The sequence below is a fragment of the Camellia sinensis genome, chromosome 5 (assembly GCF_055761805.1).
Source record: "Camellia sinensis isolate YWXY chromosome 5, ASM5576180v1, whole genome shotgun sequence".
In the NCBI taxonomy this organism is placed as follows: domain Eukaryota; kingdom Viridiplantae; phylum Streptophyta; class Magnoliopsida; order Ericales; family Theaceae; genus Camellia; species Camellia sinensis.
This window is the reverse complement of record NC_138965.1, coordinates 149,933,340-150,005,428: the sequence shown is the minus strand read 5'-3', so window position 1 is coordinate 150,005,428 and position 72,089 is coordinate 149,933,340. Positions and strand designations below refer to the sequence as shown.

General features: G+C 41.9%; 3 protein-coding genes across 5 annotated transcripts in view; all 3 read right to left on the bottom strand.

Annotated features, from left to right (window-relative positions):
- Positions 1-22,863: 22,863 nt before the first annotated feature.
- LOC114264240 (heavy metal-associated isoprenylated plant protein 34) lies at positions 22,864-25,670 on the bottom strand. The gene is made up of 3 exons (XM_028204832.2): positions 25,178-25,670; positions 24,849-24,924; positions 22,864-24,280 (listed from the first exon to the last, which is right to left on the bottom strand). Exons 1-3 carry the CDS (start codon positions 25,205-25,207, stop codon positions 23,100-23,102), a joined length of 1,287 nt encoding a protein of 428 aa, XP_028060633.2. The 5' UTR covers positions 25,208-25,670; the 3' UTR covers positions 22,864-23,099.
- Positions 25,671-54,794: 29,124 nt separating this feature from the next.
- Positions 54,795-55,625, bottom strand: LOC114264247 (uncharacterized). Its single transcript, XM_028204839.2, has one exon. It carries the CDS (start codon positions 55,623-55,625, stop codon positions 54,795-54,797), a length of 831 nt encoding a protein of 276 aa, XP_028060640.2.
- Positions 55,626-68,657: 13,032 nt separating this feature from the next.
- LOC114264239 (putative E3 ubiquitin-protein ligase LUL4) overlaps positions 68,658-72,089 on the bottom strand; it is a 9,217-nt gene continuing 5,785 nt past the window's right edge. The window contains exons 4-5 of one of the 3 annotated variants that reach the window (XR_003629897.2): positions 71,874-71,944; positions 68,658-68,890 (exon numbers count right to left, since the gene is read on the bottom strand). Coding sequence is in view for 1 of the 3 variants with exons in the window: in XM_028204831.2 (XP_028060632.2) it covers positions 71,934-71,944 (11 nt within the window). In the remaining 2 variants the exon portion in view is untranslated. Of the gene's footprint in view, positions 68,891-71,121; positions 71,470-71,664; positions 71,945-72,089 lie in introns of those variants that run through there. The other 2 variants (XR_003629896.2, XM_028204831.2) reach the window with 2 other exon arrangements.

Below are 72,089 nucleotides of genomic sequence, written 5' to 3'. Positions count from 1 at the left end.
CACTCGAGCCTTTATTTTCGAGCTTGAGCGTATCCACACGTGTTTTGGATCACGCTCGAGCGTCCATACTCTCGCTGGAGCGGACTGGTTTGGTTTAAAACTCCCTCCCTCGACTCTTCAGTTCATTTTTTCTCCAAGTTTCATTCTCTCTCCTAGGGCACCTTGGTGATTCAGTCCATTGCTCTTCCTTGGTGTCGTCTTTGGTGATTTCAGTGTGTTTGCACACCTAAGGTATGTCTCTCCTCGATTTCACCTCTGTTTTTCTATTTTTTTGTAGTTTTTCTGTCCCTTTGGTTTCCTAGTGTTCGTTATGATTGGGTCTGTTTAATAGTGTGTCTTTTGGTCTGTTTTAAGTGAGTCTTTGGCACTTTGAGATGGGTTAAGGTCTTCTATTGTTGCATGTTTCACTGATTTCCATTTAGTCCATTTGTTCTTTTTGGGAGATGGCTTACTATGTATTGATCATTTTGCTTAATAGCTTTATTTGCCTGACTCATGTTGATATATTTGACTGTGCTACTAATGTTTTGGTTCTCCTCTTTTGGTTTACTTTGTCTTGGGTTAGGGGTTATGTGTTTTGTCTTTTTTTTTTTTATGTAGCCATGTCTACTTTCAAGAGAAGGAAGTCTACTGCCCCTCGCCGTACATTTAACTCTGACCGGTTTCCCTCGGCTGAGAAAGCCAAGTTGTTTTGAGAGTCTTATCCAGCCCGAACCGTTCATCTCGAACGCAACGTTCAACCCAATACCTTTGAGTCTATCCATATCCGTCCTCTTTTTGATCCCTTGGGTGGGGATTTGGTACTCTCTTTCTCAGGTCCCCAAAATCGTAGCTGGGTTCGAGAATTCTACTGTATCATGGACAGTTTTGATGATATTGGTCCGTCCTTTCAGACTTGGGTCAGGTCCAAGTCAATCACTGTCACCACTGATCTTATTCGCGAGTTGTTAGGAATTAGTCAAGTCTACCCCATCTTCTATCCTTTTCCTGTACATCCAACTTGTGATTTCAATGAGATTGCCAATACCTTATGTGGTTTCCCTCGTCCTTGGCCCTCCGGCTCCTTAATCAAACAAAATGAACTTCTCCCTTAGTTTCGGTTGCTTAACCTCATTGTGTGTGCCAATATTATTGTTACCACCCATAGTTCAGAAATCAACCAAGACCAAGGGTTTGTCCTCCAGTGTCTCGCTCAACATCGCTCCATTGATCTTGCCAATTTGATCATCCAGAAAATGGTTGCCGCATATGAGCGCAATAACCTTGGTTTACCTTACGGGTGCCTCATCAACCGACTTCTCGCCAAGTTTGAGGTCCCTTCATTTGATGAGGATGAGTTTGGTTCACCTACCCGGCCTTTTACCAAAAAGATTGTCTCTAAAAGTCAGTCTCATATTCGGGGGGTTTCTACTGGGGCGGGTCGATCTGGTGCAGGTACAGATGATGCTGCTGCTATGACAGAAGAGGCTGAGTACGATGCAGTTGCTGCCGGTGGTGTTATTAGTGAGGGGGAGCAGCCACCTCCGGTTCGTACTATTCGTGGCTAGCTTCAGTCTTTTGAGTAGTCTGTTGTTTCGCGTTTTGATCACCTCAAGGGGCAGATGGATATTTTTGAGGCACAGCTCACGGATCTCGAGACCACTGCTGATGCTCGGTTCATTGCATTGGAGGCTTCTTCACAGCGCATTGAGGAGTCCATGGCCCAGTCCTCTTCTCAGTTGGATTAGATCCTGTCTCTTCTTCGGATGCAGTCACACCCACCTGCTACATGATCATTGTTGTCCAGTCATGCTTTTGGCTACTGTTTCTCTTGGTTTTTGATCCCTCCCGGACAAAAAGGGGGACTGGTTTGTTTGTTTATATACTTTTAATACTGTAGTTATGGGTTATATACTTAATATAGTTTGGATCAGTTGGATGGGTATATTGTTTCTTATAGTGTTTTTTTTTATATACATATCTGTTGCTATTTATCTAGTTCCACGATTTTGGTTTGTACGTTTTATCTTTTCAGGGGAATTGCTCAAGCCTTGCATGGTTCATGATTTCAGTGTTTATTTTGTTTTTGAGGAGGTTGTAGGTTGTTTTGATTTGCTGGTTTGTTCTTTTGGCTTTTGTTAGGAAAATTGTTTTAGAATAGTTTTGTCCGGGATTTGACAAAATGGGGAGATTGTTAGGAGCCTCTTGTTGTCAAAATCCATGGAAAAACTAAATGTGTAATCATGTTGCAAATTTTCCAATTTTTCAGTTTTAGTCTTCCGGCTCGAGCGGGGAAAGTGACGCTCGAGCGGGGTTTTCACTCCTACAAAATCTGGTTTGTTTGCAAAAATGTTGGGTGATGTGTTTGGATGCTCGAGCGTGGGATCTTCCACTCGAGCGTGAACCCTGTATAGAACAAGAAATATAGAGTTCCCGCTCGAGCGTCAATTCCCACGCTTGAGCGGACCGCGCGATCTCTGTGTCTATATATTCGCATGTTGGTTCTATTCTAAGGTTACTTTTGCTAGATCTTGTTTAAGGGTCTTAGGGTTTTGTTTGAAGTTTTCTTCTGAAGTTTTTGGTAAGTTTTCCTTGATATATTTGAGAGGGTTTGTAACCTATGATCTAAGATACATACATCAAGGAGGTTGATTGATTACATACAAAAGTAGTCTTCTTCGGTGGATTCTGAAGATTCAAACGTGGAGTTTCAAAGGAGTTTGATTCTATACGTAGTCGTTGATTCGACAAGTGAAGTTGTGGATTCAACTTCAGATTAATCAGTTCCGAGACGAAGGCTTGGTGAAAGAGTTACAAAAGGTTTGAAGACAAATTGGATGAGTTGGGTAATTTGTTTGTTATCTTTGTAATCTTTCTTTCTTCAGTAGTGGATTGATTAGTGGTGTTTCGCCCGTGGTTTTTTATTACAATTGAATGTTCTTCAATTATGGCTTTTCCATGTAAAAAATCGTTTGTGTCGATTTTTTATTTCGAAAAAAAAATCTAAATCACTTTCGTAAGTGCTTGATGATTTAGATTGTGTGTTTTGAATGATGGGGAATTGAAATATTTTAATCTTGATCTAATCACGAATCACTTAGGATTTTCAGTATGGACATGCATGCATGGTACAACTTAATTTTCCTTAATCTTAGCTCAATTCTTGCATCAATCAACATAATTCTCTTGAATTCTTGTAGGTGTGAGTCAAAATGAAAGTTTAAGGGATGTAAGACCTACCTAAAGTTCTCAACTCTTGAACTCTTGGTGAATCCTAGCTCAATTCTCCATTTTCCCCTTATTTGCCTAGAAATTCTTCCTTTTCTTTCTTGAGATCAACTCTCATTCCCTAATTCTCTCTCTGACGTTTTTACCTCTTGGAGGCTCAAAGATGATATGAAAACAAAAGGCTCAAAATGAGGTATATAAGCCTTATGTAGGCTTAAGTAGAAGTGTAATTAAATAAGGCCAAATAAATGGGCATTAAATTAATCTAATTTAATTGTTCCAAACCAAATTTCAATTAAACCTACCATAAAGTTCTAAAAATCCCAATTAACACATAAATCAAGTCAATTTCTGAATCGGATGCCGATAAGGCCTTCAATTCGCAAACCGAAAGAAAAACATGAACAGATCTTTCTACGTTAAACAAATATAAACACTATAATGCAACGCACACATGCAATTTACTCCAGAATTTCACCTTAATTACTAATTAGGCATAATTAATCATGGATTAACGTTAATCAGGGATAGGGGTTGTTACACCCTATATGCAGAAAGATGCTGAAGCTTATGTCAGAAAGTGTGAGAAGTATCAAAGGTTTGCACCTTTGATACACCAACCAGCAGCAGATTTGAACCCAGTGTCTAGCCCTTGGCCATTTGCCCAATGAGGCATGGATCTTGTTGGACAACTGCCTCAAGCAACTGGACAAAGGAAGTTCCTGCTAATGGCAAGAAATTACTTCACCAAGTGGGTAGAAGCTGAACCCCTTACAAAGATTCGGGACATTGATGTAAAGAACTTCGTATGGAAGAACATCATCACTAGGTTTGGGATCCCAAGGGCGATAATAACAGACAATGGTACACAGTTTGACAGTAAGCTAATCTAGAGCTTCTATGCAAAGTACAAAATCAAGAACTATTACTCTACCCCAAGCTTCCCTTAAAGTAATGGTCAAGCAGAAGCCTCCAATAAGGTTATCTTGGATGGGATCAAGAAGAGGCTGGAAGCAGCAAAGGGAAAATGGGTGGATGAGTTACCCAATGTACTCTGGGCATATCAGACGACGCCAAGAAGATCAACTAGGGAGGCCCCATTCACCATGGCTTATGGCACAGAAGCAGTTATCCCACTGGAGGTCGGCATCCAAGGGATCAGGACCCAGGGAGTTGAGAATGGGACCAATGAGGCATTCCTAGCCCGAGATCTGGATCTGTTAAAAGAAAGAATGGAGAAAGCAGCAATTCAGCTGGGGCATACCAGCAGTAGCTTGCTAGGGCTTACAACAAGAAGGTCAATCCACGAGAGTTTCAAGTTGAGGACCTCGTCCTAAGAAAGGTCATCTGCAACAAGAAGGATCCCAGAGAGGGCAAACTTGGCCCAAACTGGGAGGGACCTTATAGAATCATCTCAGTCTTGGGCAATGGGGCATATCGGGTTGAAGACATTGAAAGCAAAGAGTTGCCATGACCCTGGAATACTTGTAACCTGAAGTTTTTCTATCATTAGATTTCCTCCTTTTTTTTAAGTCTTTTGTTATTAGCCGAAATTATAATAAAATTTTAGCTCGATTTTTTCAAACTTGTGAAAAACGATTGACCAGTCCTTAGGCAATGTTTCTGATTGAAACATGATAAATAACTTAGACTTATTATATGGTAGAGTTAAATTATACTTGCATATAATAGAATTGAACTAAGTTGGCGATGTTTCTGATTGAAACATGATGAATAACTTAGACTTATTATATGACAGAGTTGAATTATACTTGCATATAATAGAGTTGAACTAAGTTGGCAATATTTTTTATTGAAACATGATGAATAACTTAGACTCATTATATGGCAGAGTTGAAATTATACTTGCATATAATAGAGTTGAACTAAGTTGAATTAACCTAGATTTACTGTGTCGATGGAGTGAAAACTTTGAATAATACTAAGTACATATCAGTTAAATTAACAGAGAGACCGAGGTCAACCTCGGCCAGTCTCTGTTTGAATCTGATTTCGGCGACAAGATCATAGGTACATGCTTAATGTGAGCATAAGTGAAACTTAGGTTCACATTAGGGGGTAGAGAGCTGGAGATTAATAAGGAAAGTTTAAAAGCCTGGGAAGTCTTGTCAAACATTTTACAAACTGGAGTTGGCTTAAACACTTGTTGAAATTTCAGAAAAATTTACAAGTTAAAGATACGCCGAGGTAATATTACAAAGAAGTACATTCCTGGTTGCCGAGATGACCAAATTACCAAGCTTTGAGATAATTGAGGACAGAAGTCTTGATAATTGAAAGTGAATGGCAAGTTTTAGATAAACACTAGTGAAAACTTTCTTACAATATTTTTTTAAGTGTTAAGGCAAGGCCGAGATAAATAGTCAATAGGTATGTCCGAGGTATGTTAATCCAAGGAGAATATACATCTAAAGGAATAAACTGAAGACTTGCAAAATATTCTAAGTATGGACACAGTAGAGCTTACAAGCATACAAAACACTTGAGAGAAGAAATTATAGAATGCGTTCAGATAAGGAAATTCAAGTATAAAACGGCACTTCGGCCTGACATTGAAGATTACTTGTTCAGAGTACAAAAAGGCACATCGGCCAAATAAAAGCTAAACATTGTTCAAAAGAAAAAAACACAAGGTACAAGAAATAAGTAAAAGCTTCAAAACTAGACTATTCGGCGTCATTAGCTGGATGGGTTTGGGGCTCAGAAGATATCTGGGAACTCTTCTTGGCAGCCTTCTCAGCTGCGAGATCGACATCGATCTCTTCAAGAGTCTAGTCGAGGCTCTTCTCGGCGATATGCTCCTCAAATGTTGTTTTCCCGGGGGAGGCATCTTTTGAGACCTCGTCCCCCTCATCCTGAGTCAAGTCTAAGACTTGCTCATTCAGAGTTGGGGACTTGGCCCCAGCAGCTTTGACCTTCTCAGACTTGTCAGCCTCGACATCTTCCTTGGACTCAGCCTCATCCTCGGATTAGCTTGGAGTGAGGGGAAATGGCAGGACGAGGAGGTTGTTATCTCAGAGAGTTAAGTCCTCGGGAACAACCAACTCCTTCAAGGCAGCCATCCAGCCAAGGGTGTAACCCTTGTTGCATGCCTTTTTCATTTGCTTCTTGTAGTCCTCGCAGACGTCGGCTACCCCCTCGGCGTATGCCTTCTCTTCTCGTCCGCCGCTTTGATCTCGGCGTCCTTTGTGGCCAAGGCAGTAAGGAACTCGACTTGGACTTTGGCAATTTTTTCTTCGGTCTCTTTCTTCTTGGCCTTGAGGACCTCAGTGATAACTATAGCAACCTCTGCCTTTTCCTCGGCCTCGTCTTGGGCTTGTTTGGCTGCCTTGGCCTGATCTATCAATGTTCTCATCTTGGCCTCGGCGTTGTTTAGCGATTTGAGCCAGCTAACAACTTCCTTGGTCTTGCAGGTCAACTCCTTCTTAATATCAAAGGCCTACATCATGACGGAGTAGGCGTACTAGATCGCCTGGAAGAAATGAAAAAAACAAAAGTTAATAAAACTCTCTAAGTATGGAAAAACAGAGAATGGAGAGTACCAAGTGTTGGGGGCTTACTTGTACAGAATGCTGCAACATCAGAGCGAAATTCTTGTATTCACTGACCTCGGCGTTGCATTCGAGGTCTTGGGGAAGGAGCAAGGCAGTAGAGAGGGCAAAGCCGACTTCAATGTTAGTCGTGCTATCGCCGACTCTGACTGGCTGGTCCTCGATTGTGATTGAAGGGGCCTAAGGGGCATCAAAGTTCAGGGATCCCGAGGTTGTAGCTGACTCCGACCTCGGCTTCTTTGACCGGGTGGATTCGAAGGGAGTAGCCTCTGGGGTCCTCTTTTCGGCGGCAGAGGCACTTTTTTCCGCCTCAGCCATTTTTGAAATCGGTAAGGTATCCTTAGAATCAATCTGAGTCACCGTTGCCTTTGGTTTTGCTTTCTTTAGCCTTTTTGGCTTTGGCTTTGGCTTTGGTTGAGATTACGATGGGGAAGATTGGACCGTAACGATACCTGGGATGTCGGCCAAGAGGTCTTCGGCAACAACCTTCTTACGTCCCATCTCGTTGGAGGTCGCGGCAACTGTGACTCTTGTGCCGAAATGAATTGCTGGTAGGGTAGTGGGAGGATTGACTAGATCATAAGAGGGCGCCTCGGCACTTCAGCGTCTTCAGCTACGAGTCCTGCCTGCTGGTGCGAGTAGTGGAGCTCGACGTCGGCATTGGCGATAAGAAGGTGGAATCAGTTATGGAGCAGAGGTTGATGGCTATTCTACTGGGTCAGAGGTTGATCCCTGGTCTGGCCTTGATGATGACTCGGCTTGAGGAGTTGTTGCTGAGGGAGGAGACTTGCTCTTCTTCGGGACGTCGGGCAGAGTGAATTTGTATGTAGGAATGTAACTGAGCATCAGAGAGGTTTTCCGTTTGTCACTGGAAAACCCAACAATTTCTTGAAATCCTCACTAGGGTAGAACGTCTTGTGAAAATCCTTGGGTGGTTGAGGAAGGGCTGCAAAGTAAATAACCACCATTAGAACATATTAAAGGAATAACAATAATAAAGACTTGAAAGCCAGAAAAGTGACACTTGGCTCATACCATCTCCCTCTCTGAACACTGTTCGGCTTAAAAGGTAGAGGTGAAGGTCATCCTCTAGAGGGAACTCCTAGTTGCTCAAGATGATGAAATAATCGTCTCCAGCACCCTTGTTGGAGTCTGGAAGGTCGGCGACAAGTTTATATTATGTGGATCTCGGCTTAAGGTAATAGATATAGCCCTTTTCTGACTTCAGGCCGCACTTGGTGTAACAATACTGGATGTCGGCAAGAGTTGTCATGACCTGAACCCGCCCCTATAGATTAAGGTCATAACCGACCAGTAATCATGAGATTACCTACAGCCTCAAATCAAAACAAAAGATATTCCATCAAAGTTAAGGGGCCAAACAGAAGTAAGCTTAAAAATTTTGTCCAATGAGCTATGCTTACATGGCATATCAAAACATTTCACATAAACTTAATAATAACTCACACCACGTATTAGTGGTTAACATCTTGTACATTCAGGATCATTCAAACACATAGTTAGCCATGCTAAAAGCTTATACACATAAATGGTCTATCATGACCAATAGAAGTAGCAAAGAAGTACAAAAGATCATAAACAAGCCTCTTGCGTAAGGCACCTGGGCTGACTTCACAAAACTCGGGTTCCTTTCTTAAATTCCACTAAGGCTGGGGTTGAACGTCCCTTTGCTCACCTACATACTTATAAATGAGAGTGAGCTAACGCCCAGTGAATAATATCAAAATAAAGAGGTTAATGAATGAGATTCGTTCATAAATGAATCATACTTATAATGTACATATTTGAACCACTATTCTCATTCACACCAAACTTACAAATTTCAACAAAGCAAGACGACCTCGGGTCCAACACATCATATCCATGTGCAGACGACCTCAGGTCCAATTCTTATATAAAACAATACGACCTCAGGTCCATCTATACAAAGCGACCTTTGGTCCAGCCAACTCTTTATTCAAAACGACCTTTGGTCCAATTCAAACATATCAAACGGTCTCGGGCCCAATTCGAACATATCAGGCGTATTAAACGGCCTCAGGCCCATTCTCTTTATATTCATATTCATGCGTATTTCATATTCATGATCGTGATCCTTTTCATTCAAACGGCCTTTGGCCCATCACGGTGTTCCAACACATCAAATGACATATTCGAACGGCTTTTGGCCCATCTTTGCATTCATGTCTAACGGCCTTTGGCCCAATCATTCATGTCAGACCATCATTCATGTCAGACGGCCTTTGGCCCAATCATTCATAACAGACTATCATTCGTGTCAGACGGCCTTTGGCCCAATCATTCATATGTCAGACTATCAATTATGTCAGACTATTATTCGTGTCAGACTATCATTCATGTCAGACTATCACTCGTGTCAGACGACCTTTGGCCCAATCATTCGTATGTCAAACGGCCTTCGACCCAGTCAATTGTATCTAATGACCTTTGGCCCAGTCGTTCATGTCCGACGGCTTTTGGCCCAATTCAATTATATCAAACACATCAACGGCAAACAGCAAATGGCCTTAGGCCTAATTCAGATACATCAAACGTATCAAATGGCCTTGTACAAAATTAGGCATATAGAATGCTCATTCATATTTCAAATTAGTAAAATCCATAAAGCTTATACAGAAGTAGCATTTGGAAAGTAACATACTTAAAAATATCTTTACTAAGATATTACTCACAGTGTTCTACCGGTGGATTTGACCTTGAACTCGACCCTACACATTACATAACACATATGGGTTACAAACGATTCAATCCGTTCTTAATTCCTACATTCCTCTTAGGCTTCTTCTTATCATTTTAACTTATTCACAATGCTCAATGCATGCCTAAGGGTGCTTAGAAATGAAAGAGAACGGAAAACAAATCATAAAACCACTTTTCAAAATGTCTGAAACAGGGATCCCCGCTCAAGCGTGGCTTTGTTCACTCGAGCGGACCCATTGGGTCTGCAGAAATACTGGTTGCCTCATTTTTATACTCGAGCGTGAAGTCAGGCGCTCGAGCTGGAAGTCACTCTACATGGCTCCCCACTCGAGCGTGAACTTTCCGTTCGAGCGGACATTAATGTCTGCAAAAATACTGGGAGCTCGTATTTCCCGCTCGAGCGGCGCTTTCCCCGCTCGAGCGGACATGCCAAATTCTGGGTTTTCCAGAACTGTTCTTGAGGCTCAATCTTGCATTCAAACTCAAATAACTTGCATACCATGACTTATACTTCACATGCAACCCTTCTAATATGATACAAATGCTAGATTACAACATTATGAAGCTTAATTTCCCTGAATTACTTACATACACACATGATTTATATCAAACCCATCATCAATACTTCAATTTCATGCATCCAGCACTCATGCTTCTATGAATTGCACTTGCATGTGAGTTACAACTTCCATTTCCAACTTAGATGATACAAATGATGATTAAAAGCATGAACTTTAACCACAATCCTACATGGATCATATTTTTCATGCTCAATTACACAACTTCATGGCAAATTCTCACATGCATGTACATATAAGCTTTAAATTCTTCATTTATAACACAATTCTTGTTCTTGATTACATACTTTCTTTGAATTCACAAAATTACAAACTTAACTTATGAATGTATGCTCAAATACTCACCTAGGAGCTTCAATCTTCACAAATTCTTGTTAATCTTGAGTGTAGCTTCCCAATCCATAATCTTTGAGTCAAAATGCACAATTTTCCCTCTCTCTCTCTAGAATCGACACACTCTCTCTCTAGAGAGCAAATTCAAATTTTGAGTTCACCAAATGAGGGTCTAAAGTGTAATAAGGCCCTTATATAGTGCCTCTCTTAATCCAATTTGACTATAGCTAATTAATAGCATTTAATTAATCATTCTAAATCTAATTATTTTGATCCGAATCAATTTTCAATTAAATTTCACCGTAGGCTCTAAAAATTACGCTAATCACAATGACGTAATCAATTTCAGGTTCTGTGGCCGATAGGGCCTTCAATTTAAATTCTAAAGCAGATAATCAAGCAGATTTCCCTATGATGAACAGATAGAAATTCAAAACCACATATATTCACATAAATGGCACTCAAAATCATATCATGCACATAATCACAATCATAATAAAGATTAATTAGCATCACATGGACCAGGGTTATCACAAGAGTAATCCTTGCGTTCTCTTTTTCGGCTAAGGAAATTATACCGTTTATGACTCGATGAGAGTTAATGGCTAATTGCATCTGGTTATGCTTATAGTAGTGCAGGATTTGGCGGAAGAGGATGTCAAGGGGGAACCTTAGCCCACACTCAATGAAGGCTACTACTGGGAAAGGCATAGAGTCCCCATCAGGCATGATGGAGTCCTCCTCCCTTGCCAACCTAAGGTGGACATCGGTAGGAATGGCCAACTCTTGCCTGAAATATTCTAGCTTAGTTGGGGTATCTACCCTCCACCTAAACATACCCATGACGTCGGCTAAAGTGAGGGAGGTGTTGGATTTCAGAGGGAATTGTTTTGTTAAGGTTTGAAGGACCTCGGCTAAAGCCTCAACATGTACTGGGGCAAGAGTTTTTGAGGATCTAAGGGAAATTTGTTTCAATTTTTCCTAAAGTTTATGGGTTCTACAACAAATCCCAAAGCCTAAGACTATAAAAACAAGAATTGAAGGCAGGAATCTGGAAAAACACAAAAAGAAAACAGGGCAGAAAGTGTGATTCAGACTCAAGAAAACCAAAAAGGGTTCAAGAACATTGCATAAAATGTAAACGTGCACAAATCGAAGATAGTGGCAATTTACAAAGAACATCAAGTGTATGGACAGTGTGTGAGTGCGTGTATACCCAGAAACAGATTGTACAAAAGTAGAATCATGAAACAGATGACGAATGATGGAATTCAACACACAAGTAACTATTCAAGAGCATGAACAGGTTTGTAATGACAGTATACAAACATAGCAAAGTTTGAAGTAAAACAAAAAATTGAAACGAAGGGGAGCAGCGGCTTACCAGGAAGAGTGACACCGGTGTAATGAATGTCGAAGTTGAACGATGGTGGAACGAGTAGCAGGACGATGAATGCCTCGCCGGAGGGGGAGAATGAAAGCAGTTGTAGAAAGCTTCGAGAGAATGAAAATGGAGGATTTGGGAGATAAGTGTTAGAGAGAGAAAGTTTGGAGAAGACGAAGACACAAAAGTGAAACGACGAAGAAAGAGGGAAGTGTTTTTGATCAAAACACAAAAAGGCAGCAAAAACGCAATTAGTGTTCCTAGGACGATGTGTCTGTCAGGAGGCTATAGACACCCCATTTTTGACCGACCTTAAGACTCAGACGTCATCGATTGAGCGCTCGATGATCGTGCATGTTTGTGTTCGTTTCGAGTTTCCGGAGTTTTTGGTTGAGTACCTTACTTCCTAGCCTTTGAACTCTTTGTGTTTTGGCTTGGTTTGTGGACCATGCCTTGTTGACCTTTCCTAGAGGGAGAGAGAGATCCGTAGACCACTTTTTGTAATCATAGACTACTTTTCTCTCTTGTAGACTAGTTTTCAGTTTCCGAAGCTTTTGGCCGAGCACCTTGTCTCGGAACCTCTTAACTTCCTCCTCTTGGCTTGGTTTTTGAACCATGCCTTGTTGACCTTGCCTAGAGGGAAACAGAGGTCTGTAGACCACTTTTTGTGGCCGTAGGCCACCTTTCCCTCTCGTAGACCACTTTTTGTGCCCGTAGACTAGTTTTCAGGGCTTCCGGCTACGTGCCTTGTCCCGCGGACTTTTGTCTTGCTTCCCTTTTGGTTTGGTTTTGAACCAAACCTTGTTTTCCTTGCTTGGAGGGTGGAATAAGGGGTGTAGACCAGTTTCTCTCCCTGAAGACCACTTTTCTTCCCTCCCAGCCAGTTTTCTGGTCGGCCAGCTGGTCTTGGTGGTGTACCACCAAAAGTGGTCGGCAGCCATGCCACCACCTTACTTTCTTTGTGCAGACCACCTCTCCCCCTTGCCGACCAGTTGGTCTCCTTGCAAACCACTTTTTCTGGTCGGTCGATTAGTGGGAGTGGTCGGCCGACCACCTCAACTGGTCGGCAGCTTTCCTGCACTTTCTGCAGATATTTTCCATGCCAGCTGTGCCAACTGTTGGGCACAGAAAGCATCCTCCATACACGTGTATAGAGGGATTGATTCAAGCTTGATGCATGGTTTTCTATAAAAGGGAGCCTCCTCCCTCTTGTCTCAAGTTTAGAAAATTGGCATAGAGCTATACATATATCTCTATCTCTATATTTCTTCGTTTCTCTCCATATTTGTGCTTAAAGGTGTAGTTTCTTCACATTTTTGCACACAAACACTTACTCAAACGCCATACTCTTGGAGCTGAGGCACCTTGAAGCTGGTTTTGGAGTTTTTTATTTGCTTTTGGTCAAAAAAGGTTGCTGGAGTTACTGCTTTGGAGTTGTTCTTCAAGGATGAGTTTCTAACCTCTTAAATCTTTGTTTTTGATTAAGCTTTTGGCCCTATTTGCATGATATTTTAGGCTTAACTTTCAACTGCAAAAAATTTCTGATTTTAAGTGTTTGAAATGTTGGTTTGAGGCCTCTTTGGTGTTGGGGGTAGTCTACCCCCTTTTGTGCCTTGTTTGGCTTTGTTTTATGCCATCACTTTAGGCCATTGTGATCACCTTTATTTGTCCTTTCTACCACTGAATTACAGAGGAATTTCAGTGGTCAAAAGTGTGTTTTGAGGTCTCAAATGGGTGGGGGTTGTCCCCCCTCCTCTTCTCTTGTGTGCTTGAATTGATGGCTCATCAAAATAGCATGTTTGTTAAGCTTGTTTTGGCTCCATCTCAGCCTATTTTTGGCCTTATTTCAGTATGCCATACCTCTGTTTTAGCTTAGTTTGGGCTACCCTTGCATGCTTCTTGTATGAGTAATGTAATCCTACTTGTGGCTCATCAAAGTAGCATGTTTGTTAAGCTTGTTTTGGCTCCATCTTAGCATGTCTTAGGCATTATTTCAGCATGTTATAGCTCTATCTAGGGTTGGTTTGATAGCCTCTTGCATGCTCCTTGCACTTATAGTGCAATTCCATTCACTAGCCTAACATGCATCATGTTTTGGACCATCATTCTAGTATGTTTTTGGCTCCACTCCAGCAAGCTTTTCTTCATGTTTTGCCATACTTAAGCTCTGTTTTAAGTTGTTTTGGTCATGCATGACTTGCTTTGTATAGCTATAGTGCAATCTTGCTCGCTAGCTTTGAGTTTCCAAGCCACTAGCATGCATTCCTTGGGCTATTTGCATGTGTTAGCATCATTTGGTATGTGATTTCAGAGCATGTTCCACTGCCATGTCCTCACATCTTTCACTCTTTCAATGCTTTGGAGGATTGGTGCTTTATGCCTTAAGTATGAGCCAATATGTATGCCATCTTGCCTAAGCTTTTGGGTTGTCATATCAGTGTGTTTTTTGTGTTGTTTTGCCATGATACAACTCTGATTTTTGTTGGTGAAGTCATCTCATGCTTGGTTTTGGTAGGTGTAGTGTAATCCTCCTTATTGGCCTTGCATACTCCATGCTTCATGCCCTTCATGCTAGCATGTGTTAGCTCTACTCCATACATGTTTTAGCATCATTTTGACATGCTCTAGGACTATTTTGGGTTGTCTTGGCCATATGGTTCATGTATTGCATAGCTGTAGTACAATAGGCTTGGCTAGCCTTGGGTGTTCATGCCTCTAGTATGCTTCATTTGTGACATGTGCATGGTTTAGCATCATTTAACATGTTATTTCAGAGCATATAACATTGCCATGTTCTCACTTCTTTCACTCTTTGAGTGCCTTTAAGGGTTATGCATTATTGCCTTGTTTGTGAGCCATTATGTATGCATGCATGCCTAGACTTTTGAGCTCCCATCTCAACATGTTTTGGTCTTTGTTTTGACGTAATTGAGCTCTGTCTATGGTTGGTTCAATCATTTGTGCCATGTATTGCATGCCTCTTGTGTAGTCCCTTTTGGTAGCCTTGTGCCTTAGGCCCTCTTGCATGCTATACTTGTGTTGTTTGAGTGATTTGGCATCATTTCATACATGATTTCAGTGCATATAGTGTTTTCACACTTCCATGTTTGTCACTTCTTAATCATGTTTGAGGGTTGTGCTCTTATGCTTAGTTGATAGGCCATTGCATGAGTATCACCATCTTGCCTTTCATGTCATCATTTCATAGCATTCTGGCCACTGTTTTGGCATGATTTAAGTCTGTCCATATTCGGTTTAAGTCCATTAAGCATTGTTTTGCATGCCTCTTGTGAGATACTCTTTCCTAGCTTTGATGCCTTAAGCTTCTAAACTTGTCATGCATGCATTGTTTGCATGGTAGAATATTGTGTATGCCATTCTCACATTGGTAGAATAGCATGTTGTTTGTATGTTGTTGCATAGCATGTTGTTTGCATGTTGTTGTGTTGCATTTTGTTTGCATGTTGTTACATTACGATGTGTTTGCATGTACATGCATTGCATTGTGTTTGCATGCCATTAGCATTGATAGGTTGACCATGCTTATATTGTGTTTCATTGTGTTTGGATAGGGTGTTAATCCAAACACGGGAAACGAGGGACGTTTCATACTTGAAGTGATGAAACGTGCCTCATTTCTCGGTCACCGACGCTCTTGATCATGCATGATTGAGTTTAAGCCCCTTATGTGTTATTTGTGCATTCATTGACATTGAATTGTGCAAACTTGACTTCTCGGCCATCGTGCATTGCGATGCTCGGTTGGTGGCCCGAGAGTCGAGAATTGCACTCCCTTGAGCTTAAGAAATGATAAGGAGTGTGGTTATGCACACATACCTTGCAAATACACTACTATGCCCCTTTTTGTTCTCTGTTGCAGCAAATTGGAGCTTAGCAAGATTTTTTGGTCGGCAGACCAGAAAAAGTAGCTAGCCAACCACTTTTTCTAGTCTGCAGCATGTGTAAGTGGTCTACAGGTGGTCTACAACACCATTAAGTGGTCGGCAGCCTCCCTGGAGGTTTCCATGATGGGGTAGAAGCTATCTGGAGGTTTGTGCAGTGATTTGAAATCAAATGCAAATAGAGACAAGTTGGGGCATAGTGATGGATTTCCGAACGAGGCGATCGAGCACGCATGCACTTCTCACCTCGAGGCTCCTGTTTTATTGCTTTGCTTAGCTAGTTAGCTATTTGGTTCTATACTTAAGTAGTTAATGCACTTAGCTATTCATTTGTGTTTGTAATTAGTTAACTTGTTAGTTAATTAGTTTCGTTTTGTAATAATTAGTTTAATTAGCTTAGATTAGCTAGTTAGCTTATTATTCAGACCCTCCGTCGAGAGGGCACAACTGTTGTAATAAGTGTGCGTGTGTGTGATGCATGTCTTTCAACCCCTATTTCTTTCTCTCTTTTACTTAACCGCTTTTGATGGTTAGCTTTAGGGTATGTTTCAATTAGCATCCTTATACTCGCATGCGTGCATCATTCATTTTGTCTTGCATACACCGGGCTCGGCGCATCATACAAACTGCATTGTATTTTAATACCAATTTGAATACATGTTATCAAGTTGCATTCACATGACATCTTAAAATAGCCAAGCCTATCTTAATTGCATTTTGCATGTGTTGCATTAGGCATTCTTGACATAGCTAAGATCATGCATGATTACTAACTAGCTTCTATTTTGGCTCGGAGTACACTGTGAGTGTTTACGCTTTAACATCCTTGCATGTGTGTAAGTGATTGCCATGAGGCTAACTGCTTAAGTGTTTAACTGCATGAATGCCTGTGGATAAAGGCTTCATTACTTGAATTGAAACAATTCATCGAAATGTAAGTTTTAAGCCCATTTGAAGTGGCAAATCATGTTGTTTTCTAAGCCCACTTGAGGGTGGCAAAATCCGCGCCTTAGCCTACTTGCGAATAGCAACTTCAAACTATTTTCAAAAAATAAACATGAGATGTTTTGTTCCAACTTGAGCGATTTAGTCTATACTTGTATGATGTGCGCATCACATAGTAATTATAGATTAATAATTTGAATAAGAACACATGTGTTTTCACAAACAACATATCATGTTAGTAGAGACCGATCTTTGATCGGGCGAGCGGGGGTGCTCATTTTAGGACCTTCTCCTCTCATACCCAAGTTCCCAAGCCGAGGCAACTTTGGTGATGACTGACACGTGGCCTTAGGCACGAGTCAGGGTTTTCTAAATTTTCCAAAAACAAAACATTTAGGTGGTGACTCTGAAACCTGGCAAAGCAGTCCATGTTTGGCACTTTTTGATTAAAATCGATTTTCCAAAACGATTTGCCGGATTTGGACTCTTTGGTGATTTATTAGTCTTACATTGCACTTTGTGAAATTAGATTCAGAACCGTGACAGGAGTCCGAACTGTAGTAGCTAAAACCACAATTCGCGCCCTCGCGCGCAGAACGGAGTTCGAGCGGTCTATAGTGGTGCATGCAAATGCGACGCAACTTGATGGCCCGTGTCAGGTACGGTTCAATAGGGGAGAGACGCGTAGCAGAAACAGTTGAGTTACTGTGCGTGACAACTCATACGTGTGTAGAAACTCATACGCCTGTAGAAACTCTCAGAGTTCTTGATTTAATGATGCAAATACCTCGGCTATGGGAATGATCACGGTTAAAGAAACTTGGAAAACTTGGTCCTTGGTTCTAAATAGACTACAAGTCTTGGTTATATGGAGCCGACGAATGATGACCTCGGTAATAAAGGATATAGCAAGTTTAGCCGGCGTGCTATAGGTTCAAATGATATAGGTTCCATCACCTTAGGATACCGACGTAATAGAACCTAAGGGGCAATTGTGGGGACATATTTTTTGGAGGGCAACACGTGGCCAAGGTGGCACCAAAGTGCCAACCGAGGTGCCATGTGTCCTGGTCTTGACGCCGAGGTGATCTCGGCTAGGCCGAGGTTACCTGCAAAGATACCAGAATCCCAGATGAACGAATAGGGAATAAGAGTCCTAGAATGGGGGAGGACCTCAACCTGGATAAGGATAAAGCTCTTAGGGAGTTTATCTTTATCTATTGGAGAGTCCAGGATGAGCATTGAGCTAGAGTCCGAGAGGAGCTAGACTTCTACATGGATCAAGTTAGTGCTGGCTATAAAATAAGGGCACCATCGCGGGTCTAAAGTACGCTTTTTGTATTCTGGTTAGCGAGTTAAACACTAATTATTATCTTTGAGAGATAATTGAGCATTGACTTGATCGTTGAAGTATCCCCGGGTGGACGAACTACCGCCGAAGTCTTTTCTTTCTGTGACAAGTCGTTCAGGCGCAATCTATTCTACCGGTATTCTCCAGCTGAGTACCTGTTCGGCAGTATGATCAGAAAACAGCACACATAATTACAGAAAATGAAAACAAGGCCAAAACAGACAATAACACATTCATTTCTTTCTTCCAATGCATTCAATTATTGGGGATTCACCAATCTGTGTTTCACGAAGTAAGAAGCCTTCTGTACATATTGAAAATGATTTACAAATAAAGTTTTTATATATATTTAGAAAGATGTGAAATAGTATTTTTAAATAAATGATTAAATAATGGAGTTTTTATTTTGAAATGAGAATTTAAAAATAGTCATATAAATAATTTAATAATTATTACAGAATCTCTTCAGTTGATCCATTATTAATTTTATTTTCTAGCTCTCCAATTTTTTTTTGCAATCACGCTTTACATACTTTTGGTTAATTTAATTCTTTTTTCCAATCATATGTTTCTCAAATATTAAATAAGATAAACAAAAGCCCATTGGATGATTAAAGCATCATTGTTGACAGTATATTTTGTACAAACTAATCACAGTCTGATACGTGGTCCATGAGGGGTTATTTGGGGAATCAATGAAGGTCTCCAGCCATCAACAGACACGTGGCGACTTGTATCAATGGCGATGGATCTGTGAGGCATGAGAACAGTCAAGATACACAAAGTGACGTGGTAAAACGGTTACTTACAATTTAAATTCAAATTTAGAAGGAAAGCCCAACCGCAAAAGTAATATAGTGGAAGCAAACTATTCAAAGCCATCATAGAGATCACTTCGATAGTTGTCACCCACTTCAACGGTTATCAGCCACTTCGATGGTTATCCTCAGAGCCTATAAATAGAAGAAAAGGCTGATAGTGAAAAACCTTATACAAATCTAGAAGCCAGTTTATTTTGCTTTATATTTTCATGTCCTTTACATTTCCAGTTCTTTATTTTCCTGTCATTTATTTTCCTGTTCTACGCTTCCAATTCCTAGGAGTAGTTCTAAGATAGTCTGTTGCTGTAATCCCCTTCAAAGCTGTAAAAGTGCGAAGGTACAAATTGTAAACTCTTGGTTATTTAATGAAATTTGATTTCTAAAATTATTTCTCCTTCTTTCTTTTATTTTTGTGACCTTCTGAATTTTCTCGTAAAAATAAGCCACTAGTAAAATTCCTCTTCATTGAGACTAAAAGAACTTCGAAGCAATCGTCTGGTTAATTGGTTGGCATTTACTAATCTTTATAAAGACTTATTGATCTTTACTGGCATGCTCAAATTACATTTCTAATTTTCGAAAGCCAAAAAAGCCAACAATCATGTAATTTTAAATTCATTCTATTTGTCATCATTATCAACATCATCATTCTCCCGGTCATTGAGCACCCGTTTGTTTTCAGAGGTAGAATAGATAAGATTTATAGTGAGGGAATTAATAGTGATGGGATTGTTAGTAAGTGAATTAAATAAAATTATATTTGTTTTGATAATAGTTGCTAATGTAAGGATTATTAAATATTTTTATATAAAATAAATATAAAATAATAAAACAAATAAAAAATACAAAAACATTAAACATTAATGTTCAAAAAAAAAAAATTCCCAACATGTAAAAAATAAAATAAAACATATAAAACAATAATTTTTACTTAATAAAAAATGCAAAAAAATTAAACGTTAATGTTAAAAAAAAAAAATGCCCAACATGTAAAAAATAAAAGAATAAATAAAATACAATAGTTTGACAGACTATTTTATAATACCAAGTCTCAAGCCTCCATTCTAATCCCCTCTTCAAAGCCCATCCTAATCTGGAGGGGATTATAATCTCCTCTTCAACTCTCAAAATGAATAAAATATTAGTGGATCACACCCTTATCTCAATCTCAATCTCTCCTCTATCTTCCAAAACAAACAAGTGCTGATATCATTATTAAGAAAAAAATTTAAAAATATAAATATACCGTAATGTTTAACCTTTATAACAAATCAGATGTGGGTTGCAAAGTGACGGGCTATAATTTGAAACAAATAAAGTTGTAGGCAGTTTGATAAATGAGAAAAATAGGTTAAATCTGAAAATCATTTAATACTTAATTGGAAGAGGGAAAAAAAAAATTAGTTAACAATTTTATGAATGTTCATTGAAAAAAAGAAAAAAGAAAAAAAAAACTAGGTTATATAGGGGTCTTTTGGGAAGAAAATTAAAAGGCAGTTTTTAGCTTTTTATCCATTTTTAGTCACATCATCTCTCACATTTTTTACCAACAAAAAGACAAAATAGACTAAAAAAATAAAAAAATTAACTTTTTACCAATTTCCCAAAACACTCATATACTTTATATAATAGAATAGAAATGACATTAAGTTTCTAATTTCTTTAATACAAAATTTGTATTCCAAACTAGTATATTAGACTCATATACTTCATCTATCCAAAACAAAACTTTTACAATACATGAAGTTATAATCTCATTTGTTTATTTAACTTGATGTTCATCCCAAGTTCACTTTAATCATAGCAAATCACAAACCCCTTATCAATCATTCTAACCACTCATTATAGTCCAAGCATACACTTTAGTATATTAGAGGGGGTGGCAATGGGTCAGGAAAGAGAAGCGGGGCTGGTTGTGGGCTGTCAAATGGGAAAAGTGTTGGTGGTTTAGAAAGGGAAAGGGATGGTTATGGACGGCAATTAGAGAAGCAGTGGTGCTAGGGACCCCCAGTGGGGCACCCCCAGCACCCCAGTAGCCAAAAACAATTTTTTTTTTCCTTTCTTTCCAATCACGCGGTGCCACGTGACACTGGGGTCATTGGGGGTCATCACTGGGAGTGGGGGTCTCAAGCTTTATTCTTAGAGAAGGATGGGTGATAGTGGATTGGAAAAAGAGAGATTATAATGGATAATAATTGGAAAGGAAATGTGAGTCGTAAACATAATTTGAGAGAGAACAACATTTGTAAATTATTTCTTTCTCCGTTAGATTAAGAAATGGATATAAACAACTGATTGAATTGATTCTAGTTCAGAAATTTAAGATTTAAATGGAAAAAATTAAAACTTAAAATTTTATATGTTACAAGGGTTAAGTCTTGGTCTTTTGCAAATTTCTTCTATTATTAGCAGTTCTATTTTTCTTTATTTTAATTAATTAATTAAATAAATAAATAAGAATTCAAGTTCTAAAAAAGAAACCCAATAAAAACCTTAAATTCAAAAACTATCATATTAAAATAATAATAATAATAATAATAATAAAATCAAGCCAGGGGGCATTTGGGAAGAATTGGGATCCTCCCCTTGAGTCCCCTCCTTAATTCCCTCCTTGCAGGGGCCTTCGGGTCCACTTTGAGGCCCAGTTTTGATAATCCGAACCGTTAATATTTTTAGATTTATTCAGTATATCATACCTGTAAAAAATCAAATTGATCGAATATCATAAAGTATGTGTTCGGAAAATTGTTTATTAAAAAATAGTTTGTAGTCCCAATTTTCTGAACGCATACTTTCTGATATCCGATCAACTTGATTTTTTACAGGTATAATATACTGAATAAATCTAAAAATATGAACGGTTCGGATTATCAAAACTGGGCCTCAAAGTAGACCCGAAGGCCCCTGCAAGGAGGGAATTAAGGAGGGAACTCAAGGAGGGGATCTGGACTCATTTGGGAAATCTAGTACTACAACTTTTGCCTTTGACAGTTAAGTCTTTGCTCAATTGAGGAAATTTAAAAATAAAAATAAAGAAAAGAAAAGCAATAACGACATATCTATTTAAAAGAGTTGTTTGTGTGTAATTAAAGGAAACCAAACCAAAAAAGCTTTTTAAAAAAATGGCCGTTGTAATGTTGCGTTGGGGAAAACCTTTTGCTTTTGGGTCGGGGGTCTCAACTCTGAATACTAGCTGGAAAGTGATAAATCTGGCCCCCTTGATTAAAGATTGAAAACCACAACCATTTCCTTTAGCCATCAACGCTTTACTTTGTAACACTCCTTCAATTTTTTTTTTATATATATATATATGTACATAAAGGATACAGAATACACATATGAGACAAAAAAAATGTTCACATATGTAATTGTAAATGTATTCACATCTATATTTTATCTTTTTATATCTAATTCTTTTTTTATACATTATTTTTTCCATTATAGGTCGGTTGCAAGGCTTGAGAGTCCCACATCTGTTTACCCACCTCACTTTAACCCTTTGTTTGCTTGGACAAAAAATGTATTTTAATAAAAAAACTCTTTTATTTCTATTTTTTATAGTTTATTTTTTGTTGCATCTTTACAAATAATATATTAGCACTTGTATTAATGTCACTATCTCCGACTTCTTGATAATCACTTTTGACTACTACTCCTGCTTACTACAGCTACTTTTGGCCACCGCCAATAATTATCTCAGTAAACTATAAACGTTTGCAAAAAATAGCCAATTGTCCATTTAATCTTTCTCATCTTTGTAAATAATATTATGCTGGAAAGAAAAAAGAAAAAAAAATCCACGCTGCAATGGTGGGTTGTTAAAGCAACATTGGTTGCTTCCACAAGTACTGCTTTGGGCAATTTTTGCAAGGCTTCTTCAATCAATTCCACCCAACTCAATTTGTTTTTTTGTTGTTCTATTAATTGCTAACCCAAAATTTAGTACTCAATTCTCATTCGAACTTATTGTAAACAGTTTTAAAAGGAAAGGAAAGAAAAGAGAAAGAGAAGAAAATATGATCATGAGATTTGAACCTAATAGTGTTTCCCATTTGAACGAACTTCAAACAAAATATAGATACAACATTCTTTTAAGAGAGCTACAAACTAATCTTACCTGCTTGTATCATCATATTTTATGGAGTCATCATAACCGATCCCTCAATGCCCCTATTTGAATTCTTAATCCAAAAGTACTCACTATAAGGCACAAAAGCCCAACATACCAAACCAAAATAGAGTACTATTACACCAGTATGGCATTTCACATGATACTACAACTGTTAGCATTCTCATCACTGAAGATGTGGGTGAAATTATCGGCTGCCGGAGGCGGCTGCACTGGTGGCCCGTAACTCATTGCCTGTTGCGGCCGCCCATACATCATTGGTTGGAACATGTCATTTCCATTCATCATTCGCCGTTGATTCATCATCATTGCCATGTATTGTTGTTGTTGTTGCTGTTGTTGTTGTTGGTTATAAGGGTTGCCGGGCACCATCCCTTGGTAATATCCACCGTTCATGGCGGCAGTTGGCGCCGCCGGTAGTCCTTGTACTGCCGGAATATTCCCCATATGACCGATTGGATAATTACCCATTTGCCCCATTGGGTAATTTCCCATTTGACCCATATTCCCACCACCTACCCCTTTGTGACTCGTATCAATGTCATGGAACCCTTGTTGCATATTGCTCATTGCTTTGGGCCCACCATTCTTCCCTCCCCCTTTCATCCCCCAATCATTAATATTGTTCCCACCACCGACGCCAACACCCTTACCATTTCCTCCTCCATTTTTACCACCTCCACCACCCTGATTCTGATTTCCTCCCTTAATATTTCCACCGCCACCGCCTTTCTTTCCTCCATTCCCATTCTTCCCATCATTATGCATAGCCATGCCCTTCACTTGTATAGGCAAATCAAAGCTATCTTCCTTTTTGGCATTACCACCATTATTATTACCCTTTTTTCCCTTCATGACATGGCTATTCACCATCATACCCTTGGGCCCATGGGGTCCATGCCCATGACCCATCATTGGCATCATCTTGTTGGGTGGTTTATGGGTAACATCAAAATCAAAATCATCAAACTCATCTCCAACAAAGTCATCAAAATCATCAAAACTTGCATAGTCATCATCATCAGGCAAGCTGAACTTGACAGATTTGTGATCTTTGGAGCCTTTGGCAGGCTTGATTTGGTGTTTGAATTGTGGGCCACCCTTTTGAGACTTGGTGTCTTTCCCACCTTTGCCAAACTCAATTTGCAAGTTCTTGAATTGGTTGTTGAGATGGTTTGGATTTGAAGCCCTATGGGCTCCCCATAGCTCTGCATGTTTGCCTGATTTCACAAGTTTCTTTATGAGTATGGATGGATCTGCATTTCCTGCCACTGTCACCTTCCCTTGCTCTACATCTATGGCGAGGCCAGTCACCCCTATCCAAAACAAAACAATAATAAAAAAATTAACAAAATAAACTAAAATTATGTAGCTGTGACATTTCTATAATTAAATGTCATTTTGATGGACAGTTTGTTTTGAAATGATAAGTACCGCTGTGGTTATATTATTCTGTACATTTTTTCTATTTGTATATGCGTTAGTCTATCAAAATAACACAATTCTCTTAGGAACCATTAGGATGGATCTCAAATGAAAGGATTTAGATGTTGAATTTCAAAAAAATGAAGCTATTATAGGTACGAAACAAAAGAGGAACATAAATTAGAAATAGAAGATAAGTATTTTATTAATATCTTTGTAAAACTATAGAAACATGAAAGATTTCAAATGACTACTTTTACATTGTTATTTCAAAATCATCGTAACAAAACTCTCAAATTCAATCTTGAAATCTACATCTCAAATTTAGCTATTCAGCTTAAGTGAATAGTACCAAAAAACCTTTCATTTCAAGTCCATAAATACATCACGAACACATACATTATAGATATATATATATATATATGAGGAAGTTAAAATTTTAAAAATGAGGCAAGTTACCATCAATTTTTTGCAACAGTTTCTTCACTTTTTGCTTACACCCATTGCAGTGTATATTCACTCTGAGAACGCAAATCTGCAGTAGGAAAAAAAATAAAAACCCAAAACAGAACAGACAATTGACTCATACAAAGAAAATAATACGACATTTGAAACATTTAATATGCATTACGACGAGATATGATCTAAATTACAACCCAATGTGCTCGAAATTACGACTCAAGTGATTTAGTTATTATTTCAAACACATGGCATCATAACTCAGAACACATCACGTCGTAAACAGTTTTAAAAGAGACAAAACATATGATTTACGTGGAGGAAAGTACCTGAGGCTTGAAGAAGTCTTGTTTGTTCATTTCCTTTTTTTAGTTACAGAAATGGGAAGAGAAGAGATTTTTAGATGAAAACTCTCCCAAGTTGTTTGTTCTTGAGGTTGGTGAGTTTTTCCAACCAAACAAGACTTAATGGAGAGAAAGAAAGTAATGGGATTTGAGCAGTTGAGATGAGACCCTCTTAGACTCTTAGTTGATATTAGAGAATACCAAAAGGCTTAGATTTAGGCACTTTGGAGAGAGAGAGAGAGGGGTATTTGAAACTCTTCACACTGGGGTATTTGAAACTCTTCACAGTCACTCTTCCTTAGGTTTCTCTTCTATTAGGTTGCATATATATATAAAGTTCATTCACAATTTTTCTCTTTGTGAAATTGTTCTTTATGTAATCAGAAAAGTTTTTTGTCCAGAAAATTTACCTACAAATTACTAATACATAATGGGACTGGTTCAAATGAATCTCAATTACATAATTTCTTTTATGAATAAATTTTCCGAGTGCCTAGTATGGATGTTATGTAATTGCTCTTATCTAATTAATTTTAAAGTTTGTTCAGTTGTTAACAAAACACTCATTAAGTTGTGCGTACATGAGAGGGTAATTTGTGTCGTCAAATTGAGACGAGTTAAGTTGGAGTGGCGGTCAAAGATATTTGACCAAACTAGTAAGTGTCCATATTTTTGGACCTAACTATTTCTTAGTGATAGTCAAAGATGTTTGACCGAACTAGTAAATGCGCATATTTCTGGACCTAGCTACTTTCTAATGGCGGTTAACGCCAAGGTCGAGCTACCAAGCAAGGTAGTTGAGCAGAGAGGAGAGCAGAGCTAGAAGGAGAGCTGTGCAATGTTAACTTAGTGGTGCGCCGTGCAAACATTGCATGACGCTGCATGTTGCACAGCTATGCCATTGGCGGACAGAGCAAAAGTAGTCCGGTTGCACGGCAGAAAGCCGAGCAAAGACTTGTGCCATCTTACTTAGCTTGCAATGAGGAGGGTGTTAAAGGATAACCATTATCCTTTAGGAATGTGATTTCTATAAGGACTTTACATAAGAGAGTTGAAGTTCTATTAGGATTATGTCATGTGAAATCTATAAAAGCTTAAACCAAACCCTAATCTCAGGTATTACAATTCTTACTCTCCGAATTGACTGAGCTTTGGCATCTATGGTCTACTTGTTGATTTAGGCATCGGAGGGGCTTCCGACACACACTCGTTGACTAGTTCATGTTTGTGTTTTTAAGTGATTAGATGACAACGTTTGAAGGAGTGCATGCTTGATCAACAGAATTATACGAGAAATATTATTTCTGGCTCATACAGTATACAACAATTTAGTAAGAGCATTTTGTAAGACTCCGTCATTTTTTCCTTCTTAAAAAATGTCGATAAAATTATCAACTGTTCATTTTATTTTATTTTTTTCAAGACTACAATTTGATCATTTTATTTTTTTTTTTGATAGATAGTATAATTTGATCAATTTGGATCTCTACATCCAGTAAATAACTAATAAATGGTTTTGAAATTTAACGCAACTTCCTTATTCATCAAATCCTTCAAAATTAAGATTTCAAATTACAAAGGTATCATATGTTACCATCTCCACTAGTATATATATAGGAACCTAGAAAAATTGTCAAAAAAATTGACCCAAAAAGTGATGTGTTGCTCAAATTTAAATATTGTATAATAAAATTCACATTTAAAATGAATCTCAACCACACAATAAATTTTTTTTTTTTTTTTTTTTTGGATGAAATTCCAAAAGAAGAATTACAATTCAAGGTGTACGACCAAAAAAATTAAATAAAACATAGGAGTCATGTTGTAAAGAGACGGAACTCAAATATAATATTATGGGAGTGCAATTCTGTGTTTGTGTAATTTTTTTTTCTTGTCCTAGATTTCCTTATTTTCAAATTCATAGCATTACTGGAGAGAGAGATCGATCTGAGGTAGGGAAGCTACTAGGTGAATAAGGAGCTACAAATAGTTTTGGGTTGATTCAGAGGTGGACGTAAAAAGATTTTTAGATCAAGTATTTATGTGAAACACATGACTAGATTTGACCACTGAGAACTAGGAAAATATCCTAGAATAGAATAGCTTTTAACACCATGGTTAAGTTACTAAATAGAATTTGTTTACACCATTACCAAAATATACTAAATATTAATAAATGTTAATTTGTTTACATATAAAAGTGACACCGGCCATGCATGAGCTGTTCATAGTCAACTAATGTTACAGACAATCAAAATAATTAAATAAATAAAAATAAATCTTGATAAAACTTTGTCAGAGGTTAAAAGATAAAAAATAGTGTGATAGATTTATCTTTATTTAAAATATTGCCAATACCATGAAAATTAAAATAATGTGATTATTATTTAGGAGTAAAAATATTGACATCTCATAAATTAGGAGAAATTGCATTTCAATGATTTTGTTAGAAATTAATTTCATTTTCATGGTGATGCAATTTTTTTTGTGTGCATGGTGGTGCAAGTCCTTTTCTGTGTGTGGTGAAAATATTTTTTGTGCGTCAGAGTTGTACCAAAAAAAATTTCATATATAGTATAATTATTTTTCCCCTATCTCACTTAATAATTTTTCCCATAAACTACACATTGAATTACTCCCTAGCAATGTTGTTCATTTAAGGGTGGGTGACTACCAACCTTGACATATAATCGACCATATTTAACTTGATATTTTTAGGGCTTAAGATAAGATCAAGTTAGACTGAGATTTTGAGTTCATTTATTTCTTCATCTTGGTCCAACCCCAACTCAGCTTGTCTATTTATAAAATATTAATAATTTTATATTATTTAGTTAGATAATAATATAGAAAAATAAATAAAAACAAAATACTTATAAACATGAACAAAATTTTGAAGTGAAGTTCCGAGATGACAATATGTACGGATTTGTAATCTTACCCTTATGTTTTTTTTTATCAAAAAACAAAAGGAGCTATTTATATGAGTCAAACATGCACAACAAAGATGTTAACAACAAATTTTTATCGTTAGGCAAAATTGTCCTTTCATATACTTAATTTATGTTGAAATCAAATTGTAATTACTTACAATGCTGAAATGAGTGTGTACTATTCCATTAAGCCTCGTCCTAATTTGGCCTATGCATGTGAATTGGAGGGAGAGAACACACTTAGGATTGGTTTGGCATAACCTAAAAAAGTTAAAAGGTCAAAAAGTCATTATCCTATTTGTACGGGGGCGAAATATCCTCTGTTCTCCGTACTCCTTGGTCGTCAAGCTTCTTGTAACGGCGTCTATCTCTGCAACACAAAAATGGTGAGCTGCCCGGCGGTGGTGTGCCGAAAAGACCCTCCGACGATCAAGTCAGACCACTAGCTAAAGAAGAAGGCTATCAGGGAGAGAGTTTTTGATAGGATGAATTCGCTTACCTCCAACGTCCCTCTTCCTCCATATTTCTAGGCTGGCCATGCAGCCTCAAGATTGTGCGCGCACTACCTCTGCTGTCCTTCCCTGGACAGGTGGCAGTGCTCGCCTCTCACCACCTTACGCGTGTAAAGGCTTAGTCCTCCCTCCAGTACACACAGAACTGCCCAACGGTACTGAGGCGTGCGTGGAGTGGATGTCCTCTCCTTCACGCCATTGGCCCAAGTGGCATACTCAACCGGAGTACCACGATCGGCCTGTCACTTGTGGAGAGCCGCTATTACATGCTCATAACCAAGCTATGTGTTGCCGACCTATAACTTGGAATCAGGCGAAAGCCTACCCACCTCGGCCGAACTATCATTGGTCGGTTCATCATGACCATCCGGTTGCGAGGCATGCCGGCCTCCAACCGGTCTACCTTCAATCTTGGTCGCACGAAGCCACTTTATATCGACTGACCGATCGAAGGTGCACGGACCTTGATCGCGCCCACGGACTAGCTCGGGCTATCTTTTAGCCCGGTCAGCATCCGCTAACCCAAGCTCCGTCCAACACGTTCAAGACACAGCTCAGCTATGCCAGTTGGTGCCTGACCGGTCAATATTTTCGACCGTACAAGGCAGGCCGCTGGCCATGTCAACAGAGATTAGCTCGGCGCTACGCGGTCCGTCACGTTTGACGTTATCTCAGCTCGGCCGTACAGTCAGGTGCAAATCTCCCCTCTCAATTGCCCCTTAAACCCATCCGAGCTATCGTGATTGGGTTTACCTCTGTGACTGAGCTAATCGGTTGAATTGCGCCATTACCGAGCCGAGCATCATGGGGAAATATCTGGCGCCGAGCTATCCCGTTTGGCCGGCCATCGTGTCGGCAGTCTTATCAAGGGTCGTACAGTCGTACTGACAGCCACGTTTCCAGTTCCAAGTGGCTTCACGCCATTGGGTCGTGCAGCCAGCTGTTCTGCACGCGCAGAATTCAAACGGCTGCGCCGTTTGGGTGGTTTCCCCCCTTTTTATGCACAGACCAAGGGTCATTCGAACCCTTCACTCTCCATCTTCTTCCAGAGCTCCAAACCCTAGCCTCCTATCGTTCCAAGCTCCCAACCGTTGCTGCCCCTTATTGTGTCTGCCATTCCTGACGTTGCAGTCGAGCTCTCGAGGCCTAACTCACTTCTCATTCATTTTCGGTAAGTCACACTACCCCTCCCTTGTATTTTCTGCTCCCGTTTTCCAGTTCTCCCTGTTCTTTGCGTTTTTCTGCCACTGTGCTTCGTGTTCCCTGCCTGGGACCTTTAAGGTTCCTCCTTTTTAGTCCAATAGTGCCATACCTTAGGAAAACTGGAACTGGTGGAGTGGAGGGGGCTTTCGTGCCCCTGTTTCCCCTTAGTTTGAACGAATGAGCCTTGAGCATAGGATAAACGAGATGAACAGGATGAACACTGTTCAAAACTGAACTAAATGCTCATTTAAATCCGTAGAGAGAGTTTAAACCGAGCAAAAATGGTTTGTGGATGCTCGCTGAGGCCGCAACCGAGCTAAATGCTTAATAAAATCGGCAAACAGGTCTAACCGAGCAAAAACTTGCCTTGACTAAACCAAAGATAGAATCAGAACCAAACCAGGAAGGCTAAATCAGCCGTGCCGTCCAGCCGAGATAGGGATAGACCGACCAAAAACCCAAAAACATTCACCGAGCTAAAAAATCCAGCGTGAGCCGTGCAGTTTATGCCGTGCTAACCCTTGAAATTCTTTCTTAATCAATGCAGAACAAACTAGGACCGACCAAGCCCTTCAGCGTCACCACTGGTGGAGCTCAAAGTCCAAGCAAATACACCAGCATTTTTGACCGGGATACACACTAAACCAAATAAAACTGAGATAATAGGGAAGTACCGATTTATGGTATGCTCGCCTGGCGCGATGGCCGAATTTAGAAGAGAGTACAACGTTCCTGAGGATGTCATCTTAGAACTCGCCAAAAAAGAAGACACACCATGGGGTGACTTAGACCGGTGCCCCTTCACGGTCGTTTCCATTGTTGAAGGAGGGCTTCGCTTCCCCATGCAACCTTTGATCTGCGAATTTTTGAGGCAGACGAGGCTTTGCCCGACCCAAGTTTCAAATAACACATACAAAATAATAAACGGCGTCGCCGAGCTGAACCGGAGGCTCGGTTTAAATCTCGGTCTTGCAGAAATTTTCCACCAATATAGCCTAAGTAGAAATAAGAGTGGGCTTTGCTGGTACCTCAAAGTCAAGAAGGGCCGAGCAAAACTCATTGAAGGCAACCCAGACAAAGAAACTAACGACGACGACTTCCTCTGGGTGTCCGGTGCTTACGAGGACACCGAGGCACCCATACTGGGCTGGTACATTAGGAAAGATTTTGGCCATGTTGGTAAGTAGCCCGGCTAACCGCACTATCCTCTTTCTGCATTTCATTATTATAATTTTGCACCGGTCTAACACTTACCTCCTATCTGCAGATAAGTACCTAGCAGCGGACTACCACCAGGCCAACTAAGAGGCCATCAGAGTCCTGCTTCGCCGTCCAGCCGAGGAGAGGAAGTCATCAAAACTTCTCAGTTTCGAGCAAACCTACCATTACCAAGCGCCGCGCAAGAGCAGAGTCACCGACTTCCTACGTGCACCATCCCCTGAACCAGATCCCAACTTGCCACCAATCAGACTCGTCCCCCTTACAGCCGAGCAAGAAATGGCCAAGATAAGGGCGATCAAATCAATGATTACTAGGGAGGAAGGGGAGTCCCAACCTCCAGAGGCGACCGGGGGAACATCTTCCACCCCAGCCGGGCAAACAGAAGGAGCTGTGCTTGCTCTCGCCAGCGAACAACCGGCTGGCCTGTAGACGTCCCCGAACGCCCCGGGAGGAACGAGCTCCCGTTCTGTTCATATTTGGGGTCACTACAGCTCAGGACTCTCGAATTTGTCACGGTTCTAAGTCTGAACCAAAGAGTCCAAATCCGGCAAATCGTTTTGAGAAAAAATAGATTTTTTGAAAGAAGTGCCAAGCATAGACTGCTTTTCCAGATACAGAGTCGCCACCTAAATGTTTTTTAATGGGAAATTTAGGAAACCCTGACTCGGTGCCAAAGGCCACGTGTCCGTCATCACCAAAGTTGTCTCGGCTCGGGAACTTGGGTACGATTGGGGAAGGTCACTTCGTGAGCACCCCCGCTCGCCCGATCAAAGATCGGCCTCTACTAACCATGATATCTATTTTTGAAAACTTTGTGTATCCTTATTCTGGTTATTAGCCTAGGTTACTATGTGATGCACACAGCATATAAGTATAGATTGGGTCGCTCAAATTGGAACAAAACATTTCCTGCTTGTTTATTTGAAAGATGGTTTGCTACTCGCAAGTAGGCTTAAAATGCAGATTTTGCCACCCTCGGGTGGGCTTAGTAAAGATGGTTTTGCCACTATCTAGTGGGCTTAAAACTCACAATCAATGATTTGTTCCAATTTTAAACAAACCAACCTTCACCCACAGGCATTCAGGCAGTTATATCACATAAGCATATGGCCTCATGGTAAGCATGCTATCATGGCATTCACTCACACGCATGCAAGGATGCTAAAGCATAAAGCTCACCGGGTACTCCAAGCCGAAACAAAAACTCATTAGAAATCATGCATGAATCCTAAGTATACAGAAATGTCTAATGCAACACATGCAAAAATGCAAACTATAGCAGGCTCGGCTATTCTAAACATGGCATATGGGATGCTACAACTAACATGTATTCGATTTGGTATTGAAAGTACAATGCAGTTAGTATGATGCGCCGAGCCCGGTGCATGCAAAACAGATGAATGATGCAAACATGCTGTCATACTGTATGCTAATTGAAACATGCCCTAATCTAACCATCATAAGCATGTAAAATAAAAGGGAAGGAAGACGTGAGGTTGGAAGACATACAACACCCGCACACTTATTACAATTATGCCCTCGCGCAGAGGGTCCGAATAAATAATACAGTCCCGAATAAAAGAATATTACAGTCCAAATATTACAGTCCGAATAATATACAAATTCCTAATTAATTAACAAATTAACTAAGAAAATAGATAAACTGGCATGCAAGCCAGGGACTGCCTTGACTCTGATGAATGATGCATGCCCGGGTTGCCCTTGCGCGGAAATCCATGACGATGCCCCAATTAGCCTCTGTTTAGCAGTTATTCTTGGAAAGCGCGCCAAACTCTGGAAGTTTGCTGATTCTTCATTTGCTGCAACAGAGAGCAAGAAAGGGGCATGGCAATGTATTTTCACAGATATATTCATGCCTCGATCCTCGTGCCACCAATCACGCATATCGATGCATAATGGCAGAGGAGTCGAAATGTGCAACTCAATATAGAATGAATGCACGTATAAACACAACAAGAACCTAACTCCATCATGGATGATCCGGAGTGTCGGTGACTAGGGAATTGAGACACGTTCCGTCACTCGGAGTACGAAACGCACCTCGTTTCCCGTGCCCGGGCTAACTTCTATCCCGAACACGATGCAATATGCATGGTATGCATGAATGCAACTAAGATACAGCCTAGTATGCACAATGCTATAAAAATGAGATGCCTCAAAATGCGTGCACACGGGCATGCAAACCGAGGAAAATGACAGAATGCGATCTAAGATACAACCTAGTATGCACTATGCTGTAAAAATGAGATGCCTCGAAATGCGTGCACACGGGCACGCAAACCGAGAAAATGACATACGCAATGCAAATGACATGGAAACATGATATGGGCTTACACTAACATGAGAGAGCCTCAGCCACACTCACATAAGTGGCCGATGGATGAAAATGAAGTGTCTCGAAATGCGTGCACACGGGCACGCAAACCGAGGCAATGGTATATGCAATACAATGACATATAAAATGCAACATGGACTTATACTAACATGAGAGAGCCTCAGCCGCACCCACATAAGAGGCCGATAGATGAAAATGAAGTGCCTCGAAATGCGTGCACACGGGCACGCAAACCGAGGCGATGACATACGCAATGCAATGGCATGGAAATGGCATATAGAATGCAACATGGACTTATACTAACATGAGAGAGCCTCAGCCGCACTCACATAAGAGGCCGATGGATGAAAATGAAGTGCCTCGAAATGCGTGCACACGGGCACGCAAACCGAGGCGATGACATACGCAATGCAATGGCATGGAAATGGCATATAGAATGCAACATGGACTTATACTAACATGAGAGAGCCTCAGCCGCACTCACATAAGAGGCCGGTGGATGAAAATGAAGTGCCTCGAAATGCGTGCACACGGGCATGCAAACCGAGGCGATGACATACGCAATGCAATGGCATGGAAATGGCATATAGAATGCAACATGGACTTATACTAACATGAGAGAGCCTCAGCCGCACTCACATAAGAGGCCGGTGGATGAAAATGAAGTGCCTCGAAATGCGTGCACACGGGCACGCAAACCGAGGCAATGGTATATGCAATGCAATGGCATGGAAATGGCATATGCAAGCATGCTAATGGATTTTCAGCAATGAAATGTGGGGGAAAACAGTCCCGAAATGAGGCGAAAACACACCCGATGCATGGGATCTCTCCCGAAATGCAAAATTAGGCACATAGAATGAACTACAGTTGTACAAAGCATGCATAATTGGTACATGAGATGAAAAGACAGAAGCAAGGCAGCCTTAAAATAAGCATTTTTACAGTACAAATCATGGCCAAACAGCAAGCAAAGATAGGGCAACAATGGCATGCAAAAATGGCCCTAAACATGAGATTATGAAGCAACTCACAGCTGCTAACTCCAAATAGGTTAGGACCCTTCAACAACATTGAAGAGGGGCCAAAAATAAGCCACTTTACAGAACTATAAAAACCCTAAAAACAAACATAGATATGGCTAAGCTCTTATGCAAGAAAAAGGGCCAAAAGGTGGCCAAAGAGGCAAGTGGTATATGCAAAGCCCAAACTGAAAAATTCCCTTCTACAACATTGAAGAGGGACCAAAAATAAGCATATTTACAGAACTGTAAAAACCCCAAAACAGTATACAAGCATGCTAGAAATGCAATGCAAAATAAGGCTCAAAAGAGGCTATAACACAAAGTCTACAAAATATTCACTAAACAGCCAAAGACACTTAATGAAATATGAATAATGGGCCAAAATAAGACTATTTTTAGTACTGTAAAAAGGCCAAAAACCGAAGCATGATAGGCTACCAAAACATGCAAAAATGGGGACCAAAGAGGGAATATAAAGGCAAGTGTAGCATGGAGGTCCCAAACAGGGTTGATCCCTTCTTCAATGATGAAGAGGGGCTCAAAATAAGCCTGTTTTTAGTTCTGTAAAACGCCCAAAAATGAAAGCATAATGGGCTGCCAAAGCATGCAAAAAAATGACATTCAAGGAGGATATTGAAGCAAGTGCAACATGGGGGGCTCAAACAGGGTTGAGCCCTTAAGAAAAAGTGAAAAAGGGCTCAAAAAAATGACCTTTTCAGTTTTGGTCGGAGCTCAAAAATACAAGAAAGAGAGGCTAAGAAATGTTGCAAAAATGAGCTAGAAAAGAGGGAAAGTGAACTTACCCTTGAAGACTTGACTTTGGTTGCCTCTTGGCTTGAGTTTGTGGCTCCTTAGGCCTTGGAGAACACCTTCAATCTTCTGAAATGGAGGATGGAAGGGTGGGGGGTGGTGGTGTAGAAGGAATGGTGATGTAGGACTTGGAAGTTTTTCAAGGAAATGAGAGAGATGAAGAGGGATTCTTGTATTCAAGCTTGAAGAGCAAATTTTCTAACCCCTTAACTCTATGTTGCCTGCTGATTATATGGACAAAAAAAAGGGAGTAGAGTAGGGGCAAAGGTGGGGGAAAATTAGGCAAGTTTTCCCCCACAAAATATCCCCCGGATTGGGATATTTTCTGGGGGAAACAGCTATACAGCTGTAAAGTGGATGTTGAGAGGATCATGGCCGGCCCCTTTTTGGAGCTCCAGGTGGCCGGCCGGCTAGGGATCAAAACGGTCAAGTTGAAATAGTGGCTGACCACCACTTTTTAAGGTCCTCCCATGTGTGTACATCACAGATATGTGGTTCAAAATTCAAGAAAAGGGCCTAGGCTGTTCAACATTAGCCCGGAAGGAGGGGTTCAAAAGGGTCAAGCAACATTACTGGCCGGCCACCAACTTTTAGGATCCTCCCAAGTGTGTACATCACAGATATGTGGTTCAAAGTTCAAGAAAGCGGCCCCAAGGTGTTCAACATTAGCCCGGAAGTGTGAAAAACGGGCATCGGAGGGCGTCGGAGGATATATAACTGGTTGCTGCAACAATTACTGGCCTCCCACCCTTCTACGGCCTTCCCAATGATAAAACAGAGGTACCTGCCAAAAATGAACGAAAACCGATGCAAAACGAATGTTCGGGGGCCAAAACGCGCAGTTTGGGGTCCCGAAAATGGGCTGTTAAGCACCGAAGTGGCGTTCGGCCACGAAGTGGGTTTCTCAGACCCCAGTGTCCCTTTAAAGGGAGTAAATAAGATGTATGCCAAAAATCAGGGCAAACGGAGATGGTTAGGCGGTCCCGAACCGAGGCACACGGCCAACAATTCCGAAAAACCGGAAACCGGACTCCGAAATGGGCAAAATGGCCTACGGCCACGAAATGTAGCCTACGGACATTGAGAGATGGTCTACGGGACCTCTCCCTCCCCTCAGGAAAAGAAACAGCAAAAACCGAGCCTGGTTCACAAACCGAGGCAAAGCACAAAAGAGGGTTCGGAAGTCCGGAGACAGGGCTCACGGCCGCGACTCTGAAACTTCTGAACGAGCACATTATGTAATATCACCAAGCGCTCAATCAGTGACGTCTGAGTCTTAAGGTCGGTCAAAAATGGGGTGTCTACAGTTGCCCCTCTTTGACAGAACTTGGAAGTCATGAGTGACGGAGTGAATGTCAAAGCCCAGAGACGACCCCTTTTTGACAAGGCCGAAGACTTAGACAAACGTACAAAGTAAACAGAGACGTGCCGGCAAGATGCAAAACAATGCAAGAAAATTTTGAAGATTGGACTTATACGCTACGCGAGGCCGGTTTTCAAAGTTGGACTTATACGCTACGCGAAGCCGGTTATCACTCAATGATCATGCAAAGAGAGGTGTAATGAAGCATACCATGCAACAGTTTTTAAGCAAGAATGCAAAGCAACAATTATATTTCATGCAGTTAAGAATGCGGAGAATCGCTCAATTCTCGTCGCGTCTCACACGGAGAAGATACGATACCTGTGCGATTCGTCTGGTCACACCAGCCTCAAATGAACCGTACATACAATGTCGTGCCTGATGGTGCTGGGGATCTCCCGCTTCTTCTTGTTTGAACTGCAGGTACTACTTTTCTCCCTGACTATGGTCGCAGTTTTCCCTATTCTCCAACAGGGTGACAGACTAGGTTGGATCAGTATCCAGAATTGAGGTGCATACAGATGCTATCTCAATCTATGGGGCTGCCATACAGATTTCAAGCCGAGGATATACCCCTGGGTATTTAAACCAGACTTTAGTCTCGGAAATCCCGAACCTTTGCGTTCTAGGCATAAGCCATTCGAACTCTAGTTTCCACCGTCTCAGTTGGTCTCCTAGGAACTCATCGCGAACACAGGCAGGTGGCTATACCAGACCACCGGAAGTCGTTCGGGCACGACAAACACCAAAGGAATTGCACCTTTAGAGGATTTAAGGTCTCCTAGACCGGGGGAGTGCACAAGACAGTGCGATGCAGAGTGAATGCACAAAACAGTGCTAAACAGATAAGGTGCACGAGATAGCGCGATACAATGCACTAACAAGTACAGGTGAGATGCGCAAGATAGCGCGATGGAATACGTGTAAAATGCAAGTAAGGTGCACAAAACAGTGCAATGCGCAAGAAAGCGCGAGTGATTTGAAATGCACAAGACAGTGCGAGTGATTCGAAATGCACAAGAAAGTGCGATTGAGGTGTGTAAAATAGCGTGAAATGTAAACTGCACAAAACAGTGCGATGCCCAAAATGGCGCGAGTGATTTTGAAATGCACTAGACAGTGCGATACGCTAAACAGCGCGATTGATTTGAAATGCACTAAACAGTGCGATACGCTAAACAGCGCGATTGATTTGAAATGCACTAGACAGTGCGATACGCTAAATAGCGCGATTGATTTGAAATGCACTAGACAGTGCGATACGCTAAACAGTGCGATTGATTTGAAATGCACTAAACAGTGCGATACGCTAAATAGCGCGATTGATTTGAAATGCACTAAACAGTGCGATACGCTAAACAGCGCGATTGATTTGAAATGCACTAGACAGTGCGATACGCTAAATAGCACGAGTGATTTGAAATGCACTAAACAGTGCGATACGCTAAACAGCGCGATTGAATGCATGTTCTATGCAAATGAGGTGCATTTTCTATGCAAGTATGGAAGAGTGCATTTTCTATGCAAAAGATACGAGCATTTTCTATGCAAGAAATAGGAGCATATTCTATGCAATATTGAAAGCAAATTCTATGCAGAATCGAAAGCAAGCATATTCTATGTATGAATCATAACGATGCACGGCACGCATGTCACAGAAGTGTATATGAAAGTGCACATTCTATGTAATAGAGGAGCATCAAATGCGTACTCTGGTGCCTCTGATTTACCTCTCAGAGGATTTTGCAACACACTCAGCTCAAAAAGGGCACACCCTATTCATATTGACGAGAGATAACATCTGCTGCTGCTGTTTTAATTGCCGTTCTGGCTTGAAGCATGCTTAAGCTTGGAGTAGAGGCACACTCATTCTTCAGAGCATTGACAAGGCCTGAAGAGGTACATATGGAATGCAATCTCAGAATTTTCTAAAGGTGAAACAGACTCAGATGCTCAAAATTTTCCCTATTTTCTTTTGCTTTGCAGTCCGGAACTCATATAGCTTCAGATATGTCCTTGTTTTACCGTTCACACTTATCGGGGGTGGACCCTGCAGTTTTATGAAAGAACAAATCCTATTTTGCACAAATGTAGAGAATGGCACAACACTCTGAGCACAAGATGATTTTTTTGAAATTGAGAAATGAGTTCTTAACCGGGTATTGAGCCTACGACTGCACACAGTGAAAAAGACTCAACAACGGAAAACAAAAGATAAACAACCTAAACACATCGAGTAACACTCGAAGCGACTCACAACAAGAATCGAGACAGACAAAATAAAACACAAGACTCAAATGTGCACATGGAGCCTGTTTCCCCGGGTATTGTTTCCCACCGTTTCTCATTTGTGATCCTCACGTCACTCGGCCCTCAAGCTCTATTTTTCTGAAAAAGCCATATTCTCACTTTTTCTCTCATTGCACATCTCTCTATTCTTCAATCTCTCGTTTGTTTTTTTTCAATCCCTCCCCTGGGCGGTTGATGGATAAACAGGAAGTCGTGGGCCCTTGCCCCTGGTATTCTACCAGCTTTTGATTCTTGTTCACAACAGTGAATTTCTTCCAAAGAAGGGTTGCGCTACAATTGGGTGTGTAGCAAATCTGCAGCTGACATCGGTTGACGATGCTCTGCTGGGGAGTTTGGACGTGATCAGACTTGTCTAGATAAAGGAGTGGAATATCTTGTCCTATTTCGGTTCGTGCTTCGCACTTGGCTTGATACCTTGTCGCTTGGAGGATGAGGGAACCTTCAGCCATTTTGTGATCAGCCTCAGTGGTGCCCTTTTCTGGCGAATATGGTGCCCTTTCGGCAAGTAGAGTTCCCTTTCTGGCAAGTAAGTTGACAACAGGAGGAAGACAGAACATCTGACTCAACTGTGCCCCTATTTCATCATTTTGACCATTTTTTATTTTGGTTTTAAAACAATTTTGACCAACATGAAAGTTAGATTAACATGCTTGTTCAATTTTTGATTTGAAAATCATGCAAGTCAGGCTATGAGCACTGAAAATTTTCCTTTTTTGGTCCAAGAAATGGTCCAGTTTTTGGAAAAAATGAAACAATTTTCGAGAAAATTAGTCAACCTCAGTAAAAATTCTCAAAGACTATTTTCGCAAACGGCCGATGCTTAACAAGCGCGGAACTTACTCTTGAGACGTACAACCTCGGATCTGGACGAAAATTGCCCCTTGCTCGAAGAGAGCTGCATGGCAACGGAAAGTTGCCCCTTGTTTGAAAGGCGCCGCGGCACATTGAATGGCAACGGAAAGTTGCCCCTTGTTTGAACGGCATCGCGGCGCGTTGAACGGAAACGGAAAGTTGCCCCTTGTCTGAATGGCACCGCGGCGCGTTATAATCAGTCCTCGAAGTGATAATTGCAACCGAACTCTCGGATACAGAGAAGGCAAAGATTATCAGAACCATTACATGGCCATGATCGAATTTGAAGTGTTTTAGGGCTGGACTTCAGAATGAAGTTGCCTACGTATCCCAATGATGGGAATCAAGCCTTACGTAGTTCGGGGTTAAGATACACTTGGGTATTAACCTCTCCTTTTTAGGCTCTAACTTTTGCCAAGGCGCCCGTTGCGGGTTTTCGACCTTGCGAGCTTTGTTTTTCTTTTCTTTTCAATTCTTTTCATTTCTTTTTCCTTTTTTTTGATTTTCTTTTTTTGTCTTTTTTTTTTTTTTGCATCTTTCCTTTTTTTGTTCTCTTTTTTTGTTTTCTTTTGCATTTTTTGTATTGCTTCTTTTTTGTATTTTTCTCTTGCTCTAACTTTTGCCTGGGTCGCCCTTTCGGGTTTTCGGCCCAGCGAGCCTCTCAAGGGTAAAAGTGTAACGAGTCCATGCCAAATGGTTTTGAGATCCTGAAATTATCTGAATCCAGGAGAATGACTGTTGTTCTAGCTTCGTAAGCTTCTCCTGATGAGATCTGATCTTCTTGATCTGACTTTCTTGCCTCTTGTTCGAGGGCTGCTTTGAATCTGGCCACGCAGGCCTCACATCGTAGTTGACCGTCGAACCTTCTGAATTCAAGGTTTGGAAGCGAGGGGGTTGAGTCTCGAGGCTGAGAGCGATCCTAGGCTGTACAATCTCAAGAGCGATTCCACACAGGTCTTCGCAGGACCGCGCAAAACATTTTGTTTTTGAAATTTTTTTAAGAAAATGACAAATCGCTCGCGCTGAAGGTAGTGTGAAACCAGTCTGGATCAAGCCAGGGTCCTTCTCAGTACTCACGCTAACAAGCATGATTTCATTCATTAAGGGCTTGGCACGCCTCTCTTTCTCTCAATTGATCAAAGTTTTGCAAATCCCGAGGAATTCCTTCCTCTTCGTTTTCACCGCAGTGTTCAAAAACTTTGAAAAACTTAGGTTAATGGAAAGATTTTGGGGTGCAGAAGAGTAGGCGAAGAGTACCGCTATTTCATTCAAACTTTCTAGCACAACTGGCACAGAGCAGAAGCAAGCACAAAGCATGAAAAAACCACTGCTGTTTCATTCAAATCTGTTGGTACAACTGGCTCCAAGGCAGAAACAGACTCACAAGGAAGCGAAAAGACAGACGCAAAACAAAATAATGATATCCGAGGTAACACCCCCGGAATCATCCGACTTCTGTACAACAGGACTGACTCGATACAACAAGACAGACCCTACTGACTCAGTAAGAAAAGACTGACTCTGTACAAAACAACAAAAACTGACCCAATACCCAAGTCAGACAGTACAAAAACCAGCATTCACAGATGCTCAAAACAGTGCGTGCCATACACCATATCTGAAATAAACTGAACGCCGCCCGCAGGTGGTTCATCCCTCGATCACATCACATTATCCCCCAAATTCACTGATCAAGTGCCGATAGGCTTTGCAGGACCTGGTGCGGGGATGACCCTGTTGTCAAATAGATCCTGTACTTCATGGCGAAGACGGAAGCAGGCGTTGGTAGTATGGCCAGTTTGTTGATGGTACGCGCAGTACTGGGTAGTATCATGTGTAGCCAGAAGAGGGTTCGGGAGAGGCCGAGGCTCAAGGGGTTTGAGATGGCCTTGTCCAACAAGGATTTGGAAAGCTTTGGACAAAGGCATATAGAGGGCATGGAAGACCCTCCGACCTCGGGGTTGGTACTTCAAGGCTTGTGGATTTTTAATGGGCGCACCAGCAAAGGGATTGGCAGGTGCTGGCCTGGTTTGCCGATCTCTTCCGAGTGGAGGATTAGAGATAGCAGGATCATCTCTAGTATGACAGTCCTTCTCCCGATGTTCCCTTTGATTCAGACTGCCCCCAACTGGAGCAGCGAAAGTGTCATCCACAGCTTTTGCAACAACTGCGAGGACTTGCTCTTTGTTCAGTCCCTCGGCTTTCAAGGCCTCAACAGCTAATAGAAGACGTTCATTGGGATCCATGTATGCCCCTATCTTGTTCCTCTCACTCACCTCCACTCCGCCAAGGGATTGGCTTTCCTCAAATGCAGCCCCTCCCAACATCGGGGAGTCTTTTGACATGAAGTTCCCGGTATGTGGTGTGGTCGATGATGGAGCCAATGTCCCGAAGGCCAGATCCGTCACGGTTTTTTGAAGATCTTTAATCATTCCCATCAACTCAGAAGTAGTGGGTTCACGGGTTTGAGATGGTTGAGGTTCAGGTGCACCCATCATGCATAAGTCCATGCTTTCTGGGATAAACACCTCAGGCTTGGGTAGATGGGCCGGGGTGATGTATATGCTGGGGTCAAAGGTGGACGGCAGTATGTGGATGTGATTGAGGTAGGCAGTAGATGTTTGGTCATTAGGGTTTGAAGGTGGAGCTATCGTCCAGTTGTCGATGAGATTTTGGACCTCATGACGAAGGCGGTAGCAACGGTCGGTGCCATGACCGCGCTGCTGATGGTACACACAGTACTTGGCGGGGTTATGTCTGGCTGGGAGTGGGTCGGGAAGAGGTTAAGGATCGAGGGGTTTGAGATGCCCTTTTTCCATCAAGGCTTTTAGTGTGCTAGTCAGGCTCCTATAGAGGGGGGCGAAAGTTCTGCCCTGAGCTCGGGCTGGGCCAGCTGTTTGTAGGCTTGGTTTGGCAAAAGGGTCGGCTGTGGCGACTGTATTGATTTCGGTGGGTTTGGGAATAGCGCTACTACCAGCGTTGGTACTCCCTGAAATCACCCTCCTTGTCAGTTCCCTTGTCCTGGGAATGATCCCGCTGTTGAACGCATTCTCGACTTGAACCCCCAGTTCGTGCAAACTTTTGAAAGTGAATAGTGGAGCGACTATCAACTTTTGCAACATATCATGCTCGAGGTTTCGGACCATCATCTGCACTTGATCCCTCTCAGAAGGGCGACGATCTGTCATTTGTGCTGCCTTTGCTCTCCACCTTGCAACGAATTCCACAAAAGGCTCTGTTGGGTTCTGGCGGGTTGCTTCAAGCTCTTGGGTGGTCATTTCAACTTGGGTATTGTAAGAATACTGATCAACAAAGGCCTCAGCCAATTCTTCCCAGTTTTGCTTTACTGCATCCTCCAATTTGGCATACCAAGTGGCTGCTACACCCGACAGGGTTCTTCCATACAGAGAGAGTTTCTGTGGCTTAGTCAGACCTATCGGCTTCAGGACATCTAAGAAAAGTCAGATATGTACCATTGGATCTCCAGACCCGTCGAAACGGTCGATATATGGCATTTTGAATCTGTCTGGGAGCCGCACGGCAGACTCGGTGTCCCATCCTCAATGTCGGGAATGGAATTAAGGCCCTGTGCCTTTTTGAATTGCTTCTCAAGGTTCGCAATTTTCACTGCGGTCAGATCGAGGTCATTAGCATCAAGGGGATAACGCCTCTCATTAGGCTGCACCAGGGGTCTAAAAACTTGGGCTTGAGCCAGCCCTTCTAGAGGATATGGATCCTGCAAATCTTCAACTGGCGGAATTGGGTCAAAGTTCGGCTGGGGTCCCAAAGCTGGATGTGAAGCAGATGCTCCAGATGGGCGCTGCGTTTCAATACTGGTTTCAGCCTGCATGGCAGTTCCCTGATTTAGCGTTGATATCACGGCCGCAAATTCTTCCGAACCTTGTGCCATCACGGTTTGCTGAGTCTGAACAAAGGTGATGTGACTGGCGACTGACGGATTAGATGAACAGATGAGCCCTGACCGGCTTTTCTTTACCTTGCCTCAGCGAAAGAACACTGGTTGCCCTTGAATTGAATTTCTGACCTAACAAAGTCTATCAGCACTAGTCCAATGTACCCGGGGGATATCGAAGCCTTCTGAAGCTATGGTTCCAAGACTACCTAGCAAAAGAGAAAACAGACAGCACCTCAGCCTGATTTCACGATAACCCACATGAGCAAAGCTGAGTGAGTGTACTCTCTACTGAATTCTGCCCCAAAATTCTGCCCCAAATCTGAGTCTGATACCCACAGGTAAAGCTGACTCCCAAATACTGATAGTAATGCCCGCAGGCCTGATGCCCAGACTTGCAAACTGTTACATGCATTCCTGTAGAGACGCACTCTAAAAGCACATAGCAGACAAGTGAGAGCCAAAACACCCCTATGTCGGGGTAGGGTTTCCCTGTCCTATTTTGTCAGGAGCTAGGGTTTCACTACGCACACAGCGGTTTTTCAAACAACCTATAAATGGGTAAGCAACCTGTCCTAGTTTGGAATGGTCACTATGGATCTGAATATGCACTAGGTCGAATGGTCAAAGAGGGTGCCCCGGTAAAACTGGGGTTTGTGTTCCCATACTGGCAGAGCCCACAACCGGTCAGCCTTATGGTCATGCCTTGACAAGACAAGCCTCCGGCAAACCATTCAGGAATAGCAGATGGCAAACACGGTGTCCTAGGCGCACCAATGCAAATGCAATGCAAAGAAACACACAAGTGTAGTCAAAAACAGATATCAAGAGTTCGAGTCAAGTTCTCTAAATCCCCAGTAGAGTCGCCAGAAACTGTAGACGTCCCCGAACGCCCCGGGAGGAACGAGCTCCCGTTCTGTTCATATTTGGGGTCACTACAGCTCAGGACTCTCGAATTTGTCACGGTTCTAAGTCTGAACCAAAGAGTCCAAATCCGGCAAATCGTTTTGAGAAAAAATAGATTTTTTGAAAGAAGTGCCAAGCATGGACTGCTTTGCCAGATACAGAGTCGCCACCTAAATGTTTTTTAATGGGAAATTTAGGAAACCCTGACTCGGTGCCAAAGGCCACGTGTCCGTCATCACCAAAGTTGCCTCGGCTCGGGAACTTGGGTACGATTGAGGAAGGTCACTTCGTGAGCACCCCCGCTCGCCCGATCAAAGATCGGCCTCTACTAACCATGATATCTATTTTTGAAAACTTTGTGTATCCTTATTCTGGTTATTAGCCTAGGTTACTATGTGATGCACACAGCATATAAGTATAGATTGGGTCGCTCGAATTGGAACAAAACATTTCCTGCTTGTTTATTTGAAAGATGGTTTGCTACTCGCAAGTAGGCTTAAAATGCAGATTTTGCCACCCTCGGGTGGGCTTAGTAAAGATGGTTTTGCCACTATCTAGTGGGCTTAAAACTCACAGTCAATGATTTGTTCCAATTTTAAACAAACCAACCTTCACCCACAGGCATTCAGGCAGTTATATCACATAAGCATATGGCCTCATGGTAAGCATGCTATCATGGCATTCACTCACACGCATGCAAGGATGCTAAAGCATAAAGCTCACCGGGTACTCCAAGCCGAAACAAAAACTCATTAGAAATCATGCATGAATCCTAAGTATACAGAAATGCCTAATGCAACACATGCAAAAATGCAAACTATAGCAGGCTCGGCTATTCTAAACATGGCATATGGGATGCTACAACTAACATGTATTCAATTTGGTATTGAAAGTACAATGCAGTTAGTATGATGCGCCGAGCCCGGTGCATTCAAAACAGATGAATGATGCAAACATGTTGTCATACTGTATGCTAATTGAAACATGCCCTAAACTAACCATCATAAGCAGGTAAAATAAAAGGGAAGGAAGACGTGAGGTTGGAAGACATACAACACACGCACACTTATTACAATTATGCCCTCGCGCAGAGGGTCCGAATAAATAATACAGTCCCGAATAAAAGATATTACAGTCCAAATATTACAGTCCGAATAATATACAAATTCCTAATTAATTAACAAATTAACTAAGAAAATAGATAAACTAGCATGCAAGCCAGGGACTGCCTTGACTCTAATGAATGATGCATGCCCGGGTTGCCCTTGCGCGGAAATCCATGACGATGCCCCAATTAGCCTCTGTTTAGCAGTTATTCTTGGAAAGCGCGCCAAACTCCGGCAGTTTGCTGATTCTTCATTTGCTGCAACAGAGAGCAGGAAAGGGGCATGGCAATGTATTTTCACAGATATATGCATACCTCGATCCTCGTGCCACCAATCACGCATATCGATGCATGATGGCAGAGGAGTCGAAATGTGCAACTCAATATAGAATGAATGCACGTATAAACACAACAAGAACCTAACTCCATCATGGATGATCCGGAGTGTCGGTGACTAGGGAATTGAGACACGTTCCGTCACTCGGAGTACGAAACGCACCTCGTTTCCCATGTCCGGGCTAACTTCTATCCCGAACACGATGCAATATGCATGGTATGCATGAATGCAACTAAGATACAGCCTAGTATGCACAATGCTGTAAAAATGAGATGCCTCGAAATGCGTGCACACGGGCACGTAAACCGAGGAAAATGACAGAATGCGATCTAAGATACAACCTAGTATGCACTATGCTGTAAAAATGAGATGCCTCGAAATACGTGCACACGGGCACGCAAATCGAGAAAATGACATACGCAATGCAAATGACATGGAAACATGATATGGGCTTACACTAACATGAGAGAGCCTCAGCCACACTCACATAAGTGGCCGATGGATGAAAATGAAGTGCCTCGAAATGCGTGCACACGGGCACGCAAACCGAGGCAATGGTATATGCAATGCAATGGCATATAAAATGCAACATGGACTTATACTAACATCAGAGAGCCTCAGCCGCACCCACATAAGAGGCCGATTGATGAAAATGAAGTGCCTCAAAATGCGTGCACACGGGCACGCAAACCGAGGCGATGACATACGCAATGCAATGGCATGGAAATGGCATATAGAATGCAACATGGACTTATACTAACATGAGAGAGCCTCAGCCGCACTCACATAAGAGGCCGGTGGATGAAAATGAAGTGCCTCGAAATGCGTGCACACGGGCACGCAAACTGAGGCGATGACATATGCAATGCAATGGCATGGAAATGGCATATAGAATGCAACATGGACTTATACTAACATGAGAGAGCCTCAGCCGCACTCACATAAGAGGCCGGTGGATGAAAATGAAGTGCCTCGAAATGCGTGCACACGGGCACGCAAACCGAGGCGATGACATACGCAATGCAATGGCATGGAAATGGCATATAGAATGCAACATGGACTTATACTAACATGAGAGAGCCTCAGCCGCACTCACATAAGAGGCCGGTGGATGAAAATGAAGTGCCTCGAAATGCGTGCACACGGGCACGCAAACCGAGGCAATGGTATATGCAATGCAATGGCATGGAAATGGCATATGCAAGCATGCTAATGGATTTTCAGCAATGAAATGTGGGGGAAAACAGTCCCGAAATGAGGCGAAAACACACCCGATGCATGGGATCTCTCCCGAAATGCAAAATTAGGCACATAGAATGAACTACAGTTGTACAAAGCATGCATAATTGGTACATGAGATGAAAAGACAGAAGCAAGGCAGCCTCAAAATAAGCATTTTTACAGTACAAATCATGGCCAAACAGCAAGCAAAGATAGGGCAACAATGGCATGCAAAAATGGCCCTAAACATGAGATTATGAAGCAACTCACAGCTGCTAACTCCAAATAGGTTAGGGTCCTTCAACAACATTGAAGAGGGGCCAAAAATAAGCCACTTTACAGAACTATAAAAACCCTAAAAACAAACATAGATATGGCTAAGCTCTTATGCAAGAAAAAGGGCCAAAATGTGGCCAAAGAGGCAAGTGGTATATGCAAAGCCCAAACTGAAAAATTCCCTTCTACAACATTGAAGAGGGACCAAAAATAAGCATATTTACAGAACTTTAAAAACCCCAAAACAGTATACAAGCATGCTAGAAATGCAATGCAAAATAAGGCTCAAAAGAGGCTATAACACAAAGTCTACAAAATATTCACTAAACAGCCAAAGACCCTTAATGAAATATGAATAATGGGCCAAAATAAGACTATTTTTAGTACTGTAAAAAGGCCAAAAACCGAAGCATGATAGGCTACCAAAACATGCAAAAATGGGGACCAAAGAGGGAATATAAAGGCAAGTGTAGCATGGAGGTCCCAAACAGGGTTGAGCCCTTCTTCAATGATGAAGAGGGGCTCAAAATAAGCCTGTTTTTAGTTCTGTAAAACGCCCAAAAATGAAAGCATAATGGGCTGCCAAAGCATGCAAAAAAATGACATTCAAGGAGGATATTGAAGCAAGTGCAACATGGGGGGCTCAAACAGGGTTGAGCCCTTAAGAAAAAGTGAAAAAGGGCTCAAAAAAATGACCTTTTCAGTTTTGGTCGGAGCTCAAATATACAAGAAAGAGAGGGTAAGAAATGTTGCAAAAATGAGCTAGAAAAGAGAGAAAGTGAACTTACCCTTGAAGACTTGACTTTGGTTGCCTCTTGGCTTGAGTTTGTGGCTCCTTAGGCCTTGGAGAACACCTTCAATCTTCTGAAATGGAGGATGGAAGGGTGGGGGGTGGTGGTGTAGAAGGAATGGTGGTGTAGGACTTGGAAGTTTTTCAAGGAAATGATAGAGATGAAGAGGGATTCTTGTATTCAAGCTTGAAGAGCAAATTTTCTAACCCCTTAACTCTATGTTGCCTGCTGATTATATGGACAAAAAAAAGGGAGTAGAGGAGGGGCAAAGGTGGGGGAAAATTAGGCAAGTTTTCCCCCACAAAATATCCCCCGGATTGGCATATTTTCTGGGGGAAACAGCTATACAGCTGTAAAGTGGATGTTGAGAGGATCATGGCCGGCCCCTTTTTGGAGCTCCAGGTGGCCGGCCGGCCACCCCACCCAACCGGCCGGCTAGGGGTCAAAACGGTCAAGTTGAAAGAGTGGCCGGCCACCACTTTTTAAGGTCCTCCCATGTGTGTACATCACAGATATGTGGTTCAAAATTCAAGAAAAAGGGCCTAGGCTGTTCAACATTAGCCCGGAAGGAGGGGTTCAAAAGGGTCAAGCAACATTACTGGCCGGCCACCAACTTTTAGGATCCTCCCAAGTGTGTACATCACAGATATGTGGTTCAAAGTTCAAGAAAGCGGCCCCAAGGTGTTCAACATTAGCCCGGAAGTGTGAAAAACGGGCATCGGAGGGCGTCGGAGGATATATAACTGGTTGCTGCAAAAATTACTGGCCTCCCACCCTTCTACGGCCTTCCCAGTGATAAAACAGACGTACCTGCCAAAAATGAACGAAAACTGATGCAAAACGAATGTTCGGGGGCCAAAACGCGCAGTTCGGGGTCCCGAAAATGGGCTGTTAAGCACCGAAAGTGGCGTTCGTCCACGAAGTGGGTTTCTCAGACCCCAGTGTCCCTTGAAAGGGAGTAAATAAGATGTATGCCAAAAATCAGGGCAAACGGAGATGGTTAGGCGGTCCCGAACCGAGGCACACGGCCAACGATTCCGAAAAACCGGAAACCGGACTCCGAAATGGGCAAAATGGCCTACGGCCACGAAATGTAGCCTACGGACATTGAGAGATGGTCTACGGGACCTCTCCCTCCCCTCAGGAAAAGAAACAGCAAAAACTGAGCCTGGTTCGCAAACCGAGGCAAAGCACAAAAGAGGGTTCGGAAGTCCGGAGGCAGGGCTCACGGCCGCGACTCTGAAACTTCTGAACGAGCACATTATGTAATATCACCAAGCGCTCAATCAGTGACGTCTGAGTCTTAAGGTCGGTCAAAAATGGGGTGTCTACATGGCCGATCAAAGAAAAAGACGAGGAAGGAGATGACCGGGCAAAACCTCGTTGATGAAGATTCTACTGAGGTCGCCTCAACCGAACAGGGGGACCGGACCGAGCAACCGTTGGCCGGCAAATCCAAGGGAAAGGGCCCAGTCACCCCCCGGTCTGGGCGCCCGAGTTCAAATACCAGGGCCGGGCAGTTTCTTATCAGGACTCCGTCTACGCGGACAAAGATTACTCGCTTGGTTTCAATTTGACCAAGGGGTTAATCTTGCCCGCCGATATGAAAAAACATGACGAGCTTTCCGACCTCAAGGTCCTCCGCTCGGCAGTGAAATCCATAGTGCTGGTAAGTTCTCCATCTTTTTATGTCAAACCATTTGCTCGGTTTTTGCGCAGTTTTTCGAGTACTAACGATCTCACTGGTTTTCAGGCCGCACAAAAGAACTACTTGGCCCACGACTGGATGATCAAAGTGCGGCAGAGCCTGCGCGATGCCATCTCGGAGAACGAGGCCCAGAAAGGCGAGATAGCCAAACTTAAGGCCGCGCAAGAAGCAGTCGTGGCGGAGTGAGATACCTTGCTCCAAAAAGTCGACCGAGCTAGCGAGGAAAAACAACGAGCCGTGAAGTCGATGAAAGCTCGGTATCTCGCCGAGCTGCGGAAGCTGCGCGACGCCTATAAGGAAGAAAGGAACAAAGCGGTCGATGAGGCAGAGGATCGTGGATATAAGCAGGGGGAGAAAACCTACGAGCGCCAAGTCCAAGCGACCGAGGACATCTTTTTCCAGTGCGGCTGGAAGGCTGCCGTGGAAAAAGTTGGCCTTGGTCAGGATGCCGAAATGTTCGTGAACCCTCCTGCAGCATATATCCCGGTCTATATGCAGGCCTACGCCAATGCTACCCAAAACCGGCTCATTGCGGAGGCAAGGAAGGAGGCCGAGGAAGAATCCGCCGCCGTGCAACAAGCCGAGCAAACTACTGCCGAAGTATCACAAGATGACGAAGTGGCTGATCGGGATGTTGCTGTGGGGGATGGAGCTGACGACAACGCCGAGGAAAACTTGCCCGAGCAGACAATTGTGATGGCCGAGCAGACGGTGCAGGCAGCCGGACAAACTGTCGATCTTGAAATGGATTGAAAATTTCCCTTCTTTTTTTTTTTGTAACTAAGCCAGGCCCCACCTTTGTATTGAATCTTCTTCAATCAATGAAACTTTTGAACCTTTTGTTCGTATATCGTCTATTTCTTTTCGGTTGGCTTGTGTATAAATGTCTCGATTTAAACGTTGATAATTCACAACTGGCAGGTCGACTGAGTTGTGCAATATGCCAAGCTGAAATCACCCAGAATGTTTTCCAACATATCTGGCAGGTCAGCTCCTTGAAAATTTAAATGAACTGACATTGTGACTTGGCCGAGCAAAATCCGCTCAGTTTGAAATGTTTGCAGAATCATACATTTCCATTACATCAATGAGTCCGAGCAAAAATCAGCTCGCCTTGTGAGTTGGTTAAGCTGCCAACATTTCCTTTCGGCCGAGCCAAGTCAGCTCGGCCTCTTATCGGTTGGACAAAATGCCAGCACCGAGAAATCCTGTCGAACAAAATCCGCTCGTTTCCCATATTGGACAAGACACCAATATGCCGACTGGGCCGAGCAAAAGTAGCTCGGCCCTTACATTGGGCAAAACACCAATGTTTCAGCTAGGTTGGTCATGACGCCATCAATTCGACCGGGCGAGGGAAACCAGCTCGGCCCTAGGCTAATGCGAACTTTTCCCTACGCAAACTTTTTGTGCGGTCTGTCTCCATTCCAGCGAGATGAAATCAGACCGGTCTCATTCAGGGCGGTCTCCTTGCCCCTGGCATCCATGATTGCCTTGTGTCCTTGCGATTTCATTGTACAGAGATGTGATACCAAACAAGAGTGCTATTTTTATTACAAAAGCATTGCTATCTTTTACATCTAGTGCCAAGAGGCTAAGGGTCTGGAAAAGCTTAAACAACATAAGCAAATTACAATTCAAAAGTAAAAAACCTTAAGGTTGGCTGCATTCCATGGTCTGGGGACAGCCTTGCCATCCAAATCTTCCAGATGGTATGCCCCTTTCCCAGCTAGACCAATCACCTTGTATGGTCCTTTCCAATTCGCACCGAGCTTTCCTTCGCCGGGGACCACCGTGTTGCCAAGTACCTTTCTCAAAACCCAGTCTCTGACCTTGAATAGCCTGGGGTGCACCGCCTTGTTGTATTTCTTGGAGAGCTCTTGTTGATAAGCTGCGATGTGGATTAGTGCCCGCTCCCTTCTTTCCTCGGCAAGGTCTAATTCCAATGCCACAGCTTCATTATTCAGATCAGGCTGGAAACTTTCAAAGCGGATGGTTGGCATGCCAATTTCCAACGGGATGACTGCCTCCATGCCGTAGGCCAAAGCGAATGGTGTTTCCCCGGTCGACCTTCTTGGGGTAGTACGGTATGCCCAGAGCACGTTGGGAAGTTCCTCATCCCATTTCCCCTTGGCTTTTTCAAGCCGCTTCTTTAGCCCATCCAAGATGGTCTTGTTTGAGGCCTCTGCTTGACCGTTAGACTGAGGATAGGCCGGCGTCGAATTGTAGAACTCGATCTTTAACTCTTCGCAAAGTCCGCGAAAGAGCTTCCCATCGAATTGAGTGTCGTTATCTGAGACGAGGGCCCTGGGTATACCAAAGCGAGTAATGACGTTTTGCCAAACAAACTTCTTTACGTCCTTTTCCTTTATGGTCGCCAGTGGCTCGGCCTCCACCCACTTGGTGAAGTAGTCGGTGGCAGCGATGAAGAACTTGCGATTGCCCGGCGCTGCTGGGAGTGGTCCAACAATATCCAATCCCCAAAGCGCGAACGGCCAAGGACTTGTGAGAGGGAGCAAATCTCTAGCCGGCTGGTGGATCTGGTGAGCGAACTTCTGACACTTCTCACACCTGCGAACATATTTTTGTGCGTCCGCCTGCATGCACGGCCACCAGTAACCTTGGGAAATTGCTCGGTACGCCAAGGACCTGCCTCCAGTATGGATTCCACAGATGCCCTCATGTATTTTGTAGAGAAAAGTCTCCACTTTGGCGGGGTGGACACACTTCAAATACGACCTGGTGAAGGACTTCTTGTACAAGGCTCCAGATGGGGAGAGCCAAAACCGCTCTGACTTTGCTCGGATTTTGTGGGCTGCCTTCTTTTCCTCCGGTAGAACTCTGTCTTTTAAGAAGGCGATGATGGGATCCATCCATGAAGGACCCAAGTCGGTGCAGAGCACCTCGGTTGCTTCCGGGTCCTCAATGCTTGGCCGGGGTAAAAACTCTATCATCAAGGGGTTAGGAAAAGCTGTCTGAGTGGAGGCGAGCCCAGCCAATTCGTCAGCCGAGTTGTTTTCTTCGCGGTTGATCTGTTCCACTCTTATCGCAGGGAACTTCTTGATCTCTTCTCGCACTAATGCTTGATACTTGGCCATTCTTTCATCCCTTGCCTCATACTCCCCTGATACCTGATTGACCACCAGCTTGGAGTCGCTGAAGACCATAAGGGCGGTGGCCTTCATTCTCAATGCGCTTCTCAAACCGGCGAGGAGGGCTTCATACTCTGCCTCGTTGTTAGACGCCGGGAATCCGAGCGTAATTGCTTGCTCAATAATCAGCCCATCTGGTGAGGTCAGCACAATTCCCAGCTCGGCCCCATGCCTGTTGGGCGCCCCATCGACGAAGAGCTTCCACATCTCGCCAATGAACAACTTCCAACAATCAGACAAGTTTTGGGAGCTTCTCAATTCAATGTCTCTGGCCGGCTCATTCTGGTCTTTTTTCTCGTCTCCATTGGGTTCACCTTCCAACGAGTTGTCAGACTTTGCTAGTTCGGTCAAGCTTTGCCCTTTTCCCACGTGCGAGCCAACGCTCGTCTCCGTTGTCAAAACCTTGGGTTGTGCTAAATCCGCACCAACCAAATCAATCGGGCAAACTGGATGCGTCCCAGGGGCAAATTCCGCCACAAAATCTGCAAGAGCTTGGGCTTTGACCGCGGTGTGCGGGCGGAACCTGATATCATACTGTCCCAATGCCACGGCCCACTTCAGAATCCTCCCAGTGAAGTCAGCCTTCTCAAAGAGCACCTTGAGAGGGAATTCGGTCAGCACAACTATTGTATGGGCATGAAAATAGTGTACCAGCTTTCTCGACGCCATCATTAGGGCCAGCGCCAATTTCTCCAAGGGAAGATATCTTGTTTCGGCCGGGAGCAGGGTCTTACTTACATAGAAGATTGGTAGGTGCTGAATGCCTTCAGCATGAATCAATACCGCGCTCACTGCATGTTGAGAAACAGCCAAGTAGAGATACAGCTCTTCGCCCGGCTGAGGCGTGACCAAAATTGGGGCTGAGGAGAGATACGCTTTTAAGTCCGCCAGTGCACGGTTGCACTCTTCATCCCAGAAGAACTTGGACTTCAGAGTTTTGAAGAAGGGCCTGCAACGATCCGAAGACCGGCTGACGAATCTATTCAGTGCAGCTGCCATCCCGGCAAGATGTTGCACGTCCTTTGTAGAATTCGGGCGCTCCAGCTCTTGTATCGCTTTGATCTGGGATGGGTCGGCTTCAATCCCTCGGTTTGTAACCAGAAAACCCAGAAACTTTCCAGTGCCAACTCTGAAGGCGCATTTGGAGGCGTTCAGACGAAGCTTATGGTGCTTAAGTATGGCGAACATTTCTGCTTGGTCGGTGAGGTGTTCAAACTTCTCCTTACTCTTCACCACCATATCGTCGATATAGGCCTCCATTGTTCGGCCCAAGAGAGGAGCGAACATTTTTGTAACCATCCGCTGAAAGGTTGCCCCGGCGTTCTTTAGTCCAAACGGCATGACTTTGTAACAATATAATCCTCTGGGGGTGGTGAACGATGTAATCTCTCTGTCCGGTTTATACATGGCTATCTGGTGGTAGCCGCGATAAGCGTCCAGGAAGCTAAACCTTTGATGGCCAACGGTCAAGTCCACCAGCTGGTCAATCCGAGGAAGGGGAAAGCTATCCTTAGGACAAGCCCGGTTGACAGTCTTGTAGTCAACGCAGACTCGCCACTTGCCATTTTTCTTGGGAACAACCACCGTGTTGGATATCTACCGAGGGTATTACACTTCTTCTATAGCCCCGGCTTCCAACAAGTTCTTCACTTCTTCTGCCACCATTTCAGCATGGTGCAGGGCTGAACGGCGCGTCCTTTGAATGACTGGCCGTGTGTTGGGGAAAACATTCAACTGATGACAGATGAAGCTCGGGTCGACGCCAGGCATGTCGTAAGGCGTCCAGGCAAAGACCTCCAAATTGGAAACCAAGAAGTTGACATAATCCGCTTGCTCGGCGCTAGACAAAGATGATCCCAAGAGGAAGAATTTAGTTGGATCGTTTTCGTCAAAGCGCACTTCCACCAAATCTTTGACCGATTTTTCCTCGGCCTTCCTTCCGACGTCTTCAAGGACCTCTTTTTCCTCGGGCCCCTCGATCATTTGGATAAACCCTTTGGCTGCTCGGCTGCCATTTACCGCAACGAAGCATTGTTTTGCCATCACCTGGTCTCCCCAAACTTCCTCTATTTGCCCGCTCGACGCCGAAAAGCGCATGACTTGGTGGAAGGTCGAGGCAACCGCTTGCATGGCGTGCAACCAACCCCTACCTAAGATCAAGTTGTAGGTGGATGGAACTTTGAGCACCCAGAACTCCACTTGCTTTACTACTGAACCCGCTTTGACCGGCAAAATAATCTTTCCGATTGGCCACTCCAGCTGTGAGTTGAAGCCAACCAAAGGAGACGTCGCAGGGGCCAAGTCCTTGTCTTCTAACTTCATCTGTTTGAACGCGTCATAATACATGATTTCGACCGAACTCCCCTGGTCGATCAAGATTCTCTTGATATCAAAGTCCTTGACGCGAAGAGTGACTACTAAGGCATCATTGTGCGGCATCTGAACTCTATCCAAGTCCTTGGTTGAGAATGAAAGGATGTCCCTTTCTTCGGTCTTTCCTTTCTTCACAACGGGCTGAACAGAGAGCACTTACCTCATGTGCTCGGCCTTCTTGATCATCCCCCTCAGCTCGCAAACCCTGGCCGGTTCAATGATTCCGTGGATGACGTTGATTACACCTTGCGAGCACGCTTCTAGGGCGGCCAGGCCGTTTGGCTCGACTTGGTCTGCTGGCGTGGCCTTGATGCTCCCATCTATGTATTGGTCAAGATGCCCGCCGCCACCAACTCCTCTAAGTGTTGCTTGAGTGGCAGGCAGTTCTCTGTTCGGTGCCCCCTGTTCTTCATGAAAGGTGCAGCGATATTTTGAATTGAAGCCTCTCTGGGCACTCCCCAACTTGGCCGGCCAACGGACGAAGGGTTCGCTTCGAATCTCGCTCAAAATGCGGTAGATGGGGCTTTTAAACACCGTGGTGATCCCAGTCCGCGCCTTCAATTTTCTTTTGGCATCCTCCGCTGCATCACGGGGAGGGTCTGCCCGGTCGTTTCGGCGGCCCTTGTTTCTGTCATCACGGTTTGGACCATTTGCACTGGTCTTTCGACCGGTTGTTTGGGCGGCTATCCTCCTGCCCAACCGAGTGAACTTTCCCCGCAACCCTCCTATCCGCCGCGACCGAATTAACCTTCTCGGTCGCGGAGGGGGCATCATTCTCCACACGAATGTGTTCATTGATCCGCTGCATCAATGACTCCATGGTTGTAGGTTGATGCATCATGAGTGAATCTCGCAGCCTATGTCCGACTGGAAAACCCCGTTTGTACTGAGTGATCGCCAGATTGGTGGGGCAGTCGAGGATCTCATTGTAAGTTTCCCAGTACTTCGCATTGTATGCCTTCAACGAATACCCAGACTCCATCTTGACGCCCAGGAGATGGTCGACCTCCTTCGGCGTTCGAGTGTTGGTCTTGAATCTGGTGACGAAGGCTTCTGCTAGCTGTTGCCACCCCTCTATATTCCCCTCCGGGAGCCTTTCAAACCACTTCAGACCCAGCTCTCCCAAGCTTGCTGGGAATATGAGACACATCAGAGCGTCGTTGCGCCGATGGCCAGCCATCACCTGCCGATAATGACTTACGTGCATGTACGGATCCGTTTTGCCGTTGTACAAAGTGAACTTTGGCTGGTGGAATCCGGCGGGGAGTGGCGTACTCTCAATCTCTGGAGACAGCGGCGTGGCTGTAAGTCGCGCCAGCTCTTTGTCCTCCAGCGCAGGGGCCATCACTTTGGGGGCTGGCATCACCACTTCCTCACTGTAATGCACTGGAGCGCTTAACCTCTGCAATGCTGGCACTCTTCGAGCCTCCCGACAGCGCACCCTCTCTTCCAATAGATCCCTCAAGTCCCTGGAACGTGTGGAGAAAGAGGATCCCGACGTTGGCGTCGGGCGTGAAGGGCGGTATGTGTTGTCGCGAGAGAGGGACCTGCCCTCCCCTTGGTTGAAGCCTCCAACCCCATAGTTCCTGGTGATGGAGAGAGAGTGGGTCCTCCCCTGGCGGCGACTGCTCCAACGAGGGGACGGGGTGCGCTCACCGAGGTTGCCCTCTCCAACAACACCCTTCCCTTTGATCTGGCGTTTCAGCAGCTCCATCTCCGCCGCCATCTTGCAAATGACGGCGTCTTGGTCCTTGAGTTTGTGCTCCAGGCGCTGCGCATGGGACTCCCCCCGGCATCTGCGGCCCCTAGGACTCTGCAAGCGATTGGCACTCCTTCCGCGCTTGTCTCGCGCACTCCGCGAAGGAGTTTCTAGGCCTGCCATGGCTGGAATATTCAGAGGACCTTCTCTCAAGCGGACGTACTCAGGGGTGACGCCATCGACGACAGACAGTGGGCTTCGCCGTTGTTGGCCATGGAAATGGTCGAAGAAGCTCCGAGAACAAGGGTTGAGTATCAAAAAACTTCCCACAGCGCCAATTGTACGGGGGCGAAATATCCTCTGTTCTTCATATTCCTTGGTCGTCAAGCTTCTTGTAACGGCGTCTATCTCTGCAACACAAAAATGGTGAGCTGCCCGGCGGTGGTGTGCCGGAAAGACCCTCCGACGATCAAGTCAGACCACTAGCTAAAGAAAAAGGCTATCAGGGAGAGAGTTTTTAATAGGATGAATTCGCTTACCTCCAACGTCCCTCTTCCTCCATATTTCTAGGCTGGCCATGCAGCCTCAAGATTGTGCGCGCACTACCTCTGCTATACTTCCCTGGACAGGTGGCAATGCTTGCCTCTCACCACCTTACGCGTGTAAAGGCTTAGTCCTCCCTCAAGTACACACAGAACTGCCCAACGGTACTGAGGCGTGCGTGGAGCGGATGTCCACTCCTTCACGCCATTGGCCAAGGTGGCATACTCAACCGGAGTACCACGACCGGCCTGTCACTTGTGGAGAGCCGCTATTACATGCTCATAACCGAGCTATGTGTCGCCGACCTATAACTTGGAATCAAGCGAAAGCTTGTCCACCTCGGCCGAACTATCATTGGTCGGTTCATCATGACCATCCGGTTGCGAGGCATGCCGGCCTCCAACCGGTCTACCTTCAATCTTGGTCGCACGAAGCCACTTTATATCAACTGACCGATCGAAGGTGCACCGGCCTTGATCGCGCCCACGGACTAGCTCGGGCTACCTTTTAGCCCGGTCAGCATCCGCTAACCCAAGCTCCGTTCAACACGTTCAAGACGCAACTCAGCTATGCCAGTTGGTGCCTGACCGGTCAATATTTCCGACCGTGCAAGGCAGGCCGCTGGCCATGTCAACAGAGATTAGCTCGGCGCTACGCAATCCGTCACGTCTAACGTTATCTCAGCTCGGCCGTACAGTCAGGTGCAAATCTCCCCTCTCACTATTTAAGTCACATCATTTTATTTAAATCACATCACCTCTCTAACACATCACATTAAATCCAATCCAAACCCAACCCATATAAGCCAATAAGTCAAAAAGTATACTTTTTTAGAACATTCCAAAAATATATTCTCTACTTGTCCAAATCACTATCTTAAGTGTGAACACCCAAGTGTTCTTGTCTAAAACACAGGTTAAATGGCATGTAAATGTTTGTGCATGTCATTCCTCGATGGTTTGATTAACACTTTTTTTTCCCTTTCTTTTTCCCCTTCTTTTTAATCATGTAATCATGTTGAAATGTCCTTGTATTAGGATGCATTAGTAAAATCCTATCATATCTTACATTTGTTTGGGATCACTTTACATTAACCAATCAAATATAGAGCGTATTTTTCTTTTTCGACTTCCTAATCTGCAACTCCCTTCATTCTGTCATTTTGTGTCACATTTTTTTATGAGGTTCAATAGTCCTCCATACAAGGGACATACAGTCTAAGACTATCAATCCAAAAGTCATTTTTATATCCAAATGCAAGATTCAAAATTAACTAACTCTCCACAAATACCGTAGTTTCATAAACTTATATGAATATTATTTGGGGTCATTCTATGGTACATGTGTATATCATATGCAAGTTATGAAATTTATAAAGTTAATTATCACAAATGTCATAACTAAATCATTTTTAATCATAATTATAAAAAAATAAGGGAGCTTTTTTGATAAATCCATTTTCTAAGAGTTTTATTCCATCCAACCCATATTCTTTTTGACTATTCCATTAGGTCCAATTTGAGATAAGAAGATCAAAATACCCTTTTCATCTACTTATGTTCCATTTAGTTCACATTATTTTCTTATGTTTCAATAAGTCCTATGGGTGACTTAATTACCAAAATACCCTTAATGTGAATGTTCACACCGTCAATATAAATGTTTATATCGTCAATGTGTAGGGGCCCGGCTCATGTCGATCCTCGTGGGTGCCCGAAAAAATTTGAGTTGGGCCAGACCGGCCCAAAAGCCAAAAAAATAGGCCCGACCCGGCCGGTTGATAATATGAATATTCACATTGACAAATTAACATTAACATTGATAGGAGTGTAAAATTGGCCTGCGGCCCGAGACCAGCCCGTCGCCCGAGGCGGGCCCTGGCCGGCCCGTTCACAATATGAATATTCACATTGACATATTAATATTAATATTAACATTAACATTGACAAGAGTGTAAAATTGGCCCATGACTCGTGGGCAGCCCAAAGCCCGGACCCGGGCCCAGCCCGGGCCCGGGCCCAGCCCGACCCGTTGATAATGCAAATATTCACATTGACATGTTAACATTCACATTGATAAGAGTATAAAATTAGCCCGCGCCCCGTGGCTGCCCGAAACTAGCCCACGGCCCGTGGGCGGCCCGGGGCGGGCCCGACCCGACCTGTTGACAATGTGAATATTCACATTGATATATTAACATTCACATTGATAAGAGTGTAAAATTGACTCGCGTCCCATGGGTGGCCCGGGGCGAGCCCGGTCCGGCCCGTTGACAATGTGAATATTCACATTGACATATTAACATTCACATTGATGGGAGTGTAAAATTGGCCCGTGGCCCTTGGGCGGCCCGAAGCCCGCCCGCTGCCCAAGGCGGGCCCGACCCGACTCGTTGACAATGTGAATATTTACATTGACATATTAACATTAACATTGATAAGAGTGTAAAATTAGCCCGTGACCCGTAGGCAGCCCGAAGCCCGGCCCCGGGCCGACGCAAGCCTGGCCCGTTGACAACGTGAATATTCACATTGACATGTTAACATTCACATTGATAAGAGTGTAATATTAGCCCGTGCCCCGTGACTGCCCGAAACACGCCCACGGCCCGTGGGCGGCCCGAGGCGGGCCCGGCCCAGCCTGTTGACAATGTGAATATTCACATTGACATGTTAACATCCACATTGATAAGAGTGTAAAATTGACTCGCGTCCCATGGGCGGCCTGAAGACCGTGGGCGGCCTGGGGTGGCCCGGGTTGGGGTCCGGGCCTACCCCGGGCCGCGGGCGAGCTTCGGGCAACGGACAAGTTTTACACTCCTATCGATGTTAATGTTAACATGTCAATGTGAATATCCACATTGTCACAGGTCGGGCCAAGCCCGCTTCGGGATGCGATCGGGCTTCGGGTCGCCCACGGCTGCGGGCCAATTTTACACTCCTATCAATGTGAATGTTAACATATCAATGTGTATATTCACATTGCCAACGGGCCGAGCCCGCCTTGGCCCGAGGTCGGGTTTCGGGCTGCCCACGGATCACGAGCCAATTGTACACTCTTATCAATGTGAATGTTAACATGTTAATGTGAATATTCACATTGTCAACAAGCCGGGCCGGGCCCGCCCCGGGCCGCCCACGGGCCTTGGACGGGTTTCGGGAAGCCACGGGGCGCGGGCTAATTTTACACTCCTATCAATGTGCATGTTAACATGTCAATGTGAATATTCACATTGTCATGAGTCGGGCCAAGCTTGCCTCGGGCTGCGGTCGGGCTTCGGGCCGCCCACGGGCTGCGGGCTAATTTTACACTCTTATCAATGTGAATGTTAAATATGTCAATGTGAATATTCACATTGTCAACGGGCCGGGCCGGGCCCACCCCGGGCCGCGGGAGGGTTTTTGGCCGTCCATGGGACGCAGGCCAATTTTATACTCTTATCAATGTGAATGTTAACATGTCAATGTGAATATTCACATTGTCAACGGGCCGGACTGGGCCCGCCCCGGATCACCCATGGGCCGCGGACGGGTTTCGCACCGCCACGGGACGGGGGCCAATTTTACACTTCTATTAATGTGAATGTTAACATGTCAATGTGAATATTCACATTGTCAACGGGCCGAGCCGGGCCGAGTCGGGCCCGCCTTGGGCTGCTGTCTAGTTTTATACTCTTATCAATGTGAATGTTAACATGTCAATGTGAACATTCACATTGTCAACAGGCCGGGCCGGGCCCGCCCACGGGCCGTGGGCGGGTTTCGGGCAGCTACGAGGCGCGGGCTAATTTTACACTCCTATCAATGTGAATATTCACATTGTCAACGGGCCGGGCCGGGCCCGCCCTGGGCTGCGGGCGGGCTTTTGGCCGTCCATGGGCCGCAGCCCAATTTTATACTCTTATCAATGTGAATGTTAACATGTCAATGTGAATATTCACATTGTCAACGGGCCGGACCGGGCCCGCCCCGGGCCGCCCATGGGCCGCGGGCAGGTTTCACGCCGCCACGGGACGGGGGCCAATTTTACACTCCTATTAATGTGAATTTTAACATGTCAATGTGAATATTCACATTGTCAACGGGCCGGGCCCGCCCTGGCTCGCGGGCTGGTTTCGGGCCACCCACGGGCCAATTTACATTCCTACAAATGTGAATTTCAAAATATGAATGTTCACATCATTAAATTGCTAATCGTTGAAAAAATATTTATAAGGGTATCAAAATTAAATATAAGGGCATAAGTGTCCAAGAAAATAGCATAAATCAAAAAAATGGACTTTATGGAATAAAACTATACATACATGGGACTAAATGGGTTAAAAAATTCCTTCATGGACTTCTTGGGTTAAAACACTTCTAAATTGGACTTATCAATAAAAATCCCAAAAAATAATGAGTCATAACCGAACACCACATAATGTATAACCAAAATAATAATCACAATAAATCATAATCAACATTACAATTTATCATAACTAACACTATTATAGGATATAACCAAGTCACAATCAAGTCATAATCAACATCATAATAAATCATAAATAAAAATCACAAAATATAGTAATATCACAAAATTTTCCTATTATTGTAATCTATAATCATATATTAAAAGTAATATAAAACAAAATTCATTCACAGGAACCAAGAAACTTGACTTTCATGCCATTAATTGCATGTAACAATGGACCATGTTATGTTGTGATTATAATAGGGCAAATTACATATACACCCCTCGAGGTTTGGTTAAATTACAGATACCCCTGAGGTTTCGGAAATTACATCCCGCCCCCTGAGGTTTGTATTTTCATAACAATTTACCCCCTGAGGTTTATATTTCATAACAAATTACCCCCTAATTTCTTATGCAAATATAGCATTCAGGGGGGAATTCGTAATTTCTCAAACCTCAGGGGGTATTTATAATTTAGCCAAACCTCGAGGGGTGTATATGTAATTTGCCCATTATAATATTAGCACTGTCCAAAAAACAAGCTTTCATTCACTGTCAAGTCTTACTATTAAGCCCTAACCAAGTAACAACTTTCAATTCTTTGGATTAACTAAATTAATGGTCTGAGAAAATATATATTTTATTACACTTTAATTTTCAAATCTTTTATTTTTATTAATTTATGAAATATTTACGCACAAATACTAATTTATGAACTTATATTCTATTAGTCCTAATTAAGATTTTTTGGATCTTTAAGTCCTATTAAAATTTTAATAGTCAAAATTACCCTCAAATAATAATGGTTCATCATTTATGATTACAACAATGATACATTCCTCTAAATTTTGAGCGCTAAACCAGCTCTAGTGAGTTGGAAAATCAAAAAAAAAAAAAAAAAAAACTAAAAATCACATCATGTGAGACCCATACACACATTAGAACTCTCAGGGACACTTTGGGAAGATTGTAAAAAGCTAACTTTTTGATTTTTTAGCTTTTTTAGTCAGAAAAGTTAACTTTTTTACCCAAAACAACTCAATTTTTTGTCAAAAAAACCACCAAAAAAGTCAAAAAACTAAAAAATCAACTTTTTACCAACTTCTCAAACACCACTTAGCCTCCGTTTGGGAAGTGGGTTGGCTTTTTGGCTTTTTGGCTTTTTTGGCTATTTTAGCCTGGGCTAAAAAGCTTGGTTTGGGAAGGGCTTTTTGGCTTTTTGGCTTTTTGGCTTTTTTTTGTGAGAGAAGAGTGTAATGATTATGGGTTGGATGTGATGTTTTGTTTGTTGTGGCTAAAATAGTCTGTTTTGTCTTTTGTGGCTATTTTAGCCCCAATCCACTTGCCAAACACCACCTTAGTCTAGAGCTCTCAACCATTTCTCTTATGATTATTTATAAAGTAATATAATGATTTGACATTTATTTTGATTTTCAAAACTTTAAAACATTAACTTGCAAATTGAAAAATCTAAAAAAAAAATTATGTGCAAAAAAAAAAAAAAAACTAATTAGTGTGTTTGGTTTGAGTTTTTTGGATTAAGTTTTTTTGAAAATTGAGTTTTTTGATTTTTGTGTTTTTTTATTTTTAATGAATATTTTTAAAATTTTAAACATTTTTTTTACTTTTTTAGATTCATTTTACTTAGATGTATTTAAAAAGTAAAAAAATTGTGGAAAAAAGATTAAAAAATTAATAAATACATAAAAATACAAAAATTTTACTAAATTCTTGTATTTTTTTTGTATTTTTGGTATTTAGTGAATTTTTAAAAGATTTTTTTTTACAAGTTTTTTACATTTTAGGTGTATTTATGTTAGGTGTGTCTAAAAAGTAAAAAAATTGCTAAAAATATTTAAAAAATTCAGTAAAAACAAAAAATACGAAAAATAAGAAAGTAGAATTTTCTGAAAAGTATTTTTGGAAAAATGGAACCAAGAAAACTGAATTATTTTTTTGTGCAAAATGATAATGTTCTCAGTTTTAAAAAAAAGCATGATGATGGAACATTGATGTGCAAAACTGAAAAAAAATTATCAGTTAGTGAAACAATTATCTACAACATTACAATACAAAATTGGTAATGTTTTAGTTTTAAAAATTAGAAAAAACTGATAATATTCTCAGTTTTACTAAATATGACTTATTGGTTAAAAAAAATTTAGATAGAATCTGAGCTACCATAACATTTGTAAATAGAACTTTTAGATAATTATCTCTTAATTTAATCCTCAAACAAGTACATGTGAATTTAAATGATCCTCAATTCTCGAGATATCCGAATTGATACCACAGTAATGTTAGATATCTCAAAAGTTCTACCAAAATTCACATAGGTGTGAGACTCATATTGTGTAGATCACATGTAAATCTTACACTCACATAAAACATTTGATAAAAATCTTAATAAAATTTTGAAAATTCCTAACATTTTTGTTGACACCATGACCCTGAACACTTCCACAACTTAAATGATTTGTGCATGAAAGAGTAAATTATTGATTGCTTCGATCAATTTATATGATAAAAGACACTTTGGAGAGAGAGAGAGAGAGAGAGAGAGAGAGAGAGAGAGAGAGGGAGGGGGGGGGGGGGTGCGGGTTTGAATGGCAAGTAAAGAATCTGCCTGATGATAAAAATAAATAAAAAAAAGTCTCAAAATAGACCATATACAAACTCCTTTTTTTTTTTTTTGGCAGAAAAAAGAACTTCATACCATAATATTGTATAAAGGATATTACATGAAAAGCATTAACAAAGTCTGATAAATACTAAACAGTACAAAAAGGCCAATACTAAAAATCCGTAGCAAACACTGAGCAGCACAAAAGATTAGAAGGACAAGGAGATGATAAAACTACTCAAAGCTGCAAAATCATCACTTGTAAAAATTAGAAGAACAGAGAAATGAAATAAATTACTCAAACCAAACTCCATTTACAACCTGTCCAGACACAAAAGTAAAAATAAATTTTTTTTATACAAAATACATTTAGGGAAAGAAAAATGTTAGTCTTCCAAAATTTTCATACAAAATCATCCACCAAAATAATGTGTTAATCATATTTTTAACATTACAAGATATCTTAAGTTTTTTTTTAAAAAAGCGATGAGTCTTCAATTTTGTCACATCATTATGTATACAATTGTTGTTTGTCTATCGTTACTCTTATACTGTGTTTGATTAGAGGATTTAAGTAAAGATTTGAAAAGAAAAAATTTTAAAAAAAAAAGTGTATAAAATTAGATGAAATATAATTATATTTTATTTATTTTTTTCTTTTTTTTTTTTAAACCTTTTTTCAAATCTTTTAGTCAAACGCAGAGCTAGTGAGCTGAATATGAGAACTGTTGAATGAGGAAGGGAAAGAGGGTATGGCGAGCCTCATGAAGAGCGGTCGAATTGTCTTACCAAAAGGATAACAAGACAGGGTGATGAAAAGACAAAATTACCCTTTCAACTTAGAACATAATATGAAATAATAAGGGTAAAATTGTCTTTTTATAAAATGTGAGATGCTTGAGAGGAGCCTGAACCATCCCAAAACAAACCCCATTCCTGTTGAGGGATACAGACAAGCACTAGGAGTTCCCAAAACAAAAAACAAAAAACAAAAAAAAAAAAACACAAGTTAAAAAGTAAAAGGTTTTGTTGAACAATGAATATGATCATTCTCTACATTTGGACCCTTCTTTTGAAACCAAAATTATTATTTGTGTCTTCCTCAAAAGCCTAAAAACCCTGTGAAGACTAGTTTGTTGTCCCTTGTATTTTTATTTTTATGTTTTTTGGAAAACATGCCTTCGGCTTTGAGTGTAAAAAAGAGGTTTGAATGATCATAAAAGGAACTCCACAAAAGAAAACCCAAATATCTATCCTTGTAAGATATGCTTTTTTGGGGATTTGGGTCTTATAGTTTGGTCATAAATTTGCTTTTTGTTCCAAAATCTTCATCACAAGCAATTGTTTATTTATATGCATCAAACAATGAATAAAATCAAATGGTACAAAATGACCAATTTAATTTCATTTGCTTATGTTACTATCTAATTTGATGTTTGTGATTAATTCATTGTGAAAACAAATTAAAAGGAATCACATTTTTTCATTAACCAATGACACAATATATAAGTTATCCATCAAAGTATAACTTGTTTGTTTTTGGTTTTCAAAAAATACTTTTAAGAAAATTCTATTTTCTTGTTTTTTTGTGTTTTTTTGTTTTTTTAATTTTTTTTAATATTTTCAATAATTTTTTTAATTTTTAGACACACCTAACATAAATACACATAAAATTATAATTTTTGTGAAAAAAATCTTTTAAAAATTCACTAAATACCAAAAATACAAAAAAAAAATATGAGAATTCAATATATTTTTCATATTTTATGTATTTATTAATTTTTTAAAATATTTTTTCATAAGTTTTTTACTTTTTAGATACATCTAAGTAAGGTGTATCTAAAAAAGAAAAAAAAAATTGCTTAAAATTTTAAAAATATTTATTAAAAACAAAAAAACACGAAAAACAAAAAACTCAGTTTTCAAAAAACTCAAACCAAAACACACACATTATTAATATCTTTTCACACAAAATACACCTCTTGAAAAAAACTAAAATTTCAAGAGTATTAATATAACTATGTATAATAAGGATAAATAAAGAAATGTATTTGAAATAAAATGGAGTGAGAATAGTGGCTCCCTTACTAATCTTCTTCTTAATTAATTAAAAAATAAACTTGTATATCACTATCGCCTGAGAAAGTATTTCAAATGTGATATAAAACGATATGAAATTTTTTTCTCCTTAAAAACGGAATTACTATATCTCTTCAAACCATAAAAATCTCACTGTATACAAACGCACACAGATAATATTAGATACAAATAATACTGATCCAAAGTATAAGATATTCAACCTAAACACACAAAACACTAGCAAACAACAAATTCTATTGTGCTTCAAGTACAACAGGCACTCATTTTATCTCAAAAACTTCGCTATCTTAACTTGCTTATAATTATTTGATCATATTTCCAGATCTTTATATCTTATAATTATTATAGAATTCAATAATTATAAATAAATTGAGACAAAAATATTTAAAAATATATTAAATAGAAAATCCCAACTTTTTCAGGGACACATCGGGTAAGAATCTTGGGAGGGTCATGTTAGGGTGCAGGTTGTGCTGTGAATGTTGACCAACAAAAGCTGAGTAATTGCCCTGACAAAGGCTCACCCCCTTCTTGCAAAATTATATTGAAAAATTATCGGGTGTGCAACGCACCGTATTTTGTGATAGGATTGCATATAATGTGAATTATACAACAGAACTTTCCTTTTATATATTAATGTTTTTGGAGCAAATATAGGTAATGCCTGGGGCTAAATTTGAGTAGCTAAAATAGTGGGACATCTACTTTTGTTCTTTTTTTTTAAGGAGACAACGGAATAATTGTCTTAAAATGAATAAGTTGGAGCAATGCTTTCATTTTTTTTTTTGATTGGCGACAATTAATTATTAGTTGTTAGATTAATATTTATGAAAATTAGCCTGAGAACAATGCTTTCATTCAAACCCCTGAATAACTTCTCCCGACAAAAGCTAAAACTACAAAATGAATTTATTCGAATAGTATATGAATAGAACTTGCTTCTCACTAGCCCAAAATCTAAACTAAAGAGTGTGGCTTGGATCTGTGAAATTCACCACGAATCTCGTTACAAATGTTGTTTAGAATTGTGAGACTTAGTCTCGTTACAGATCATTAAACGAGACCTATGAGACTATTAATCTCATGTCAATTTTTCAAAATAAATATAATTTTTTGTGAACCCCACCTCACTCTTTATCTCTAAAAACAAATATGAATTTATTCTAACATAAGGGAAATGTTAAATACACACTATTTTATTAGTTTAAAGTTATATATCTTATATTCAAAAAGTATATTAAGATGACCTAAATAAGTGCATTTTTTGTCTTTTTACAAAAAGATGTGCAGAAAAGTAGAGAGGTGATGTGATAGAAAAAAGATAAAAAGATGAATTATTTGAGATATGCCAAACTTAGCCTAAGTTCACTTAAACTTATGAGCCATACTATTTTCAGCTTATTAAAATATTTTGTTTTATTCGTACATATTGTCAAATGTGTGAATAAAATCAAACTTCAAAGCAAGTGCGACTTTGAAGAGAGGCTAGGCTTGGTTGCATAGTTTGTTGGGTATTCTTATTTTGTAAGTCAGTTATCATCGTTAAATTTTACTCAAACGGTTGGTATCCTTCAGTATCAAAGGGAACCACTGTGTGGAGTGTGGGATTTGAATGGATATAAGTTTGCTGTTCAAACCTCGACCAATTTTTTTTAGAAAAAAAAAATTGGAGTATCAAATATTGAGAATAACTTGGCTTTTTTATTTAATTATAAATATTTTACATGCATTGCAGTTTCCAGAAGAAGAAAGTGTACGTAGCTTTCCAATGGTGAAGTTATGATCCCAAGGAGCACCTAATAAACAGTGGAGGGTGGCATAAGCATATAGCATAGGAGGTTCTTATTATTTATCACCCCAATCCAAGTAAATGATTCCCTCTGTACTTGCCATTGCTTCTTTCCTGCAAAGGTTCTGTTGTAGGCACAACCTTTTAGATTTTGATAAACAAAAATAAAAATAAAAACAAAACCAAAAGAGATATAACAAAAACTAGAATGATCTCCTTGTTGAGCATTTAGGTTTCTCATGCATTAGGTTGGGTAATGGAAAACACCTTTCACCTAATAAATTTTTCAAACGGTTCTGCTATAAACACGGAAGATTTTCATACAATAAAATGCAAATGTGAGATAAAATATATATCTTATTCTATAAAAGTTATATGTGCACCTAAATTTACTCTCTTTTCAAAGATCGCAAACCAGATAGACTCCATTTTGAATCAATCGTGGACCGTCTAGAGCTATACTGGGAAGAAGAGGGATTCCCATGAGGTTTTCAATTGCAATTGAGGAAGACAATAACAAACACAGCATTGGGAGAAGTTATATGGTAAATCCGACATAGCCATCTTGCCAAATGGATGATTTCTTGATGGCTTTCTGAGTGCTAGTACAAGCTTTTTTTATATTAATTATACAGACACCCCCTCAACAAACACTAAAATATCAATTTACTCTGCTCGACTTCAAAATCATACATTTAGACACCATACAAATGTCTCCTTTCTAATAGGGGTGAAAGTGATCCAATTCATAGCTTCGCGAATCTAAATGTATGGTTTTAAAGTTGAGGGAGGTAAAGTACGGGTGTCCGAGCAATTTAAGTCCTTTTTTTTATATGTCCATGAACAATTGCATTGCCCAAGAAAGTTTACTATGAAGCAGGGATATGTAGATAACTATGAAAGGTTATCAAAGCAATAATATCAGCTGGCAAGGATGGTTAAAAGACAATACCTCTCAACTGTAAAGAATACAACAAAGATCCATATTTCCTTTTGGCTGTGTTTGGATCATGAATTTCAATAGAGATTTATGAAGATAAAGGAAAAGGGAAAAAAAAAAAGTGGCAGACATAAAAAGCTAAGGTGTCGTTTGATAACACTTACGTTTTCAGTTTTCTGTTTATATTTATAAAAATTTTAAAAACTAAAAAAAAAACTTGTTTGATAAAATTTTTGATTTATAAATCAGTGGTCTCAGTTTATAAATTGGGCCAAAAAATGAAAACACAAAAAATGTGTTTACATTCTGAGTTTTGAGTTTTTTTTTTTTTTTTACCACCCAATACTAGCCACTACCCGCTACCATTTTCCACCACCGTCTTCCGCCACCACCACCCACCCCCCACACCACCCACCTGCCACCACCACCCACCACCCACCTGCCATCCACCCGCCACCACTGACCACCCGCCACTACCATCCCCGCCACCTACTTGCCACCACCACTCGCCACTCACCTGCCACCACCATCCACCACCTGCCACCACCAGCCACCCCCACCCACCGCCCACCACCACCACCACTACCATCACCCATCTGTCACCCATCACCCACCATCCACCACCACCCATTCGCTACCACCTACCACCAGCCACCGTCACCCACCTACCCGCCACCGTCACCTACCTACCCACCACCACCACTACCACCACCACCCGCCACCTACTCGCCACCACCCACTACTACCCGCCATCTGTCATCCGCCATCCGCCACCCACCGGCCACCACCACCCACCACCCGCCGCCACCACCACCACCACCACCACCACCACCACCACCCACTCGCTACCACCCACCACCCGCGCACCGTCACCGTCACTGTCACCCACCGACCCACCATCACCACCCACCACCCACCTACCACCACTCGCCACCACCACCCGCTACCCGCCACCCGCCACCATCACCACCACTACCCACTCGCTACCACCCACCACCCGCCACCGTCACCCACTCACCCACCATCACCACCCGCCACCACCACTCGCCATCCGCCACCCACCACTCGCCACCACTACCACCACTACCCACTCGCTACCACCCACCACCTGTCACCGTCACCGTCACCCACCCACCACCACCACCGCCACCACCATCGACCCGCCACCACCTACCACCACCAACTACCCACCACCCACTGTCACCACTTTCCACCACCGTCTTTCGCCGCCACTTGCAACCACTTGCCATTTCTCACTCTTTTTTATATTTTAAATTTTTTTTAAACATTTTGTCAATTATTACCAAACGCGTTTGTAGTTTATATTTTTTTAAAAATAAACAAAAATTAAACAAAAACCAGTTTATAAAATTTTTGTAAATATAAACTGAAAACGTAAACGTTACCAAACATACCCTAAATTTTTTTCACTTTTCTCTTATTGTCACCAATTCCATTTATGTTCCCAATTACAAGTAAAACTCACTCACTCATTCTATGATTCCCTCCCCTCCTCAAGTTCACATTCTCACTCTACTAGTTCTAGGGCAATATTCCCAACTTTTTGTTTTCATGTTATAGTTTTCACATATACCCTACTTTCACAGAAGACATATATTTTTTTTTATCAAAATAACAAAATGAATTAAAAAAGAGGATGGGGGAGGGGAAGTATTCATCATATATTCATATATTTGACAAATGTCACTTCAGACCATCAGCTGAATTGCTTCTCTGTTTGGCGATCAAATTCCTCAAACAATGCTGCAATTTCAAGATAAACATTTTCAACTACTTTAGTTGCAAAAAGAAGGAAAAAAAACTATGTTCTCTTTCTTCATCAAGATATATGATCAAACCAAATGAAAAGAATTGGGTGACCAAGTACACAAAGCTCCAACTGAAGCGGGGTTTGGATAGGGCAAGACGTACGCAATCTTATCTGTATTTATGGAGAGGTTTTTGTGACTTGAACTGGCATCAAATTATGCATCAAAATTTTCATATATAAAGAAAATCCAATGAATAAAATCAAATTTGACTTTTTAGTGTGTAAATAATATAAAAACAAATGTTACTCCAGGTCTAAAGAACCTTTCCCACAATCAATGGTCTGCACTCCCAAATTCAAATTGTGCTTCAAAGATTTGTACAAAAATAGCACCGACCTGCATGTCTTCTTATTTCTTCCTCTGTACAGGTGCTTTTTGTCCTGATAAACCCCAAGGTCATGATTGTACTGGAAAAATATGAGAAAAATATGTAAGCCAGTGAATTCGTTATTTTACAGAGAGTATCAGATTCATGTGGGAAATTTATAAATTCGCAGGGAAAAGAAGATGAAAGGCGGGTTATACAAGAAGTGCAGCATTAAGAAAAGGGTC

What these genes read in the sequence shown, in the direction of transcription:
- LOC114264247 (XM_028204839.2), bottom strand. Translation starts at nt 55,625, where the DNA reads ATGCCGCACAATGATGCCTTAGTAGTCACTCTTCGCGTCAAGGACTTT.
- LOC114264240 (XM_028204832.2), bottom strand. Translation starts at nt 25,207, where the DNA reads ATGAACAAACAAGACTTCTTCAAGCCTCAG. An exon ending in AAGACTTCTTCAAGCCTCAG is followed by an intron (nt 24,925 to 25,177) that starts GTACTTTCCTCC and finishes TTCCTACTGCAG; the next exon opens with ATTTGCGTTCTCAGAGTGAA. An exon ending in ACTGTTGCAAAAAATTGATG is followed by an intron (nt 24,281 to 24,848) that starts GTAACTTGCCTC and finishes TGTTTTGGATAG; the next exon opens with GGGTGACTGGCCTCGCCATA.